This window comes from Crocodylus siamensis, chromosome 7, assembly GCF_052110815.1.
Source record: "Crocodylus siamensis isolate JL-2025a chromosome 7, ASM5211081v1, whole genome shotgun sequence".
Taxonomy (NCBI): domain Eukaryota; kingdom Metazoa; phylum Chordata; order Crocodylia; family Crocodylidae; genus Crocodylus; species Crocodylus siamensis.
In genome coordinates, this window is record NC_143401.1 from 9761406 (window position 1) to 9830412 (window position 69007).

Below are 69007 nucleotides of genomic sequence, written 5' to 3' on the forward strand. Positions count from 1 at the left end.
GAACAGCTGAAACAAATGTTTAAGCTCAGGATTTTTGTGGCACCTCCATATAATGAGAAACATTAACATACTTTTAGCAAATCCCTATATTCTGCCTTCAACACTTGATTTTGAGACTGAGTCAAGACTTCAAAAAGACATGAATGTGACATCTAGCAAGAGACATGGGATTTCCATATTTCTGTAGTAACCAGTTATCTTCCTCCTTCCAAATTCTCATACTAATTTCTAATTCCTCATGGAAGGCTGCGTTTTCTAAGCAAGGTTCTTTCTATCAAGCTAAAATGTACACATGAAACCTGTTTCCCTTAATCTCTAAGAAAGCAGCAATCCAGAACAGTCCACTAAAAATGAGCTGCTTATGCAGGTTCTTAACTAAATTAGGCCACACGAAATATCTAGATTTTCTAAATCAAATATTTCATTAGGCTTCAGAAACTTTCCCATGATAAGCTTTGAAACAAACAATTGTTAAGGTCAGAAGACAATATTAGGAAAGTTGGAATAAACTAGCAGGATAATTTCCTACTTACTCACTATTCTTTGTTTGGGAAAAAAAAAAAAATCAAGCTGTTAATTTGGTTTCATAACTTTTTTAAATAAATTTCTATGAACTTGAAAAGAGTAAAAGAAACTGCCACTTATCATGAGTCACTGCCACTCATAATACTGACCTCTACTTTTGGTGTACATTATAATGTTTGCACATCTAAATGAAACTATCACAACATTAATTTAATTTAAATTACTTCAAGTTCCAAGCAAAAGGAGGGAATAATGTAAAGGGACACTCCAGGGGAAAAAAAGTTATTTTTTAAATTATAGCTTCATCTCAAGAATATAAAAAAGGACACAGAAAAGACCATCCTAGACAGAAGGGTCTGGGTACGTGTAGAAGATTCTCACACAATATTGAGAACTTGGGTGTTTTAAGGCTTATACAAGGAAACCCCTTCCTCTTCATGGGTTATTACTGTCACTATCATCTAACTCAGGAGTTTACAAACTGTAGTATGCAAGACATCTTTGTGGGGGGGGGAGAAACTGCAATGGTGGATTTAATTTTCATTATAATAATTGGCATTTAAGGTGTTAAAATATAAAACATATGCTGACAGGGGGACATGGGCTGCTGGTTAATCTGGAAGGGGGTGTGCAATAAGAAAAGGTTTGGGAACCTCTGATTTAACTTAATAACACTATAACACTTGTCATATACTTCCCAGTCTTGTTTCCGCACAGCGTTTTCTCAAACTACGAGCGAGGGCTCAACTGCAGACACGGCTTTATCTCTGTGTGCACAAAAGTGTTGACTACAAACTACCAGTACATCAACAACTGTAGCACTGGCAGGCATTTGGTCAAAAAAACATGAAGGTAGAGAAGGTCTTCAAGGTCCCAAGAACGCCTGGTAAAACCATAGGATGATAGGGTTTTTCAGTATGCAGATTTTGAAGGCCTGTGGATCTCTGATTTTCAGGTGATAAACACAATCTAAGGCACTATGCATAAAAGAATGAATAGGCCAAATAGTTACCAATTTTAGATTAAAGATAAATGTCAAGATTCCTCAAGAGTTACTTGGCAGCCATGATTACTACTTGCTCTACTAGATGGACATAATCAGAAAATGCTTCTATGCATGTAAGCTTTGATGAAGTATAAGTCTGCTGAGTCACATGCAATGTTACATTTGAACAGCCAGACTGTGAGCAGAGAAATCTAGAAGAAAATAATCCTTTCTAGTACGCTTACTCTAGAAGCTATGCTTTCCATCCAAGGGAGCAACAACTGATAGAAGGGAACCATATTTCCTGCATTTACTAGCATGCCTCATGCTCCTCCCCACCCCCAAAGCAACCCTCAAAATCTAGGCTGCATGTCTGAAGAAGGGAAGCTGATTTTCTTGGCTGGAATAGAAGCTGCTCAGCTAAAAACTGCTGCCAACATGAGAGCAGCTATGTCAGAGTTAATACAGGAGTCCATCCCTCCTGTTCACTGGCTGAGAGAGAAGATAGCAACCATTTTGCAGCACAGCTTCTCTATGGAAAAAAAGAAACACACAGCTCTAGACCATAACTTTGGAAATAATCCTTTTTCCCAGATCCTGATTTCCAAAACAATGTGCATGTCTTATTTGGGGGCACAAGATCTATGAGAAAATGTGGTGTGTAAACATGAGTACATCTCACCATGAACAACTTGCTCATTCTAAATCGGACACGAAGTTTCCTTCCAGGCATAATGGCAATGACATCAGCAATGGGACTGCTTTTCATTAGACACAGACCATCAAACAATAGACAGTTATCATCTAATTGACTCCTAAAATTAGATAATTGGGACTATTTTTTGTGACTCTTCGTTCTGTTTTTTCTCTTTTATACTTAAGATTTCTTATTCAGCAATAATTCCAAAAACAGTTCTTATACTCAGGATGCTAGTTCCTCAAAGCCTTCAATTTTCTGTTTTGCTTTATAAAAAGCAGATAAAACACAAAATGGACTAACTTGGCAATGACTTTCAAGCAGAACATTTTTCTACCCAAAAATAAATCGGATGGAAATGCACAACAGACAGAAATTTAAACTCACATTTTTGAGGCTCATATTTCCAGGAGACTAAAGATCGAGAGAGAGTGAAATGCATTTCTACAAATGTCAGGATCACAATTTTTGCAGAGAAAAGTTATGGGAAATCCTAGCACAGACTGCTCTGAAGATACAGCAGAAATGTACCTATTCCCTTTGCCATAGCTGGGATAGGATAAACAATGGATTATATATCCTAACTGAGATCAGCTTGTTCTATATAAAAGTCTCCACCAGGATGGCTAACTAAACATCGACAGGTAAAACTGCTGTGCTTTCAGTGGATGTTAACATCAATGGAGAACACCAGCACCCCACTTATTCCAAATCTTCAAGGACCTATACTGCAAGTGTGTTTCTCTTCTCTCTGAATGTGCCAAGCCCAAGTGCTACATGGCAAGAGGCCTTACTTCAAGCATCCAGCTCTCAGAGCTGGTTGAAAAAACAGAGAACCAGAAACAGAACCCAAGGGTATAACAATGCAACTGGGTGCCCAGGACAGCTACGACTTCTGCTTGCCACCATGCCACTGTTAACATTGTGCAGCTGAGCTGCAGTCATTTTGTTCTGCATCCCCACCCAAATTGGTGCATTAGGCAGCTGCCCAGGTCCCTCCCTTGCCCTAGTTACACTTCTGCCAGAACCATGCCCTACATCTGCCTTCCTGTCAGGTAGTCAAGTATGCAATAAGAGTGAACTTCCCTTGGGCTGTGAATTTATTAGAGGAGATGCTTTTTTCAGTTGATTCTACCTCCCCTGCTGTATAGCAGCACTCACATAAAAGTACTAATATGCGTTACTGGCAGAAAGGGGGCAGGTCCCCAATCAATGCCTTTTTAAGATGGTAACCCAGACTCCACTTCAAAAAGCTATCACCCACGAAGACTTTTAAGCAAAAATAATCTACGTCCCCATTGGTCCCGCATTTAAGCTTGCCTTCACTAAACTGTTCCATCTTGAAGTACAGAAACTACGGCGTGACATCCTTAAAGAGAACTAGATGCTCACATTGTTTGAATACATTTGCAAACAATCCATTCTAATGTGAGTTTAAGTTTTCTGACAGGAAGTGCAGACTGGGATGCCTGATGGGCCAAACAACTGTTGAAAACGTAGCTGGACTCCTAGAGAGGAGTCTAAAGCCAGAAAACCTAAAAAGAAAATAATAATAAAATTAAAAAGGAGAGTTTTTTTAAATGAACACAAACAAATATTCAAAGAAACAAACAGAAGATTTATATAACCTCCACTATTCTCCCTTACACTTCTACTACGATTTTTTTTTTTTTTTTTTTGGATATGGAAAGATGCATTTCGTAAACACCCTCTAATAAAAGGAAATAATTTTAAAATAAAGTTGAATCAATGAGCCAGGTTCTTACAACAATTAAGCATTACAGAACGCATAAGAATCAGCCAGCTACTGGAGAACTCTCTGGGTGACAGAAGACGTTCAGCCAAACAGCAGGACCTGTCAGAATTGATTGCTACAGTTTAGCACTGGGATGTCAAGATTTCCTAATTTAATATGAAACTCAAATTTTTGCATGGAAAATAAGAATGTAACAAAATCCATCAAACTGGTCTTCTACCACAGGCTATTTCAAAATCAAGAGGCACTGATCCAAATTTAACCCCAATGAAAAGTGAAGAGAATTTCTTTTGACTACTGCTCTTATGGAATGTGCTCCAAAGTAAAAGGCAGTGATGATATTTACATTTGTGCTTTAATACCCATTTCCTCTTCCCCATCAACTAACTTCTAGGATAGCAGCCTATCTTAATTTAGGAAGTAGCTTAGTGGGCTAATAAGGCGGATGAAACAAGTCTCATTTTGGAAGCCTGCTTGAATAGTTTGATGTTACTAATCACACGTGTGTATTTAAGTATATCCCAGGATGGGCTATATTAGTTAAATAAAAAAATTGGATTTAAAATATTTATATAATTTTCAACAAATTCAAAATATATTTAATTTACAAAACTCAACTGATGTCATCCAATATCTGTGGTGAGTGCAATGGTGTACAACATAGAACTGTTACACTACATAAAGCAAAAATGCAGTACAAGCAAGGAAATGAAAACTAAAAAAGCAAGCCAATACTATTTGAATCCAAATGGGTCTTCTTCAGAGGTATTCAAGTGAGACACTAACATTACTTACCATGCATCTAGAAGTGTAGCATCTTATGCATATTCTAAGATAGGTGAAACACAGGACATTAAGGACACTAGAAAATGTGATAAAATAAAACTCAACCAGATGGAAGTGATTTCTAACTGGCCCTCAGGGAATAGGGGATTAGTCATAACTATTTCCAAAGCAGATTTAACAGAGTATTTTACACAGCCATCTGCCTGTTACAGGAAGAAAATAATTTACAAATCATGGAACTCTCAGGTCTCTTCTCACTATACTTATATTCTTCCAGAAAGTAAAGCACCTTATAGCACACCCTCTGAACTGAATGCTAAGAGAGATTAGGGCAGGGGTGGGCAAAATGCGGCCCATGGGCCAGATGCGGCCTGCCAGCCCATTCTATCCAGCCCACAGAGCCCCTAAAAGATTCAGAAAATTAGTATTTATCTGCCCTTGGCGGCCTGTCATGTGGCCCTCGATGGCTTGTCAAAACTCAGTAAGCGACCATTCACCCAACATAATTGCCCACCCTTGGATTAGGGTATAACTAGTCTTTGAAGGAGGTAAGCACATGTGAGTGCATGCACACGCACACTTTTTTTTCTTTTTGCATACAACATGCATCTTTTCCGCAAAAAGAAAAAAATCAGCACCCCCCAAAAAATGTTCTGCTCAGGATAGAAGCACCCTGCTTTGATACCTGCCCCACAGTGCAGCACCTGTTGCATTACTATTCAGGCAGCTGAGGAAGTCAGTGGACTGAATGACTCACTGTTTTTCATTCTACAGGTGTTAATGTTCATCTCTCCTTTTCAGTGGTTTCTATGTTCTGCTAATCATACTAACCTCTCTCGGAGCAATTTTGCTATCTGCTAGCTGCTCCCAGTCTCTTCATTTTTTATAGCTTGGAAACTCTTTACTTCTTTTCAGAATTATAAATCCACCCATGGAGACCCTTCTCCAACAGCAGCTGGTGCTTCAGCTTTAGTTAAATAGGAAAGGGAGGGCGAGTCAGCTGAAGATAAAGCTCTGTCCCTGCTCTGTGCATCCATAACTCTGGAAAAATCCTCTCTCTTTATTCTGCCTTTCAAAAAAAAAGGGTGAATATTATACCCAAGGCATGCTGTATACGGGAAAACATGGTCCATATAGTCTTGCATAGAAAAAGCACCGTATTTTATTTAAAAGCCAGTAATGCCTCATTGTTCATGACTGAAAAAACAAGAAGTGTAGGGACAAGCATACATTTGTAGCTGCTTTAAAAAAAGAAGGCTCATCATATGTTATGTTAGGCTGTCCAACTTCTGAGTCCCCGGGAGCCACATGCCCCAGGAGCTGCATGCTACACAGGCTGCACCAAGCACACTGCATGGACCCCACCACTGTATTGAGTGCCCTTCCTCCCTGCTACTGCACCACACACGTGTACAATCGTGATCCCCCAACCTCCCGCACATGGCCATGCCCCCTGGGCACAGCCCTGAACTCACTCTCAGCTTCCTGTGCTGCCACACTGCCCAGCCTGCTGGAGCAAAGGCAGGAAAGCAGCACCTGGAAACTTCAACTGCTACTACAGCCAGACCTTGGAGGGGGTGGGAGTGGCTGCATAATAAACCCTTGTAAGCACATGCAGCCCCCACAGGCCACTAGCTGGACAGCCCTGTGTTACGCTGTGGCTATTGAGATTGCACCATCCTGTCATAACACAAGTGTGCCAACTCCTGTAACTTTCACTCTGTATGAACTAAAGCTGCAACAGTTTTGCTACATTTGTATTGCTAGAGAATCCTGAAGACTTCAGAGCTACATGGTTCAGCATCTCTTAGAGTGATAGTTACTTATGTCCATACACAGAGCATATTATAACAGTAAGCATGCCATGTTACCACTCTTGTTTTCCATGCTTACAAGTAATTTCTCTCTCTAAAAGTCAGTTTTCAAAGGTAATTTTCATTAGAACTGAAAATCCTGCAGTATTTGTACTACGGATGTGAAAAGTTAATCGATTAATCACTTAACCCAAGGGTTCTCAAACTTTTTGATATGGTGACCCAAGTGCTGGATGGCGGTGGGGGATGCAGCAGCCGCCATCGTCATCCACCACTCTATGCCTCCACCATGTACAGCTTCCCTGCGCGTACCTCCTGGGAAGTTTGTGGCCCCCTTTTAAGTTGCTTGCAAACCCCCAGGAGGTTGCGACCCACAGTTTGAGAACCCCTGGTTTAACTGATAAGAGCGATAACTTTTTAGCTTACTGGTTATCCTGTAGCTTAGAGAGGGTGCAGTCTGGTGAGGCCAGGGGGAGGAGAGGGGAAGGGAAGCTATATGGTACCCCAGCAGGATTCAGAAGGCAGCACAGGAGGCAGGAGGGAGGGAGAAGCAAGTAGAGTAGGACTAGTACCCATAGCCTAAAAGGAAAACAGGGAGCAGTCCAATTACTCATCAATTAAGCAATTAGCTACTCCTTCACAGGTGTTCCCTCCCTCCCAGCCCAGGGCTTCATGTGGGCTGTGTTGTCTGGCTGGGCTTGCCTCCTCCCTACTTCCTCCTAGTCCAGGGGCTCCAGCAGTCAGCAGCTGGGTGCAAGCTGCTGTTATTTAACAGATCTAATTACAGGAGGTTAAAATGACTACTGTTTAAAATGATATTTGCATCCCTAATTTGTATACCCCCTTCTCTCTCCGACCTGTGATCCTTACTTAATAGTTCTTCCGCTAATTTCAGTGGGACTAATACAAATAGAAATTGTAGGAGTAAAATTTATCCAAGTAATAAATCCAGGTTGATATGCTAGCTGTTAACTACTTAAAACTTGTGTAGAAAAAGTTAGCTTCTTAAAACCTAATGTATGATCCTAGCTATGCCCCCTACCTTTTCAAAGCTTTGCTACCATATCCTCCAACCTTTCCTCAACGCTCATACCTAGAAACGTTGGGAAGACAGGAAATTATAAGAACCAGGCCTTTAGGGGAAGATACCAAGAATTTGATTTGCATTAATACTGCTTCACTTTGATTCAAGATATATTTCCTCCAGACACAAGTTCTTGGAAACTCCAACTGGTCCCATTAAAGGATCACTCTTTTTCCATTCAAACATTTGCTTTTATGAAAGCAAATCTTCTCAAGATTTGTTTATCTGAACTTACACATTTTTTTAAAATGAAAGTATAAAATGTTCTTATATTAGGCCTGCTACTTTCCTTTGCAATTGCACTAAAATACTTGAGAAGGCGTGCTAATAAAATTTCACTTAAACACAGCATCAGGAAATCCAGGGGCATACTGTATCCACATATCTTCCTGGAATCTAACAACGATGTAGAAAGAGATTTAAAAAAAAAAAAAATCATGATTTATTTTGCTAAAAGGTACACAGCATTTAGACAAGTCATTTTAGACACAAGTCATCTTGCTAATTTTTCATCTAAGTTACCCAATCCAAGCCATGAGCTTCTAACTCACCCAAACCTCCTCCCCTTTTATAGAACCTGAGCTCCAAGGTCCGCTTTGCTCTCCAGATTAGCCTTGAATATAAAACATTATAACCTGGAAGGAGCCAGCCAGATAACTTCTCCCGCCACAGTGAATAATCCAGACATTAAGGCTGCTTACAGATATTAAAAAACAACAAAATGGCACTTTATTTTAAACTCGGTGCACTCCTGTGCCGAGCCCAGCGCATGCCCAAAAGAGAAATAACATTAGTTGGACCCAGCTTGCCCAACATCTGCATAGATCAAACACTTTAGAGGGGCTTTTCTGGCACTTTTATTTAATAGCTGATTTAAATCAGCTATTAGATAAAAGCCCCAAAAAGCCCCACCGAAGCACTCAATCTACGCAGATACTGTGGAGCCGGGTCAAACTACCAGAAGAAAGCAGCAGGGTAAAGCATGGGGGAGGGGTTAAATGTCTGTAAGCAGCCCGTTATCTTATCTTCACTGAAGCTGGGTACTTGCTTTCAACTTTACTGTTTTTCCCTCTCCTATTAGGATTTTTAACATTACAACTTCCTTTGACTTAGCTACACTTTCTGGCAAGCAGAAGTGAACAACTGAACTCAATAACTTGGTCACACAATGTTCTTAGGAGCTAACAGGCATTTCCAAAGTTACCAGTCAAGTTATAGGAAGGCTGTTCCATGACTGGGGCCGCACACTATGACTCAATAATTTAACTTGGATTAGATTAGAAGCAGTCAAATACACAGGTCGTGCTACATTACCCTCTTTTTTAAAGACACTGTTACAATCTGCTTATTTTCCAATACTCTCTATTTACTGCTCTATCACAAAATTACTTTAGGTTATTTATCCCTTTATTTTAAGCAAGATCACGGACAGATAAGCCACAAAGGACTATACTAATTTTTAACTATACTTCAGTTGAAGCTGCTGCTGTAAACAGTCTTAGGTGTACCTAGTCAATGCCAGAATCCAATCATGCTAACTTTCCAAAAAAGAGAAGACCTACCAGAGTAGAAGATTAACTTTGCTTTGGGATCAAAAAGAAAACTACTCAGTGTGATTTCTTTGAAAAGAGGTGTGTGGGTTTGAGATTGTGTCATCAATAAATGCAGTTTTACTTACACCCCGTCAAAATTATTCTAATTAATAAGCTTTAATCCTTGGTTTTACTTGGAAGACAAGAACATTTAAAAACACCAAAGCATGCTATACTGGTTTATTGCTGCCCTCTTGTGGCACTTTTGAAAATGGCCCGATTTCATTAAGGCTAGGAAACGTTACATTTTTCCCCAAGGCAAGTTGCATCTGTGTTTGTCCCAGAAAAGAAATATCCTGGGATTGGCATATATACATATCGCTCTTCTAATCAGGGTTTTGTGAGCAACTGAATGCACCGCAGCTTTTCTGCCACTGATTCAATTATGCACTCCTGGGACAACACTTCGGATGCACTTTGGGATGTCCTGGGATAAACTGTTAGTACTTCTTATCCCATGACCCTTTTTAGGATTTCTCTCAGGACAAATACAACATCAGTTTGTAGCCTAAGGGAAATAAAACATAAACACAAACTGGTTCAAGCACGAGCTTAGATGTAATGTATTTTTGCTGGCCGAGGATAGGATTTTCATGAGCCTAAGGATAAGCAAGGGCATTTTCCTAGCAGAATGCATGCCATGCCCTCTGTAACTGAAGAAGCATATTTGTGATTCAAGCTTTGGTTTCTAAGAAGAATATTAGTCCTTCTGGAAGCCACCATCCTATTGAGCAATAACAAATCCTAAAATGAACCCAGTGTAAAACCTCCCATGCGATTTAAAGTCTGGCTTCACATTAAAAAAAAAAACCTTTAAAACTGATTTTGCACTAAATCGCTATTATTTCCTTTATGAATCTATTTTAAAACTTGCAAGCAATAGGTCTGCCTATTAAAGGAAAGCTCACACTTATTTCTAGTAAAAGTTTTATTGTCAAGTATAACTTCCTATTTTTATGCAGCAAGAATTCTTTTTCACTGAGGATTTTAAAATCTCTGCTTCTTCAGTCAAGCCAAATTCCAACAGGTCCTAGCTAAGGGTGCTAGCTATGGCAGGTCAAGTTAGAGTGTTTATACCAGAACAGGAAAAACTGTGCTGTTTAAAGATTTTCTTACAATTTGCTCTTAATTATTCCCATATTATTTTAAGAAAACACCCAAGACGAGAACGGTTACCTGCTTTCTGCATTCCATCGTATCCATTCCCGATGGGTTGGTCCTGTTCTTGAAATGCAACAAACTCACCCATCTGGAAGAATGAAAGGGTCTGGTGTCCTCTGGGGCTTTTCCTCACCAGTTGAAAATGACTCTATAAACACATCTTAATTGACAGAACTAATTAAATGTTTTATAATTAATGCAGTAACTGATGGTTAAGGCAAGCTGCTGTTAAAAAAGAAGTACAGTCAAGTGCCAAAGGAAGGAAGTGAATGTTGTCAGTCTTGACAAGGTTCAGTCTTGGTTCGTGTGCCATATTTGTTCCTGACTCAAAACTGGATGAAATCTGTCTTTGTATAAAAATACCTACCTCAGAGCATGCCATTCCCATTTAATGCTTAACTGCAGGTCTCAAGTATGCCATAGTGAGAGTAAGTTGGGAGGGTTTACTACTCAGTGGAAGACTATGAAGATGGGGGGGCCAGGGGGAAGAGCCTTAAATATGCAGTGTCTTAGTGACTATCTTATGTTCAAGAGTAGTTAATACGAAAAGCATATTTTACAGTGTACCAACAAAGAGCACACATTCAGTACACAGAATATTGAAGATTCACTGGCACATGGAAGCCAAGTTAAAAGCAAAGTTAGTTTCAAAGTTAACTGCAGCTAAAAATCTGCACTCTTGGTTTTTTAAACAAAGCATGATTTACAGAGATGCTGACAAAATTATTAAAACACTTTTATCTTAGAGAGCTTATCCTATATAAAAGATCAGTTAAGGAATACTGGATATTTATGCCAAGAAAATGCAAACAAACTATTTTTCAAAAAAATGTTTAATATTACTGTAACACAGTTTTTCACCATTTAAGAAACAAACGGGCAATTAAAAAATGAAGCTCACCATCAAACCATTTGGGATGTCCCAGCTGTAAACAGTCAAGACTCAGTGGTCATGTTTCTAACTTTTTTCTTTCCACATTTCAAGAGGAGGTGTTTTAATTCCCAAAAGGCCTCAAGGTATCATTTCATGGCTCCATTAGTACAAATTTGCTTGCATTCAATCCCACCCCACAATGGAGCACAAACAATAGCAATCACTCTCATCAGCCAACCTTTTCGTGGTGGCAGCGCTTTAGGTGGAGCTCTATGGTCTGAATCCGCACTCAGTGATGTTATGGGATCGAAGGGTTTCAGGCATAGTTACAATGGGGCAAGAAACACACTCCCAAATCTGGCATTTCCTAACCCAAGTATTTACTTAGCTGAAGGAGGGATAGGATTATCCATGGGCCTGAAGGTAAACATGCATTCCTTAGCTCTGCAATGTTCTCCTAACACTTCCACAAAACACATGCTTAAATAAAGTCCTCTCCTGCAACTCTGAGAAGGGCAATTTTTGGCAAGTTGAACTTAAGAAAATAACTCCCCCAATTTTTTTGAACTGGGACCAAAAAATTACAAAAATCCAGTTACATTAGATACTTCTGTTTCCTCTACCTTCATGTAATAGTACAAAATTGGTGAGATCTTTGAATCATCCCTTAATTAAAAAAAAAAAAGAAAGAAAGAAAAAGAAAAAGCATGCAAATACAGGAAAGCTGAATTGTCTGAAAGGAAATGCCTACAATCCTCACAATGCCCTCAAAAGCCATGCATTATGAAAATTTTATGCCCAAGCCACTAAAGCTGGGAATGGGGGGATAAAATAACTGAACATATTCCAGGAACAAGCTCCTCAAAGTCCTGTCAAGTTTGAATTACCCAAATTGGATAAACCCCTGATCTATATTGGAAGTTTGTATTGGGTACTTGGGTTCCTGACTTTCAATCCTCCTCAGGAACAACCTACCAGGACTTTGTTCGTATCTGTTAATGAAAACCTGGTCTTACTTCAGTTTTCATTTCAGATTAGGAACGGTGATTGTGGATAATGAAGAAAAGTAAATTACAGAAGGCCAAAAGATGTTCACTCTCCATGAAGAGAGATCTACCAGGCAAACTTTCAAAATGTGATCGCAAAGAAGACATTAAGCCTCTAGAGTTGCATACTTGTCGAATATTCCTTTCTTGGCAAGTAGGATCTCCATTATATGCATTGTGAACCACTGCATTCTCCATTAACTAAGTGTTCCACAACTTTGATGGCTTACGCCTGTCCGTAAGATTCCCCCAGAGGCCAAGATCCCTTTGCGATTCTGATCCATTACTACAGTTCATTGCAATCACTCTAGGGTTTAGAAAAATTGCTCCACAAAACTAAATGCACTGCAAAGATGACATGTTCCAGCTCTATTAAAACAACAGAAGCCAAACACTATCATTAGATAGAGCTGTGCAATTTTGTCAGCAATTTATTCAAAAGGTATGATTTTGGGGAAGCCCACACTATCTGGCAAATCTGAGTTGAGCCTGATGCAGTTTCAGCTGAAATAAAAATGACAAGATATTTGTAACTGTGAGAGCTTGTTTCCACCTCTACAAAACCAATTTTGGTTTCGGGCACTTGTCAAAGCTGAGGAAAACAAGTACTAGTTTGTCACCTGCAATATAGGTTCAATTCTCTGCTGTACCTGTGGGAGATCAGTTAAAATCCTCCTCCAACAGGGCAGTGGGAGCCAACCTTTTTGGCAGGCATGCCACAAATTAGCCTCACACTCTCCTTGAGTGCCACTGAGATTCCCTTCTTCTGCCTAATCTGCTCTTTTTGCTTCCTGCCCTGCGTTCTCTGCCTGATCTCCTGTGCTGCTTCCTGCCCTATCTGCTGCTGCGCGCCTGTCCCCTCCATAATCTGACAAATGTCACAAGTTGGCCACCCCTACTAATGGGTATACCAGGATGGGTGGTTTTCAGACTCATCTTCCAATTCAGTTTGAACATGAAGTGAACCTCACCCATGCCTTCCTTCTGATATAGTCCCACTTTGTGTGGACTACTCAAATAGCTCTTATTGAGCCAAGAAGGAACCTCCCATAATTTGTTGCGGAGGGCATTAGAAGCCATGGTTTCCAACCCTTCAAAACAAGAAAAAAAATTTAACCTGCCTCTCCTATTAGTGAAGTGAAGGCTCTAAATACTTTGCTACTGAGCAGAAAAGGATCCACAACCCTTTCCAGCAGCAGCGTGTTTCAAGTTCCATTTCTTTGGCTATTGTAGTGAATTTCTGAAAACAAGTGGAGCAAAAACATTTCACTCCACCACAAGCAAATTTTGCCCTTGCCCTCATCAAAAGATTTTATTTCAAATTAAACAGATTTCTCTGTTTCACCAGACTAAGAAAAATAAGCCTACGAGTCTACTCACTGAGACTAGAAGCTATAATGCATAACTAACATAAATAGGAAGACTTGGAGCCCAAGACAAAATTCTTGCTGATTATGTGGCTGGATAAGTGAGAAAGTCCCCCAGATTCAGAGTCTACTGTAGTTACTGTAATGGCTGTTAGCTGGTATTTTAGTAACAAAATTCAATTTTTTCTGGAGAAGGGGTAAATATTCTTGCTAGAGAATTCTTTACATATTCTTTGCTACTAAATCTATTGGGGATTTTTCAGAACTCTGCTACCTCCTCAATTGTCCTCATATCACTTTCTTCTTGGAGAAACAGGCATGATCTATGCAGTGAAGTTCCCTGTAATGGAGACGCAACCCCTTAAAGAATGCCAATGGAAGAGAGTCCTCTGGCAACAGAGTAACAAAAGGATACAATTTAAGTCCAAATTTATTTCTCTGCAGATGTAGAAAGGTCAACTTGAAGAGCAAGAAAGAAACTCTTCTTATCCACTATATCTTAAAACAGTGGTACAAAATTAGCTGCAAAAAACTAGATCCTGGTATAGCTTGAGATTTTTCCTTCAGGTACAGTATTACTGAATTTCTCCAAAGAATCTCTCTTTTTGTGGAATGTACCTCTTCATCTCAGTCCATTAAAACTACCACCACCTTCCATTACCTCTCCTAAAAACTAATTCTCACTGGAAGCTCATAAGTGTGCTTATCAAATATGAGACAGATGTAAATATCTCCTAGATACTAAAATCAATCGCCAATGCAATGTACAGTTTACATCGAGTCATGAAACTTTTTTGGTGTCCACTTTTCACAGTGCTAAGCTCATTTCCTGCATCTTTCCAATGCAAGCCAATGTAGCTTTTGCAGAGAAGAAATACCCATGGAGGACAAAGTCTGAGCAAGTCTGGTAGTTAGAGGCTCAAGTTGGAAAACGCAGGTTTCTGTGTGGAACAGGAAATAGATCAGAGAATAATATTTGACAACTCATTCGATGTGTCAATTTTTCTGGGTGAAGAGTAAAGAAAATAAGATGTTTCCATGCCTTTATCAAAGACTGACTGCACTTCATCTGATGGTGTTAAATGTGCATTATACATGTCCCTCTGGTCTTGAGGCTCTTTTGAAAACCCCACCAACTTTCTTGTCAAAATGATCATGAAGCAATGTCTTGTGCCCATCAAAGGAATGAATAGTCAATTTACCACCAGAGGTGTTACTACAGAATTCGTTTTCAAGAACAATCCATATACGGTTCTTTATTAATTTGGAGTTTCACATCTTGGAGACATTATAGCTTGTTTCCTATATAGTGAGATGCTTTCATGATAATTTGTATAAAATTTACCTGGTGCACACCTTGCATGGAAGGCCTTAAACTGATTTATCAAATCAAATTCACTTGATGTAAGCATGTAAAACTATACATACAGGGTTTTGCATTGATTTACATAATCTTAACACATGTTCCTTTAATTTGTACTTGTACAAGTTTGTGTATGGACATGCTTTACAACAGTATTCCCAACCTTTTGAGCAGGAAAGAAAGTTAATTCCTACTGTGATATCCTTCAGAGACAGAGGGCAGGCAGAAATCCTGAAAGACACTTATGTAAAAACTGCTGCAAAGATTGCCTGCCTTGAGTTAAAGTGGGGGAGAGGGGAAAATTAAGACTCTCTAAAAGTTAAAGGTGAAAAAAAGCCTCAGCCTGAGGAATGGGTTCCTAAGATCTTAAAGTTTTCCTCTTGCAGGAGAAGCTGATCTCTCTTCCTTTTTTGTTTCTCCTGTCCAGAACCCTGCAGTAAACAGGACTTACAGGAAAATTATCTACCCATTGCTCTTCATATTACAAGCAATTTAAATACTTGAGATCAGTCATTTCCTGTAGCATAGGTAAAAGTGTGCAGCTTCATATAATTTAGCCTCTATCTTGCTGATGTGACTGGCAGGAGTGTCAAACTATTGATGTTAATACAATCAGCTACAAAGGAAAGGATAAATGAAAAAAGACATCTAACGGACTCATGCTGTCTCATGTAGCTGTCAAGATAGACGGGAGAGCGACGCTTGAATGGAGTGCACTGAGGTTACATTGAAGCCAATGACATGTAACTGTCTCCTAACAGAAAAAACTTAAAACCTTGAAAGAAATAAAAAGGTTTAAATGGTTAAATAAAAGGACTCTATCCAATAATTACAGATAAAGTGTAGAACTGCCTATAGTTAAAATTACCTGGTACTTTATTTTAAAAGCTCATTTTCAGTTGCTTTTACATTGTGCTAAACTGTTTGGGGTAAAGTTTTCTATGCTGACCATCTATCTTAACTGCATTTTTGGGGGATGTTGTTTCAGCTAAACACAATTGAACCATTCTGAGAATGACCAGGACAAAAAAAATCTCACTAGTATTAATTCTTTGTAACTGCTCAACTGAACTATCTTCATGTTTTGGCATAAGCACTACCATGTCTCAATAGCTTTTTCCTGGAAGTTTGGCAAAATGAATTATGCCAAGATAATTTCCACTGAGAAAATATTCTAACTTGACAGCAGCAGATACAAGCAGAGTGGTCCCTACAACTGGTCCGCCTCCCAGTTGCTATAGGTCTGGAAATAGAAATAAACAAAGGAAAACCATCTCTCTTGTGATCTGTGTCAGCCACACTAATAATCCAAGCAATATATTAGAAAAGGCAGGAGCCTGATCAGAATGAAGTGGATTAAGTTAATCCATAACTACTAGAGCATACTTCCCTTCTGAACCAGGAAGCCAAAACTGGATTTCAGAGTCCCTATGTTTTGCTCTCAGAAAATAGCTACAAAACCCACAAGCTTAACTAACCTCTGTGAATGAGATAAGACTCCTCTTTGGTACCCTATTGCTTAATCCAGCAGAAGCGCTGACTGCGGACCAGCTTTTTAAACGCTGCTAACCACTGAAATGGAGAATCAACAAGATAAAGCATGATAGAATTTGACTGATTTTTTTTATTTAAAAAGTTGGGAAAATGCATCCAAAACTTAAGCCTGAAGAATCAAGCACTCAAGCTAGGAAATGTTAAAACATGTTTGCTAACCACAACTTTAATTCAGTGTTGGGCAGATACGTATTATGAGACGGTCTTTTAATTACATGATCATGTAATATTTTTACCACGAAACTTCTGCCTCATTCAGCATATAGGCTAGTTGATGCCGTGGAAATGAATCGGGGTCATTTGTCAGATTCCGTCCTCATTTGTTGCAGACACTGAAAGGTACATAGTAAATGAAGCAGAATAGAAGGAAGGAAGAAAAAGGATGGTTTCACAACAAAGGTGATTAAACGCTGCCCTGACATATTAGATTTTACCCCTGATTTTGAGAGCTCCTCTGTGAGTCTCCTGAACCAAGTCATTTGAACTTCAAGTTGCGAGCCCCATAAAAACATCCATAAGGAAATTAAATCCACAATCAGTAAGTACAAAAATCTGAAAAGGCAAAGCAAGAAAGACAGAGGCTACCTATGGAAGGGTTAAGAGAATACTGAGTTACTAGATAGTCACTGAATAACACAGGGGTCCCAAGGAAAAAAAGTAGCTACGATTCTATAAATGAAGACTAATGAATATGTACAAAGGGGACAATATTTAGGCTTGAATGGATACCCTTAAAACACTGTTTTGGTGCGGTTTTGGAGATTTTTTTGTTTTTACCTTGAGTGTCTGTCTTTGCAATCTTGTTGTTGTTTTATTGGTACCTATACCAATAATCTTTTGAAAATTACAGTATTTTAAAAATTAAAATGGAGTTCACAAGCATGGATGTTATTTGTGTTTCTAGAAAAACCCTATCATCTATAGCTCTGAGCTATTACCTCCTTCCCCAATCAATTGTTGTATTTAAGATTGTGTGCAACTTCCTCTTGTTTTTTCTCTTAAAAAGCTTTCCTACTTGACCATGTTCACCAAGTACCATTATCTTTTGTTCTGAGCATTACATGGCCAATTTGGGAAGCTAGTATTCAAACAGCAGAAAAGTAAACTCTTCACAGAAACTATGAATGACAGCAAGTACTTCCTAAAGCAACATCTTCACTCTGAGTGTTCCTGAAGTTTCAAGTCTGCATGTCCAAAAATACTTCAAGCTACCATTTGCACTCTTTAGGACTGTTCTGTTAGAATTGGAACACAGTAAAACTTAGTAACTAATTTGGGGGTAGTCAACCCCTGGCACGTGTGCTAGACTGTCGCACATGAAGGCATTTTGCTTGGCACAAGCAACTCAGGGCAGATGGTGGGGAAGGAGCCAGGCTGCGCTGCCACAACAAGGCTCCCCTGCCATCTGCCCCTGGCACGCCAACATCTCAAGTCAAGGTTGCAGGTGTTTTTGGCACTCTGTCCAAAAATGTTGCTGACCCCTGAACTAATTTGAATTGCTTCTGTAGTCTTAAGAACTTTGTATCTCTTTGTCACGAACAGAAGGGTCTCGTGGCATTAGCTAAATCCTGACATACTGCTGGCAGAAACCTTAAAAATCAGAATCCTTTTTTGATCTTTCAGAGCACTTCAGCCTTTGCCTGCAGCACTTATTTTGTCTTTTGCCTTCGAGTTTTGCCAAACAATCTTACAATGTTACAAATCAGGCTTCCCCTGAAGAGGAATGCAGGGTAGTTGTGACTTGGTCTAAATCAGGGTCAACAACCTATGGCCCGAAGCAAAATGACTGGATTGGGCTCATGTTGGCCTGAGGGATCAGTGGCATGTAGCTCAAATCAGCACGTTCCCCCCACCTCCCACACACCTTTTCCACCCTGCACCATGCTACCAATCCCCTCCAGATCCCTCTACTACTCCTGCACCTGCTATGGGAGGTGCCGCTAACTAGGGCTGCGTGAAGCTTTGATCCCGATTCGATTTGGTGGAGATTTGGCCCAATTCAGTGGCCAAATCTCCAAATCCGAATTGAATCGAACCAAGAGACCCTTTAATCTCACTGAATTAAATCAGAGCCCTTTGAATTGATTCGGAAAGTTTCAGCAATTTGGCCAGAGGCACAGTTTTACATGTTCTTTCTACATACCTCAAGGTACCAGGTGGCTCGTGAATGGTCCAATGGCGGGGAAGATCATGCATCCCACAGGAGCACAGAGGGCTCCACAGCGCACTCGGCAGCAGACCTGGAAGTGGACCAGGAGCACTTTCGATCCACTTTTGGGTCTGCTGGAGAGTGTGCAGGGGGGATCCCCCGCACCCTCCCCCCGGCTTGGCAACGGGTGCCTCCTGGGTCCAGGGGGAGGGGCACCAGGGTACCCCCATAGCCAATCACCAAGGGGGGGGACCCCTCCCTTGCGCACTCCCTGGCAGACAGGGAAGTGGACTGGAAGTATTTCTGGTCCACTTCCAGGTTTGTCACTGAGCATATGAAGGCCCCCCCGTGCTCCTGTGGGATGCTCTATCCACCCCACTATCGCAGCGTTCACAAGCCGTGCCTGGTACTTTGAGGCGTGTAGAAAAAACATTTAAAGCTGTGTCTATGGCTGAATTGCTGATTCTCTGAATCAGCATCAAATCTTCAGATTCAGCTGAATCGAATTGAATACGGCCTGCTTTGCACACCCCTCAATACACCTCCCTGTTACTGCTGGGGACTGGAATCAGCAGTATGTGGGTTGCGATGGTAGCAGATGGCTTGGATGTTGGAGGGAGACTGGTGCCCTGCAGTGGTGGAAGGCAGGGAAGGAGGGTGGAAATTAGCAGCCTGCACATCAGGGGAGTCACGATCAGTGGCCCACCTCTCGTAAGAGGTTGTCAAGCCCATGGTCTCATAGCAGGTCACCAACCCTTAAATACTAGTTGAGGTGACAACTCAGGTGACTCATTCAGTGCAGTCTCAAGGTTCTACAGAAAAAGTGGTTAAACCCATTTGGTCCCTTCCATTTCATTTAGATTTTTTTTTTAGGTCTGATTTTTAGATACAATTTTGCAAAATTACAAGGTCTGCTGGAAGGGGAAAAAGCTTTCTAGCACTTTTGAAATTGTTTCCGGTGTTAATAGTTCATTTTTAATCCCAGTGATTCTCAGCCAGGAATGTCACCCTGGAAGGTAGTAAAAACTGAGGTAACCACACAATATTATCAGTTAGGTGTGCAAACACCAACACAATTCACAAGAAATATCGAGATTTCAAGTAGGAATCCAGTGTCAAAAATAGTCTGACCTGTTGTGGACTGAGGTCTTTGCAACAGAAGACTTGCTCTGTTACTTTTCTGTAGTGAAAAAAAACAAATGAAAGCTAAGGGCTGGCATTTTCTGAGAGGTGTCTTGAGAACCAGTGACTGAACGCCTCAAAGGCCTTTCTACTAACTGTAAATGAAAATATTCTTCCTCTGATATTTCTTTTTAAAGATTCATTTTGCCTTTGGAAACCAAAGAGCATTTAGCTTATTTCAGATGCTGAAGTTAAATCATACTGCTTTTGAACATAGATCAGTTGGGTTTAAATTCAAGTATTACCTTCAATATGTTTGGAGAGTCTCCATAGGTAATGGTGAATTTTTCAAAAAGATTCGTATGATCCCTACCACTGAGATAGGGTTTGAGGATCGACTCCTCCCTCCGCCCCCAAAAGCCCTTTCATCTTACTGAAGAAGAATTAGAAATAAAGTTCTCTTACCGACAACTCCAAGGTAAATGATCCCTGCGAACCCCACCTAGCAAGTCGACATCATGACATGTCAGGTCAGGGCAGCCTCAACCACGCTTCCCTGATAGTCAGGTAAAAGGAAGGAGTTAAAAAAAAGGAACACACTTGCAGGTTTCTGGACAACATCAGAAAATATGATGCAACATATTCTGAACTGATACTCAGAGCTTCTGGTAACCTCCAAACAAGATGTTAAAACATTTGTCCAGAGGAATTCTGCTACTTTAAAGTTTCAGAAGTTCCTGGCAAATATGAAGCATTTGAAAGATGCATCTCAGCTGTTGAGTGTTTAGGGAAAAGACTACAGATTTCACATTTTCCCTTAAAAGACTTTTTTCTACTCCACAGATTTTAGTCAGTAAATTAATATACTTAAAGTTGCCATTCTTTACTGTATAATACAAATTACGAGAGCCAATTCATCACACACAAAGCAGCTTCAAATGAGTCCTAAGTTAACAGAAGCTCATTTTAGCAAAGCAGGAACATACAACCTGGGACTCTCACTCTAGAAGGCTCATGGCTACTCACAAACATTTCACAAATGACACAGAACCCAATCTTGCAAACCTAAATCATGCTAATAATTTTTACACAAAAGTCTCACTTAAATCAATAGGTGAGTAAGCTTCATTCACAAGATTTGCAAGATTTGGCCCATCATATAAGATCAGGAACCCAATCTTGTAGTGCTTAGCCAAGCAATTTGTGTTGAAATAAATTTTGCTTGTACTACAACTACATGATTTGGTGCCAAGTAATTCTGTACACTTATAAAAAAAAAATGCAATAGTCCCACCCAATATTTGCATTGGTTTTGTTGCTAGTAAGATTTGTATTTTCTGAAACAAACAAAAAAAATTCAACAAATGGGCTTAATATGCTAATACAGAAGACAAAATCTAACTAGTTGAAAAAGAACCATCAAGAATCACATTTATATAGATCTTTTAGTTCTCTGAAAATTTGAAAATTTTTAAAGACAGTTCAGCTACCTAAAGATTGAGATCATCCTTTATACAATATTAAGACATAGAGTGTTGTTTAACAGATATATTAACTAGAAAAATTAGACATTTAGCTCTAATGATTTGGCAAATTAAATTTGAGAATTAAATTGACCTTGCTGAGAAGAAACTAAGCCTATAGAACATGACAGCTTTAGAAATCTTGCTCAAGAAGTTTTGGAATAACTAGAAATCTGACGCTTTTTTTTTTGTTTTGTTTTTGGTTTTTGTTTTTTTTTTTTGTTTTGTTTTGTTTTTTTAAGTCAAACACCTTCTTATCAATACAGACATTTAAACAACTGCTATAAATGAGTGATCAAATAATTCTTAATCCCATTTCGTCACTTCTCCACCAATGTCAGCAGGACACTTGCACAAACTGAATTTAAAACATCTGTGTGAGGTGAAACTCATTTTCAAGATAGTTATTTTTATGGTAGGTTTTTTGGATGTTATGCAGACAGAAAGAAAGATCAAGACACACGCAAGTAAAATTTTGGAAATTTGCAAATTTGTTTCCATCACATTTTTCCTTAGTATTTGTCACAGAATATACTAAGTCCTTTAATTTTATTACAGAATCTTTGTGGAGTAGAGTTTAATAGTTTTGATGTAGTTTTCTCCAAGTTCAATGTATATCTCTGATGCACTAAAATTTTAATAAATATCTTCTGAAATGTTTTAATAAAATGCTTTTGCAACTTTAACTAAATTTGAGTACCCACAAGTTGCATAGAAGTCAAAGCAGCTCGCAAATTTTGCAAATATAAAAAAAAAAAACCCAACAGAATTTTATTTTCAACTGCACAAAATATGAATGATTTTTCATATCCAAGCATTAGGATAAATAGTATTTTGGTGGAAGCATATCCCAAAAAAATACAGATTTATGGTTCTTCAGGTAAACAGCTTTAATGCTATTTCTGATCCTTGTTAGTTTTGTAACAGATTATCTTCCCCCTCCCCCCATAAACAAATATTTTGGCATTTTACCTCTTTGGGACTCCTAACAGTTGAAATGTGCATTAAATGAAAATTCCATTCGAGTCAAATTTAGCTTGTAATAGAACCTCCTTTTTTTATAATTTGCTGAAATGAAAGTACTTGTTTTGTATTTGTGTGGTTTTATTTACCACCACAAAAGAAAGATACAGTAACCATTAGAGATGTAACTACTGAAAAAGCCAGATTTCCAGAAGAGGTACTCCTTGTGATTCATTTACAAGCCAGATCCTCATCACAAGCAAAAAACCCACTACTCTCACTCAGGCAATCCTCCCTCTGACTTCACTGCTTAAAATAAGGAATAAGAAATACACAACTTGGCCCAATGACTTCAGGTAACTTCCCTCCTCCCCCAGCATAACATCTGGAATGCAAATTTAAAAAATACTTTATAAACTTATGTGGCATTTGACTTTGTTTTATTAACTTGAAGGGAACAGAGACCTTCAACATAAGGAGAAAACTCGTTTTGAGAAGTAGGTATGTGTTCTTGCTCCAATTCCGGTCAGAAGCTGTAACCCAAGCAATTGTCTACCAAACCCACAAAAAAAAAACCCCAAAAAAACAACCCACCATGGTAATAGGGACAAATTTGTTTTCTACATTCTGATATATCGTATGAAAGACACCAGACAACGGAAGGCAAATGGAAGAGTATGCCCACTGACATTTAATTTCTCCAATGATTTTGTTTAGCATGTTGTAATCAAGTTTGAGCAATAGATTTAAAGGAGGGCAAATGTTAATTTTGATATTCAGAAGTCAAGCAATAATTTTCTTTAAAAGTTCTAATCCTTCTTGTTTTGCTCTTTCCTGAAAAATAAAGGTTCTTCACTGGGATAGCTTAGATAAGAGAAAGCTAATTTCATGACTTGGCAGCACCAAAACAAAAAAAGAAAGAAAGAAAAAGAGAAAAAAAGCCCACCCAGGAGTGTTAGAAACAGGGGTCAATAAAAGCCATATACAATACCCCAAGATATGTTACCTAGCAATCTCCCAGAAAGATGGTGACTAGCATATTTTTTAATTAAGCCTTTATTACAAGGCATGAGAATTCTAAGGCAAATTGTTCATCATGGCAGAACATCAAATCAAAATGCCAGTAACTAAATTAAGCAGAACATAGAGAAGGTTTGTTGCCTGTAGCAAAAACAAAACACCCTTATCCTTACAGAGCCTCAGCATTTAAGTTTACAGCAAAATTCTTATCCCTATCACATTAGCTCAAATTTAACCATTTCAATTAAAACTAAGATTCTCGGAATCAAAACCATCTTATGCGGCTGTGCATTACATAGTACAATAGGGCCAGAATTTGGACACAGTAGCCCCTAGAGGTGTCCCACAAATACACAGTACTCATAAAAAGGGAACAAAGCTAAACACACTATAGGCTCCGCTTCCTTCTCCACGTTAATTCACTTGCAAGAGAATTCTAATTCACCTAGACCCTATATGAATGTTCAGGTATAACTGAATCCTTTCTTAAAACAGAAGAAATAAGTTTCAAAATTAGATGCAGTAGTTTGAAAACATCCTTTAAACAGTGTCCTTTGAACTCTTACTGCAATTTCACCTAGCTCTCAGTCTGATGTTCATTGTGTTATATGCTGGAAAGCACAAGAAATTTTTGCATGAATTTGATCACTCACATAGGCAGTTATACTTTGAAAACAATGCTTCTTGCAAGAATTACCAATAAAATAATGTTTTAGGACGCAATTGAATTTGAAATAGGTAATGTTTTGAATAGATTTTTTAGTTTTATTGAAATCTTACATGAACAAGAAATTGGAAATACAATCACATCAAGGAACAAATTGCCACGGCTTTGACGTTTAAGTCAAACAAATTTTGTAGGGCAGGTTTTCAAAAAGGTGTGAAGTTATAACAATTTAAAAACACAGTTAACCTACTTCTAGGAATGCAAAACATACAATCATGTTATTTTCAATACAAGAAAAAACTTAATTTTTCTGTAATTTCTTAAAACTACTAAGACAAAGCACTAGCTTTTACTTTTATGTACAGCATACTCCTATGTAGTCTATCCCAAATCCAAAAAAGAAACTGTCCAAAACCAGAGGTTCTGCAAATCATGATTGAACAGTGTGCCCATCCTGCTTTTAAACTGCTAAAAATGAAGCCTAAAACGATAAAAGCATCGAAACCCCAAATGGAGTTCAGGAATTCTGCAAGCCCAGTAATGTCCAAGTGCGTTTATGAAAAAAGAAAACTAAAAGACTCGAGTATATACACAATAGAGTGATTCTTCAGCCCAATACAAATGACAGCCAATCGCTACTGAAGGATGAAACATTAAGCCAATTTTTTTTTTTTTTGAAGAATATAGATCTATAGCCAATTCTATGTTGCCAATATCATTCTCAAGCCCTCCTCACTTGTCTACTTCCACTGCTGCCCATAAGTATCCTGATAAAATTCCTGGTTGTCATTATTGTAACCATAGTTACCGGCATAGTCACCACCTTGCTGGAGCGGCTGCTGAGCGATGGGTTGGGAGCCCCAGTTCTGTTGGTTGTTGGTCTGACGGCGTTTGGAATCGGGTTGGTTGTACCCATCTGCCTTTCTCTTGCCTCCTACGTTGCCCCCACGGTTGCCCCTGGCTCCACGAGCACCACGTCCTCTCTGCTGCTGTGCAGGACCCCCTCTCCCACCCCTGGCTCCTCTTGCCGGTCCCATGGGTGCCCCCCTCTGTGAATAGCCAGCTCTACCTCTTGGTGGTGGTGCTCCCCGCCCCCTAGGTGGTGGAGGAGCGCCTCTCCCACCCCTTCCTCCTCCTCCTCTTCCTCTTATAGCATAGCCATCATCATAGCCGTAATAGGGATCTTCATAGCCACCACGGTAATCATGATAGTCATAACCATAATAATCATCGTAATAATCTTCATAGCCATAGTAATCTGGGGGATAGCCATATCCACCTCTCCCTCCACGACCTCGGCCTCTAATAGGTGGTGGCATACGAGGTGGAGGGTAGTAATAATAGTCTTCATACCTAGTAAGAAAAAGAAACGCATATTAAAATTTGTCTATCTTAAGAGAGTCTTCTAAATAACTATTACCACCACCCCCCACTTAACACATGGTGTGTGGGAAGAGAAGACCATTTGTTTTTCTATGCGATATTTCTATGCTAGCTCACATTCTGTTAGAAGCATGAAGTTTTGCTATTTCTACATTACAACACTACAGAAATGAAGACTCACGCAGTGCTTCTGGAGGCTTGTCTAGCAGCCTGACGTTCTTTCCTTTTCTTATCCGGTGGCTTTGCTAAAACTATTTCAATTTCTTCCCCCTCTATCTCTTTTCCATTCATTTCATTCATAGCCTGCACGGAAAGAAAAAAAATGAAACCAGAGAGAAGCACCTGAGTTAACAGGAATTGGTTTCCATTAACCAAAATCTTTGCGAGTTGCTACAAATTCTCAAAGGTGTAACAAAATAAAATATCACACAGATGAAACTGAAAAGGAAATATCCTTAGAACTTTCACTCCTGAGCTCCATCTCCAGCATCTGTCATTAAATTGTGATGTTAGTTGGGCCACCAAAGGCTACACTTTCTTCAAGGCTGTATTCTTAGACTTCCTAAAAGGATGCCATAGTAGACTGCACTCTAACCCCTCTTCATCCACTATGCTGAAACAGGTCTAAGATACAATGGAAAGATAAAAATGTCAAAGATCATATTTTAATAATATTAAAATTGTTCCAGACTTGTCAAAGCAACTGACCCACGTTGCAAATATGTAGCACTTCCACATTTCTTAAAAAGGAACATTCATTTCAGATGCAAATACTGGAGAAGTTCTTGATTACTGACATGAACAGTACACAGACACTAACACATACTTAAACTCCTAACTTATATGCAAGTCTGGTTTTGTACACAGGTGTAAATAACTACAACCAATAGGCAGAGAGACACTACATTTGATGGTCTGACATTTTTCTCTTTAAAAAGAAAAGTTATAAATACAGGGTAAGGATTCTGAAACTATGCTGTGTCTATGATCCTCTAGAAATATTTCTTCAGAGCCAAGTGGAAAGAAGGCAAAATGAAACAAATACAAAAATATCCAGGAGCAACTATTCTGTATTTACTAGGAGTGCACCAACAGAGATTTTGTAGGCCAATAGTGATAGCTGATTTTTAAAGAGGCGTATCGCCAGACACTGATCCAATTTCTGACGCATAGCCCGGCAACTTGAAGAGCTGCATGCAGCTGGTAAGTCTGTTGTGGTGGAAGGGAAGAGGGGAGGGAAGAAAAGGGTGTGGGGGCAGCTCAAGGCCCCTGCAGTGAGGGAGGAGTGGGGCTGGGGTAGGCACTGCCCAGCCAGGGGGGGGCAGGGCATGGAATAGAAGTGGGGGGGGACTGGCTCCTCCCAATGTGCACAGCCCGGGAGGACGAGGGGCGTGTGCCCCCAGATCTGCGCGGCGCGGGATGGGCTGCAGCTGTGGGCTAAGACCAGGGCAGTGGTGGGCTACGGGGGAACCTGCAGCCATCCCAAAATTCACCATAGCCCCCCTCCCAGCATTGTCACTGCCCACCCCAAGCAGAGCCCTGGCCCAGCCCCTCCCTCCACACATGCCGGGAAGAGCCTAGCTCAGTCTCAGCCTGCAGTTGCAGCCCACCCCACCCCACCCCACCAGCACAGATCCGGGGATACACCCCTTCCTCCCGGACAAGCCACACCTCTGTCCCGCATCCTACTCCAGCCCTACCCCACTCCCTCACTGCAGAAGCCTTGATCTGCCCCCCCCCGCCCCCACCAGTTCCCTCCCCTTCCCTTTCCACCACAACAGACTTAACAGCTGCACACAGCTGGAGAGCTGCCGGGCTGTGCTCCTTGCCACCTATGTGCTACATCGTGGCTGTGCACATGCATGGGCATTTGTTGGCCAAATTATCAGCCACATCATACCTATTTCCAATGCAGTCCATTTTATTTATAGATCGGTGCCAATCTCATCTTGGACCAATGCATTGATGCACCTCTAGTATTTAGCTTGGGTTTTGATGGTGAATTTCAATGAGGTCTATGTCTACACAATGAAAGAAGAAACTATCAAATACATTTCAACAAGAACAGGTAGAAGTTCAGGGGGAAGTAATACAAGTTCATGAGTCACTAAAAATGGTACACATATAAGGGAGTCAAATTAGGATCTTAAGTTAAAAACATAAGGGAAGCTGCACTTAGGGCACTGACAAACATCCTATTTGAAGCACTTCAATGACTTTAAATCTCTCCAAGTGTGCAGAAGTACTAGATAACAGTAAAAGGCTGTGTCATATTTGTGCCCTATAGCAAAAAGCAACGGAGGTTTGGTGAGTCCTCCCACATCCCAGTGCTCTGCCATCTACCCCATCCTCCCCCTGCCTCAAAGCTCTACCTGTGACTAACTGAACTCCAGTGTTTGTAGGATCACAGAATCTGTGTGATACATTTACTATTTACTGCCAGACACAAAAGAACACCAAGCCCATATTCTGGCAGATACCTACCTTGAGGATTATACTCCACTGTAATACAAGTATCAAGGATTTTTTGCAGCTTGTTACCAGGGGTCTGTGCCCACAGGTCACATCCCTATGAGCTGGAATTTACATTCCACAGGGACAACTAGCAGCGGCACATATTTGTGCCACTGCTAGTTATCCCCAGGGAATGCCTCTGCATGCACACTCTGGTGTGCAGCAAGTTGCCCCACACCTTGCACCTCCTAAAGTGGTTTAGAAGAAGCTGGAGCAAGCATCTGGGCTGGCCCCAGCAGCCTTACCTGAGGTCCTAGGGGCCTCCTGGGGCTCCAGCAACAGCATTCTGGGTCTGTGGAACCTGGACAGCCAGGCTTCAGTTTCGGGCAGCTCATGTTGCTGCCACACATGCTGCTCCGCTTTTTCTGGCGTAGGGGGGGTTTTTTTGACTTCCTGATGTCAAAAATCCTCCTGTTCTGCAAACTACCAGCAAGGTAAAAGCTTGCATGTACAGAGCACACAGTTTGCAATGCCACAGGGACCTGCAAAGCCACAAACCGCATATTCCTGCCTATGGGGATGAACCCACAGTGTCCGCGCCATCCTTTTTTGCCATGCCTACAAAGCAATTTACCCTCTGGAGGCAGACAGAGATAATAACTTCCTTGCTATGTGGAGCAACAAGGACACTTAGTACTCACCCTAAGCAAGCCACTGCAACTAGCGGAGTGCCTCCAATCTGGCACCCATGGTCAAGACCAAAGTGCTGAAGATACAGTATAAGGCCTGAGGCACCAATTGGGCCTTGGAAAGTGAGAGTGACTAGAATCTAAGAGAAGTAGTCACAGACTGACACAGGTAGAACAGAATCCCTCTCTTCTGTTTAAGAGGGCCAATCTGGAGGCTAACCACCCATCTGCAAGCAAGAGCTTCAAAGACACTGATATCAACTAACCTATCCCATCCCAGCAGACTGACCATATAACAGTATGGGCCATCAACTCCATACCCAACAATCCTGCCAACTGTCCTCCAACCACTACCCAAGAACATCTCCCAACACCCACTCACAAAAAAGCAGCATATCAGCCCTCTGATAAGCTTCAACAATCCAGCATGGTAACTGTCCCCACTCCAAGAAACCCCACCAAGAAACCCTGTATCATAAGGCTGCTACAGAAATCATGGCCTATACTGTCACTGTGTGGAGGGGCCGAGCAGGTGGGGCATGTTCAAAGAGAGAGAGAAAAAGTGAGAGAGACACTCAGGCAAGCCAACAAAACTAACTTAAAAATGGATCTTGGGTGTGACCAACAGTAAAAATCAGCAAGTTGTAATAAACACCTATGAACAGTCCAATAATACTGAATCAGTAAAAGCAAAACTAAAAAGCCTATAGCTGATGACCTCCAGACAATTCACTGGAGTTTTCCTGTGATAGCAGGGCTGTTACACAAGTCCTACAATTACAATTGTGTGATTGCAGCAAAGCTACTTTAAGAAGCTGAGACAAAGTTGCATAGCAAGTTCTTCCTACACATTTGGTATGAAATGTTACAGTTAATATTTAGTCCACCGACTGTTTAGTGTGCCAAAAGGTAATAAAACAAAGCCTACCTTTACTGCTGCACCTCTATCCTCAAAGTGGACAAAAGCATAATCCTTCAATTTCTTCACTCTTTCCAGCTTTCCAAATTCTGAAAAGGATTTCTCCAGGATTTCTTCTGTCACTGTAGTGGCCAAGTTCCTTACAAATAAGACTTTCACCTAAGGAAAAATAAGTGTCAAAGTTGAAAAGTTAACAGTTTTTAAAAAGTAGGTATTAAGTGAACAAGTAGCAGCCAACTTCTATTAAACAAAACACCACTGTTCTGCTGTACTCCATTTCCCACAAAAAATTTCTGGTAGAGTCTTAAACTCGAGTGTTTATCTTCAAAAAATGTAGTGTGAACATCTGTATGACAGTCTCCCCATTTTCTTTTGTTGTTCCCAGAGAGCCAACCAATGGCATTAATAATGTCAAGTTTCTTTTACTAGGAACTCCCATGATCCATATTCCAGGAATAGGTTTTCTGGTTTTGCACTGGTGTTCTTTATTTATTTTTGCAATAAATTGGTGAAAAGAAAACAGAAACTTGTCATTCCTAAACGGGAATTCCCAATGGATAAAATTGGGAGAGACTGCTTTTATGCTTGTTCTCTGTTACTGTCTAGAAGGGAGTAACAAGGTGCAATTCTCAGAGAAAATGGATGCCTCACTGTACCCAGAGAAAATTATATTCAGAAAATCTAGCCTTCCACCCAAAAAACTCCAGCACTGGTTCTTAGTCAATGAAACAAGAATACAGAATTCCTGTACATTATATTCCTAGGAAGTGAGTTATGCATGGATATAATTTTCATTAGGGTACTGGACCTTGGAAGAAACAAGACAGCATGAGATGGACTTGTGGTTCAATCCGATAGGATAGTCTTACGCAGCCTGTTCTGCCATGCTAGATACACAGGTAAACAAGTTCCATAGCCAGTTTTCCAATTCTTAAGCCATAGGGAGCTGGAGTGCTAGGTGAGAGGGCACACTCAACCAGGGGACAAAGAAATGCTTTCTATTTTTCACAGCCCCCTCTAGCAAACTAAGAAAGGGACAAAAAAGTACCACTAATTCTACCGCCAACAAGTTGTAAAGCTCTCCCTAAATTCACAGCAACTTTTAGTATAATCCCTATTTATATTACCTTTGCCATGACTTCTGGATCAGGTTCCTCTACTGGGTCAGCCCATTCCACTGTCACAACATTTCCCCAGACTTTTACTTTCCCACTCATCAGCCGACGTCGAGCTTGTGCAGCTGACTTGTGATCTTCGTATTCCAGGAAGCAAAATCCCCGATTTTTCTTTTTATCATCCGGCTGATGATACAGAATTACATCCACCAAACCCTCTGAAAATGCACATACCTTTAGTGTGAAACTAGCAGTGAAAACATTCTCTTTAAAAATAACAGGGCATGTTTAATGTGCTTCCAACAATACTCTGTAGACTCCACAGGTGATCTGAAAGTCAAAGTTCTAACTTATGCACGCAAATCACGCACTCAGTTCAACCACAAAAAAACAATAGGTCTGAAATTGGGGATTTGTGGTAGCAATTTATTAAGGAATTTCAATGTGGAGACTACACACCAGATCTCTGAACTACTTAAACAGGAAACCAAGAAATAGGAATAACAGGTTCCTTACTTCCCTGCAAAGACTAATGTTTGCCAAGTACCTGTGGATATTCAGCACTGCAACAGACAGTTCCATTATCCCCTAATTTATCATACAAACTGCATGATGCTGGCTCCTCACAAGCTGGCATGTTCAGAGGATGTGCAATGCTGGGCTGCATGTAGGCATCCAGGAATTGCACATATGCCACATGTGCAAAATAACCAAGATGTTATAAAATGCCAAACCAGCCACACAGATGACCTACATTTAATGTGGAGCATGCATGCGGCTTGTTTGTATCACATTATTTTGAACATGTGACATACACAGGTATCCAGGAACATCACATGCAGCCCAGCACTGTACACTTTTGAACATGCAAGTCTGCTGGGAACCAGCAAAATCAAAGGGCAGTGTGCAAGTTTGGGCTGCACATCCGCTGTTTTAGAAGTGGCCAGGGTACCATGGGCCTAACATTGGAAAAGTTCTATGCAGTGACAGACACATGGAGCCCTGGACATTTAAAAAGCAGGTATGAAGCTGGGCTTCCCCGTGTCAGGCTCGCAGTGCCCTGGGAACTTAAAGCAGATATGTGGTCTAAGTCTGAGTGAACCTGCCCCCTCAGCAGTCACAAGACTAGGATCAGAGTTACTTTATGTCTGATCCCCAAAATTGTTTTACCCCTGTTATGTCTTGATGTGCATGGCAGGATGCATGATTTTTTAGATTGGGCATTAAATTCCTCTGATGCAATTGTGGAAACATATCAAGGTCTGCCAGGGGCCTACGGCTACAGCAGGACACACATGACCCCTCCCAAACTTTGAAAGAAGTCTCCTACATTTCTTGCCAATTTCACAAAGTCTTGCCTTCTAACAAAACCTTAAATTGGCTTCAAACCCATACCAGTAAAGTACACGCAATCATGAAGTCTGCATATCATGTAAATTATTCCGTCTTAAATCACCATTATGGATTAGCAGTAAAACATAATGGCATTCAGAACTGAATGAAAGAACAACATTTGGGCTAGTGGTGGCAAAATGTTTGGAAAGCAACAGCTTGTAAGTAGCGGCAAGATTCAAAGCCCTGCTTTCCAGTTCAAGGAACCCTTTCCCTCTAGGGTACAGGATATTAAGAGATAGGAACCTGCGCTGCCTCTCTCTCAGTTCCCCAGGAGTTTCATTTATCTTATGCTTTCTGTGCAGATAGTTTGATTGTTCTCTCCCATCCCTGAACTAACTTTTAAGTGCTACTTGTAGGACATTCTCCAGCAGATGATATTTTTAGAAGCAACCCAGATTATCACACTGCTACTAGAGCCAAGCTAAACTACTCAAATTATTCAATAATGGAACCTTTAAAGTTAGCCCCATTAAAAGTTTTAAGCTGGACTAAAAAAGTCTCATCTATTTTTCTTTTTTTTCTTTCTTTCTTTTTTTTTTTTAAAGAACAGGTCTTTATTTTTTGTTGTTCTGTATCCATCTGACATCAGCGCTTTGATATAAAGTTTCAGAAACAGTCAAATTGAGTGGCAGCAAGAAACAGTGAACATAAATCCTTTTTACACTTCACTTGGAGTGTTCATACAGCAAAAAGGTCCCATCTGAAATAAAGCTGGAACTCATTTAAAACTAATCTCATTATCACCAAAACTTAAACTTTACTATTGGTTGTCAACTTGTTATAAAAGCCCAGACTGGGGACTCATCTGTTATTACTACAAACATAGGAAAAAATGGAAAAAATAAACACACTTTACCTGTGACTTTACTGAACTCTTCCAATATATTCTCCTTGGTTTTGTTCTTTGGAATTGACCCAACAAATAGCCTGTTGTTTGCCACAGAGATGCATACTCCAAGGTGCTTTCCTGGACGGATCTCATAGTTGTCACACTGATTAAATAAAAGGAGAAGCCACTCTTAATATATATCAGGTTTAACTTCGCAACAGTTTTGACTTTTCAATAAAAATGTAAATTGAGCTAGCCTTTATATACTGTGCATTGGATTATGTATTACAATAGGAGCACTAAAACGGTCAGAAATTACTGGGAAGAATGCTTCTGGCATTAGTTTTCCAGCAAAGAGCTTTTTTTAAACAACACCCTCACAGTAAGATATTTGAACTACATACTCTTGGGAAGGAAAAATTTGTAGTAGGACAATCAAATTCCAGCCCTGCATTGTCACCAGATTTAGTACCTTGCTCCAAAACAAAAGACAAACAAGAAAGCGCACATTTGGTTCTACAAAAGGGAGGTGAGACTGTGAAAACACTTCAGCACAGAGTACAGATGACCTCAGTCTGTAATTAATTAATCACAGGTTACCTTAAGACAATGCTTATCTCTAACATTTCTATGGAGAAGAGATGAGGAGAGATTTTTAGATTTTTAAAAAGTGCTACAGCAAAGGATCTGAGGATAAATCAGATTAATCAATAAGTTACTCAGTAGTTTTATTACTGATTGTAATAAAATTCTGTCCCACTCAAAATGACTTACCAGTTTAACTGCTTCCTGTGCTGCATCTTTACTACAAAAAGTAATAAAAGCATAACCTCTGTTTTGACCAGAAAGAGGATCCATCATAAGGCGCAGGTCCCAAATTGGGCCAGCCTTCTCAAAGAGTGGCACCAACTCATCCTCATACAAGTCTCTGGGGATCTTGCCAACAAAAACCTGAAGGGAAAAGAACAAGCCCTCCTTAGTCAAAACATTTATAACACTCCAACTTGGCAGAGGTATTTTAAACAAAATTTGCTGGGGAACAAGAATATATAAAACTGAGTGATTTATGAACAATAATAGACAATAGAAAATATCCATTATAGCTTCTCCATACTTACCTTTTACCTTCAGCACTGCATTTTTTCCCATTCTTGGGTTTGTTCTGGCTTTGCTACTCAAATACAGCATTCCAAATCTGTACCATTAAAAGTTTAATATTACTTACCTGTGCAAAAGGTTTTCCTTCATTACGTAAGAACAGAAGTGCACCTGATTATTTAACCTAGTCTCCTGGCTCATAAATGTCAAAGGACTTTCTTGAATTAATTTAACTGATCTTCATGTACTTGCAGGAGATGGACCAAATACCAAAGGACTGGAAAAGGGCCAATGTAGTACCCTTCTTAAAAAAAGGGCCAAAAGGAGGAACCAGGGAACTACACCTCAATATCTGGAAAGTTACTGGAGCATACCCTAAGGAAGGCCATTTGCAAGCATTTGGAGGAAGAACCCAGCCAGCCTGGATTTATGAAAAAAATCACATCAAACAAATCTGATTTCCTCCTATGGCTAAGTAACTACTTGGGTAGATAAAGAGAATGCTGTAGATATAGTGAATTGGGACTTCAGCAAAGTCCCATGTAACCATCTCATAAATAAATTGGAGACATGTAAGCTAAACTACTATACGATGGGTAGATAACTGGCTCAATAGCTGCAAGCAAGGGTAATTATTAACCAGTCCATGTCAGAAAGCCAGGAGGTTTCAAGTGGAGTCCCACTGTGGTCTGTCCTGGGCCTAGTGCTGTTCAATGCATTTATTAACAAATTTGGATGCTGGCATAGAAAGGTTCTTGAGCAAGTTTGCAAACAACACAAAACTGGGAAGGATTGTGAATATGTTGGAAGATACAAGAGATCCTTCTGAATTGCACAACAGATTGGAAAGCTGGGCTAGAGCTAACAGGATGAAGTTCAAGGCAGATAAATGCAAGGTACTACGGGGGGTGGGGGGGGGAAAGAGGGGAGGGAAAAATCAAAAACACAAATATGTGATACCTGGCTGGATGTCAGCAATATGGAAAGGGATTTGGGAGGCTTGGTAGATCATAGACTCTATATGAATCAGCAGTGTAGTGCAGCTACACAAAAGGCAAACGTGGTTTTGGGGTGTTTCAACAGAAACATTAGGTGCAAGACATGGCCAGTGACAGTGCCTCTATTCAGCACTGTTTAGGATTCATCTGGAGTACTGTGTGCAGTTCTACACTCCACATTTTAAAAAGAATGTGTAGAAGTTAGAGAGGATCCAGAGATGGGCAAAGATGATAAAGAGGCTTGGAAAGCAAGTCATACAAGGAGAGACTGAAGGAACCTGGCATGTTCAGCTTGTGGAAAAGGCACTTAAGAAAGGGACATAATGGCAGTCTCCATACCTGAAGGGCTGCCATAAAAATAGAACACCTTTTCTCTCTTGCTACAGAGAGGGGACACAGACCAATGGCTTGAAGTTGCAGCAAAGTAGTTTTGGTTGGATATCCGGAAAAACTTATTCACTGTGAGAACAGTACGACAGTGAAACAAACTGCCTAGAGAAGTTGTTGACTCTCCATCATTGGAGGTGTTCAAGAAGAGCTCGGACAGCCACTGATTAGGGACGATCTAGGTGGTGCTCTAGCACGAGCATTTCCCATACTTCTGGACTTCGCTAATTGCTCCTGTGCCCCCCCTATCTACTACTTGCATCAGGGTGATTTTAAACCTCCCTCAAGAGGCACTAGGTGTTAGCTACAGCCAAGGCTAGGAATTTTGACCTGGGTGCGCCAAAGCTTCTGCTGGAACCAGAGTCAGAGGTTCCTGGCTGGAAGGTCTCATCTCTCTGCTCAGGGTCAGACCAATCACCAGATTTGGGGGCAGAAAGGAATTTTACCCTATGGTCAGATGTATGTACTATGGGGCTTTCTGCCTTCCTCTGTAGTAGGGGGCACGGTCCCCTACTTGGAATCTCTTAAGCGTATGTCAACAACATTTTATAGAAGCAGGACATTGGCTGCTATGGTTTCTCTGTTTTAACTGAGAGGTACGTTCGGGTGTTCTGTCTGTTGTGTTAGGCTTGACAGTAGTCTTAAGTCAAGGTTAGACTATGGATTGTATAATATGGTCTGGATAGGAATGATCCTGGCTCAGGAAAGGAAGAGTTGAACTAGATGACCTTTAGAGTTTCCTTCCAGCCCTACTTCTCTACGATTCGCTGTATTAATAGGAACCTTGCAACTCAACTGAGGTTAGCAAGGTTGCCATGAGAGAGAGCCAAGGGGCTTCTACCTGCTACGGAGTTTAACCCTCCCCTATGCCTAGCAGCTCAGCTGAGTCCAGACAAACCCAGATGGCTAGCTCCCTTGCCCCACAGCTTCTTCAGAAGTGTCAGGACACAAGATGTTATAGGGCTCCCTGTGACCTAGCACTTCAACTTGCCTTTCCCCATAGCTCCCAAGGAGACAGTATGTCTTGTTTACGTCTGGTTTTAAGGGTTAAAACATTAACATCTAATTAAGACAATGACCTTTGGAATTATCAAATACATACAAACAATTTAAATAAATAGATAAATAATACCCAACACTGCAAGACTCTAAACCACAACTACCCAATGTTAGGTGTCACGATTACTTATATCAGTGGTTCTCAACCTTTTTTGTATCAGGACCCATTTGTAAACATCAATGGCCAGTCCCGACCTAGTGCCCCTCACTCCTGACCTGCTGCCCCTACCCCTAGGCCCCAGCATGTGTAGGCCAGGGGGTGGGGCATGTGGGGAGCATGGGGAACTCCAAGCAGCTCCTTGTAGGCTGAAACTCTGACAGTTTGTTTGCGACCCTTATATATATATTTTCTTGTAACGCACTTTTGGGTCGCAACCCATGGGTTGAGAAACACTGACTTATATAATCAGTTTTGAGGAACATTATTCATACATGCATATTCTCCCAAACTGATTTAACCACCTTCTTGTTAGCTTTTAAAAACAATCAATAAGTTGTGTTCGGTGCTATCATTTTTTTTGTTTGCATGGATCATGTTATTCTACATATAGGCATCTTTGCAATTTTGTGACATGACTTAAAGAAAAGATTGGCAATAAAATTATAGCCAGACCAAGCGTCAAAGATGTTCCCCTCTAAATAACTGCTATTTGCATGACAAAGAGCTAAGACTTGGGGAACCTAATAAATAGGTGATGCCCTTAAGTGACAATGGCAAGGGGCATTGGCAGGCATATCAAGGGAGGCAGGTATCAAAGGGGAAGGGAATCCCACACAGAAGCTAATGACCATGTACATCGATTTTGAAAAGGAAGAGATGGGGAGGGGCATATACCAGAATCTGGAGGCTATAAACAGGTGCCTTTATTGTAGGACTGGTTGTGCGACTTGTCTTGGAACGAAGAAATCAGAATATTGGCATGTCCACACATCACCCTTCCAACTAAATTTAAAGAACAGCTGAATATACCGCCACCAGATGGCCAGAGAAAGTATATCCCAGAATGCCTTGCGCTGGTCAATTTTCTGTAGGTTCCCCCAACTCTGCCAACACCGAGCAAAGCATCCGCTGGTGTGCAAATTCCATGGAGTAAAAATTCTGAGAAGGATTTGCATGATTCACTCCAAAGCTCACACCCCCAACTGCCCATCTGCATTTCTACTGGATTTGTGCCACCACCACTGACTGACCCACAGCTTCTGCTACCATCAGCCACTGTAGATCCATATATGTTCACTGCCTTGCAGACCCTGCTGGCCCTGTGTTATGAACTCGTAAGCTACATTAGGTGAAAATGGCAATATCCATGGGCTCTGATTGCTCCTGTGACTTCTTTCATTCACAGTAAGCTCAAGGCAGCAGCACTTACAATAGAAGCTCAAACATGTGCTTGCTGCCAAACAACATGCAGTACTCGGCTATGTCAGGCTCCTAATCCATGGTAGGCCTGAAGATGTTCTGGCTGCAGGTAGGCACACTGTGGCCAGGCTGATGTGCAGCAGCTCCAAACCACTGGGGTGCTTCTATATGAGGGAGCCTAGTAACAAGGGGTGAGAGCAGATTGTAATGGCTACCTGGGATGACGAGCAGCAGTGTGTACAGATCCATGCATCCGGGGGCACCTTCATGAAGATTTATGCCAAGCTTGTCCCACATATACGGTAGTGGACAAGAAACATGCAGGTGCCCTTATCTACGGAGAAGCAGACTGCTGTAGCCACATGAAAGCTGGCAACCCCAAACTGCCTTCAGTCTGTGGCAAACCATTTTGCCACTGGCAAATTAATGGCTGCAGTGTCTAGCAATCCAAATTGTGACAGCCTTGTACATCATACATCTTGCCAACTCACAGGAGGCAATGGACAGGTTTGCCAGCTTAGGGTTCTCCAACTGCACTGAAGCTGTTAACAGCACACACATCACCATTATTTCCCCTGTGTACAGTGGCTGTGGATTTATCAATGCTTCAGTAAGTTATGTACCACCACAGCCATTTCACATACATAAAATGCCAGCTAATCAGGCAGGCTGCACAATGCCAGAATATTTAGGAGCACCCTCCTCCCTGAACTGATGGAGTAGAGAGTTTGCCCCTGGTGTGCCCAACAAAGGTGGAGGGAGTGACTGTACCCCCTTTACTAATTGAAAACCCTGCCTACCTGCTTTACCTTAGATGATGCAAGCTTTTGCTGGGGACCTACCGAAGCAACTGTTTAACTACCAGCTTAGCAGCTGCAGAATGACTGTGGAGTCTGTTTTGGGGCATCTACAGGCTTGCTGGAAGTGCATAAGGACACACATGGGTGCCAGCAACGGCAACGTGCCCCAGTTTGCGGTCTCCGTGTACATGCTGCACAGCATCTGCGAGGCCGAGGCGGCGGCCCTGCCAGTCAAAGCAGAGCAAACCCCCAGCTCCTGCAAATTCTCAAAAAGAGGCCAGTGACTCCGCACTATGTTGGCAAGATGCAATGGCTGACCATTTTCCAAAATTTGAGGTGAAACAGTGAGTTATAAAATGATGTCATGTACTGTCACAACATAAATATTGGCAACTAAACTCATGCTCTCACATGGTCAGTTCCAGCATATCTGGAGAACATGGGGGAGGGTGGGGAGCAATAGCTACAGAGTGTGCAGGGTTAACATGTTAGCTGGATGCTGCTCTCCGCTCCTAGGAATGTGGAAAGGTGCTGCGGGGAGGTGGGGAAGTGAAGGAAGGAAGCGACAAGCTTGGACTGTGAGTTGTGCACAGGCTCCACGGAGGTATGACTGCCTGCCAGTTGCTGAGCTATGCTCCCAAGGCTGTGGAAAGGGAGGAGAGAAAGGAAGTAGTGAAAGCTTGGGCTGTGCAAGGCTGTAGGCTCCTCCAGGCACAGATGGGGGGAGGGGGATAGACAGAGAAAGAGGAACAGTTTTGGTTGGTTGTATATGGCTCTACCAAAGCCAGCTCCACGCTGGACAAAGGGAAGGAGAGTAGGTGCTGGAACAGGCAGGAACTGACTAGAGAAGCTGAGTTATTCTGGCACTTCTCATGCCCCTGAGTACTCACATCTCATATATACAGTGAATGCCACAGCCAGCTTTGGCAACAGGCAGAACTTTTATTAACCAGAACAACAGAAATGTGAAAAGGGGAGGTCAACAGAAATCCTATAAACCTACATATCATGTGCGTGCAGCTTTATGGTGACTTCAGGCACCGGACAACCGCTCCAGCCACAGGATCCAACTGCCTTACAGCTTGGGTGGAGGGAGAAGGAAGTGCTCATTCCCTCCGCTGCTACTGGGGAGCCCTGTGGGACAGTGAAGTTTGGTGGCAGTTTGGTGGCAGCATGTTCTCTGCACAGCCACCAGGTGGTCCCACTTGTGGATTGAGCTATGGGATGACACACCATCCCTGCAGATTCGAAGCAGAAATAAGGCAATACACAGACTACTCTCAACCTTCACAGACTCCCCAAGCATCTTCTTTGTACATTCAGCAATGGCCCTGTAAAGCTCCTCAGCCTACACACGCCACCAGGTGAGCCTGAAAGTATAGGAAAATGAACAGTTCATTGTTTTCTTTGCTGTTACCCTGATGACATAAGCAACCCCCCAAAAGTTCCAACTTGCAAGGCCATCCAGCCAATGGACAGGCTCATTTGCCTTGATGAATCTCAGTGTGGTAAGTTCACTCTTCCCTTTGCTTCCTAGGTACCCGGGTCACTGCACTGCTTAAGATGCACAGCTTGAGAACGCAACAAGAGTACCCCGCTCCCATGCCCATTGCTGCCTTGAGGGGCTGAGCAGACTGCTGCTCGGAAGAGCTAACAACTGTATAAGCTCTGTGTAGTAAGCTGAAGGATCATGGTAGGGTGGGGGCCTGGAAACCTTTTAGGGCTGTAAGGTAAGCTGCTACCATTTCTCCACCCATTCTGCAAAGACTCAGGGACCCCAGCCCACCTGTGCCCCATCCTCTCCTACTGTGAAACAACCCTGGACTGCACGAACCAAGTTTGCTAGAAAGGGGGGCCAGAGGTAGCTCTGACTGACTCTCAAGGCCAGCACTAGCATTTATAAGTCCAGGACAATGTAACCAAGCTGGGACCACTTAGAGGGAAACATGAACTGACGCGATGAAGCAGCAGCAGACCTGATGATTTACAATGTACTTGTTTTCTCCTTCCCTTGCCTGCTGGCTTGTAATTCATTGCTTGTAATAAAGTACAAGCAATCTACAATTAATTATTTTTTGCACGGGAGTGAAGGCCAGCTCTGCTACTTTATTAGGGTGGAACACAGGCAACCAACTGAAAACAAAAGCAAGAGGGGCGGGTGGCACATTATAGCAGTAGTGCATTGTCCTAACTTTTATGAAGCCAAGACTAGTGCCTTATAGCAAGCTCTGAGCACATGACCAGGGCAGCAGGAAGGGTCCCTATTGCTGTGCACTACTTGTCTCTATCTGTTTTTTCTAGGGGGATCCATGAGGCATTAAGTGGATAATTAGTGTAAATGGCATCAATCTCTAAGTGAAATGGGACCCACATGATAATGGCTCCAGACGTAAATGCCCTCCAAAAAAGAAAAGTCAACACTGGTTTCTTTAAACCATTAAAGTGGTACCTATTACCATACCACACAGGGGCGGGGCGGGGCAAGGGTACAATGGGGCAATCCTAGTGCAACCATGTGGTTCCAGTGTAGACCCAATCTGCAATTCTGTGGGGAGCCTGAGGAAGAGGCCTATGGTTCAACTGCCCAGTGCATCACTGAGGTGCTGAACTATCCCAGCTCCTTGCCCACAACCCCCTCGCCCTCCAACTGCCCAACTCCTCTTTACCCAAACATAACAGTGGTCTACAACCTACCATCCCCAAAAGTGAGATATGTTCTGTCACCAGCTGGGTCTTCTGGAGCACTGGGCTGGCTGGGATGAAAACAGGGGGAGGGCAGGAAATTCCAGGCCCTCATTGTCTGAGCCCAGGTTCATTTCAGAGTCCGCACAGGTGAGGCAGATAGCCAGCAAGTCCGTAGTCTGGCTCACTGCTTGGATTGCTTTGCTGGCCTGCAAGAGCTACATGTCTTTGGAGTCCTTGTCACATTCCCAGGAGGCATGTGCTGCCACATCCACTGTGTTTCCAGAGAGGAACATGTTGCTGGCCAGTTACAGGAAATTCTCATAGTAGGAGCATATGAACCTTCATGAGCCAGATTTAGTTGCCATCCCGTGTCCTTGCAAATTGCTGCCTCAGTACCTTGCACTTGAAACAGCACTGGGCCCAGTCACTGTCTTGTTCCTAGGCTGTTATTTCTTTTGTGATTTATAGTCAGACTGCCTTGTTTCAGTAGTTTGATTGTAATACTTGCTGGTTCTTATCGTGCAAACCTTTTGGGGGTTTTGCCCTGTAGAAAGTGACAAAAATTGCTGAATGCTCATGCTTTGTCCCACAAGGAAACATTTTCTCCTGCAACAAAGACTGTATCTGTTCATAGGCTGGGAGAAGGGCAAAGCACTTCAGATGAAAGACAACCAAGGATAGGCATCCATAACCTCAGTGCAAGGTGGAAAGCCCCAGCAAGAGGCTGGAGATCTTCCAAGAATAGCAACAGGACACCAACATAACTCACCAAGAAGCTGTTTCAAGTTAAAGAGCAGGGTGAAGTATCTTTTCCTTGTCTTTGCATATCTGCCGTCAAAAGCTACCAGATTGTTTCTTACGTTTCTGTTTTTATGTAAAATCTGTTCTGCTTCATACCTTGCCGCTTGTCATGTGATAAAGGTGATTTCAAAGTACTAACATCAATAGGAACACCCTTTCTGCAAAGACAGGGATCCATCCTCATTTTCTTTTGCAAACCCAGGAAGATTTTAAGGCTGAAGCAACTCCCCTCTGCAAGGTCTGATGAGGGACAGATGAGACCAGGCTTCCTAGAGGAAGAGGAGCCTTCTATGGGCAAAGTCTGGTCGTGGCCCTGAGGTTACACGGCAAGAGAGTCTGGAGCTCCAGTGCTCACCTCAGAAGGGTCTGACATAGTAAGGTACTCACATGGGATGTAGGTGACCTAGGTTCTGATCCTAATAAGAATCAGGCAAAGCAGATCTCTCACGCACAAGTGCCCTAACCCCACTAATAGCTATTCAGGGTCTAGGTGGGTCACCAGCTTATTTTTCTTCACTCCACAGGTGTTAATAGTGGTCTCCTTTTAATGGTCTTCAGGTTCCATTAATCAAGCTAACCTTCCTCAAAGCAATTTTGCTGTCTGGGTCAGCTAAATGTTAGGCTCACAGTATCTCACAGAACTAGCTACAGTCTATGAAAGCTCAGACCTCTCTGAACCAGTTACTCTACACTATAAAAGGTGCCACCATGCTCTGCCTTCTGACATCTATATAAATCACCATATAAACTTCTCATAACCCACTATCTCCAAACCCTTCAGTAGAAACAGAAGAGTGAAAGTGACCTCCAAGGTCAAGTACTATACCCTAACTACTACATCATAACTCTTTTCATCCACCTACCTCTCTGATTTGTCAGTGGTTTTAGGACTACAGCACACAGACACCCGAGATGGGTTATGTGGTCATACCGGAGATAGAAGATGGACTACTGCCTCAGTGAATTAACACGTCATTATTTCTGGTGGCACTCATATCAGTGGCCATCTACAATGCTACATTAAAAAGGTATATACTTATCTAATGTCCATTATCAAACAGTTACTGCTTATCAAATACCTCTAGAACGCAGCTTATACTGCATATCAATTACTATGAGGGTCAGTCAGAAAGTAAAACCTCCTTTCATGTTCAGGGACATATGGGGTGTTCTTGGTGACTTCTAGCTTAAGGTAGCCACAGTAAACTCAAAGATCTGTCAAGACCCTGAAGAAACTAAAACAACGTATACAAAGAGCCCATCCAAAGGTGCACAACAAAGTCTGTCCAAACACCAATTTGCACACCATAGAGGCAATCTAATTCTTCAGATAGATCATGATGCCCCATCCTCTGCATAGCCTGAACCTGGTGCCCTCCGATTACCATCTTCTTGGTACTTTGAAGGACTGATTAGGAGGGCAAAATTTTTGGGAGGAGAGCAAAGTGAGCTGTGACAGTGGTTACAAAACAAGAACAAGGACTTTCACACTGTTGGGATACAAGCCTTTGTTTACCAATGCCCTTTTTCCACTGATAGAATATTTAAAAAAAAAAAAAAAAAAACAACAACAACAACACACATTGAAAAAATAGCGTGTAGTCAGTAACGATGTGCAAGTTCTCCATGCAAGTTAACAGCAATATCACAGTGTACATTTATCAAAATCAAGCAGAAAGCAGGGAAATTGCTTAGACAATAAGAAATTCAGAGGCAACAGTTTACGACCCTGCCACCTCATCCACTACTCATACTTGAGCACAAGATACATTTTTTGCCGAAGATGAAGTCTCGAATGTAGGTTTACATATAAATGTATGTTAATATTCCCAACCCTCCAGTTACTCAGAAACCCAAAATTCACTCTTGAGGAGAAAACAATTTAAGTCTACTCTGACGGACTTTATGGCCATCAGTAACACGTCCTCTTCGGGTCTAGATTAATATGCAAGGAGTCTCTGAACCTCTACTAAAAACATGCACGTAAACTTCAAGCCACTGCTGGCAATGAGGGGTCCCATACCTACATATCTCTGATCCACTCCTCAACTGCTTTTGTCCTCTTCCATTGTGGGGTTAATATGTAGGTAAAGGCATATTAAGCCATGCCATGCAAGAAATCAAACTTTGCAATATGAACAGAACTGCATGTCCCAGTTGCTTCATCTTTGTATGTGGCTGAACCAGAGCAGTAGCTCCTGAACTTTACTGTCCATGTATTGTCTTCTCTGAAACAGCAAAAAACCCCTCAGCTTTCAAACAGCCTTGTTAGGGCACTCCAAGCTAGCAATCAACACAAAAGTATTTCTTTCCATGCAACTGATTGTTTATACAAGTTATGCAGTCTCATAAAACTGCCTCAGCCATCTTTCCAATTATTTAAACTAGTCTCAGAGCTCCCTCCCACCCTCCCAAACTCTGTTACTGTAAGTACTGTTTTCTTCATTCCCCTATGAATCTTCCTGGATTAGAGATTTGTGTGTGCGTCCATGCACACACACGGATACAGTAGCCTGATAATACCAGCTCCCTACCTGTACTAAATATTCCCTATGCTATAAATCCAGTCTCAAAAGGTTCACAGCAACATACAATAGAAAATTTTGTTCAGTTCATAGTCTCCAATGAATAAGTCCTTTGTCAGGACTGATGTTTCCAAGTATGTAGCCCCACTATCCTCATTCATTCTTCATGGCATTCAATTTATACACACTGATTTGACTATGCACAATTTAGAAAAATCCAATTACTGACCACCTTTCATTTGTTACCCTAAATGTTGCCATATGCAATCTACAAGTAGTACTTCATGTTTTCCTTCCACATGATATAAATGTTGAACTGGAGGTCCCTGCTGAACCTTCCCAGAAACATTTCTAATAATGACCAATATCTACTTGACGATCAAAGAAAAAACAGGGTTTAAAGCCATTAAAACTTAATTATACAGGCCATATAATGCTAATTTTAAAATTTCATTTTAAGACTGGAAATTCAAACCACTTCAATTTTCTGTGGAAGAGTTTTGCCAGCAAACATTATATTCTTTAGTCAAAATTCTACTTTCAGTAAAAACCACGCTGATAAATTTCAACGGTTAAAAAATGATGGAACCAAAGACTCATAGCCAGCCATTGGTTAACATTTTTATTAATGGAGAGAGGTAGTTAGCCATGTTAGTCTGAAGTTGGGAAGATGATAGAGCAGGGTCTTGCTCTAAGAGGCAGGAACGTTCTTAGACTACTGTCCACTTCATCCGATGCTACTAAAACAACCAGGTCCATTCATGAATGGCTTGAGATAGAGATTCAGGAAAAGAAAGTCCCGATCCACTTTACAGATAAAAACAAAAAAACTGAGACTACCAACACTTTAAAAGGAAGAGGATTACAATTGAAAAGTATTTGAAAAAGTTGGAAAAACGGACAGTAGACACCAATATGAAATTCTGAGACAAAAATGCAACGTGTTTCACACCAGGAGTTAGGGGAACCCTAAAAACCAAACAAACACAGAATGGAAAATACTTAAGTTTGGGGGCTACAGTGGTTCAAAACAAACACAAGTCAGCAGTGCGATACAGTAAAGTAGGAAATACAATTTTGGATTGAATTAATAGAAGTACTGTATGCAAGAAGTTGATAGCACCATTTTACACAGCACTCCTTAGGCCTCAGCCAAAGTACTGTATATAATCCTGGAATCTGCATTTTTTGGAAGGATCTGGAGAAATTGATTAGCATACAGTGACAAAGATGACAGAGGTTGGAATGCAAGCTGTACCTAGTTCTCCCAGCCTGTCCACATAAGTTTAAATTTAAAAATGAGCAGCTACTAAGGGAAACAGGATAGCAGTTTGCAAATATCTGAAAGACTGCCATAAAGAAGAACAACTGTTCTTCCTTGCCAGAAAGAGCAACACACCAACCAATGAGTTAAAATTGGAAAGTAGATCTAGGTTTCAAAAAAAGTCTCCAGAAAGGGAAAATAAAACAAAACAATACAAAAACAAAGCCTCCTGGTATAACCATAGGACAATGGAACAAGCTATTCAGGAAAGTTCTGCAATATTTCTTGGAGGTTTTTCAAGAATAATTACCTGTCTGGGACTGTTCAGGAACATCACATCCTACATTCATGCATGGCAGACTGGCCTAGATCAGGGTGTCCAACTGATGGCCTATGGGTTCACTGAGGTTCTTGCTCAGCCACCACTCCCCTCTTATTGTTCTGCCTGCAACAGCAGCTGGGAGACTCTGGGCTCCTCCTCCCTCTGGCTGTCACTCTCTAAAAGCAGACAGGCAAGCAGGACACTGCCACACAGCATGGGGAGCAGAGAGCAAACCCTGGGCAACATGGACACACTATGCAGCAGCACAGATAGGAGCATCTGCATGCATGACCTGGAAGCTCATGGTTCATCCTGGTGCAGTGTGTAGCCCCCAGCCACTTGAAAGTTGGACAGCCCTGAATTAAGTGATCCATGAGGTTCCCTCCCATGAAGTGATTTTATCATTACATTTCTGGTGTTGAAATTTTTCAGACTTGCCAATCTGAGATGTTTATACATATATAGGAACTTAAGTCGCAGCAAGACAAATGATTTTTCACAGCCTGTTCGTGGCGCACAGGGCTAATTTCACAGGCATTTCGCAGCACCCCCGCCCCTCATCATTGATCAGCAGAGGAGTCTCAGCAGCTCCACCCCACACAACTGGCTGGTGGAAGGGGTGCCTTCACTCAGTCTACATCACTCCCCGTTTTTTTTTCTATGGTTGGTTTCAAGATACCAGATTTCCTGGTGACCGCTGTTTTTCACGCTCTCTGTAAAATCCACAAGACCATAAATTTAGATAGGTCCCTGTACATTTAGTGCTCCCAACAGTATGCAAGGAAGATGCAAGAAACAGCATAGCTGAATACATCATTCATTCAGCAATGCTCACAACAAAGATTATTATTAAACGTTTTTCTGCATTGATAATTTTACCAGATGCAATTAGTAATGGATTTACCATTACTAGAACTCCATTTTCTCTGAAATGTTTACAGAATTCTGCTACCCTAATCCTATAAATATTTGGGTGAAATGTTTAGTTTTTCCTACTGCCTGCATTTAATTTTAGACAGTGTTGCCTTTTTCTCTCTGCTTTCAACTTTTCGCCCAGTTCTCATTGCTTTCTAATGCTTCCTCCTGCTCCACCCCCACAACCTCACCTTGCTAAAATAGTCTTTTAGAAGCCAAACTAATTTTGTGCAACTAAAGATTTGTTACCTTTTGGGCAAGCAGTCTCAACTCCCACTTTCTGTTTTATTCTTAAGTTTATCTTAATAAAGCATTCACATACAACTGTCACCCCCACAAGAATTTTCAGTCAACTACTTTTAGAGAGCTGCATTATGTTTTAGTTCAGGCACCATTTCCATTTGTCAGAAGCTAAATCATGTCTTTTGTCAACTGAAGAGCAAAGGTAACTTCATTGTGACAATTTTGAAATGGGAACACATTTCATATATTAAATACACGTAAAACGATCATCAGTAATCCAAGTTGACTACACAGGATTTACAAGCAATACTTGAACTGCAAGACAAAGAAACTACACAATGAATTCCATTCTTATAAAGCAGAATCTGGCATCTCAAAAACCTACCTTAAGCAAGACAACTGCTCTTTACTCTATTTGCAGAGAACATATAAAATAGAAAGTGCTCTAATTGTGATACAAATCCTTAAAGAACCCTCCTAGCTTGGAAAAAAAAAAAAAAATCACATAACAGATACCCAAAACAACCCTAATCCCTGGAACCTTCCTAGGTTGATTTCAAGTTTGATGTAGATTATTTCATTTTAGAATGGAGAACATACGTCATTTTCCTCAGCCAAAATAACTTTTTACCTCAGGCAAAAGAACTTATTACATTCCTCTCCTACCAAGCAGACTACACAGAACAGATGCACTATGAGTTTTCAAACCAAGCAAGTGAACAAGTCTTGATGAATTGTATGTACTCTGCCAATTTTCAAAAGAAGTTGGTTTAAAATACAAGTTTTTATAGTGTGGAACTAGGCTTGCACCAAACCAGTCTATTAGCCAATATTTGTGCCATATATAAACATACAGCAGATCATTAAAAACTTAGACAATTTAGCTCCACAGAACACTGGTTTCAAAGTACAAGTTTATCATCTCTGGAAAAGCCTCTTCCAGGAGAGCTTATCAATTTCTTAATTTCAAAAACAAAAACCAACAAAAAACACCCACCTCCCCCCTAGTCTGTAACTTCTGTAAAGCACTCAGCTCAGCAGGATGATAGCAGATGTTCAGTGTTAAATTTAGACAGTGTACCATGTAGGTATTAACTGTATACTCACAGTCAATATCCACCATTCTTGAAATCACATCAGCAGCCCACAACTGGCAAGCCATTCCACCTCTATGATTCCAGTGAGATTGTGCCGGCATGTCTACACTATCCTAACCTAGCGCTGACTTCAAAAAGAACCATCAAGCATGCCCTCCTGCTCATTCCTTCCAAAAGGTAGAAAAAGTAGTACAGCATTTCCTGACAGCCTTACGTGAACAGTGTACTTTGGTTAATTCCTAAGTAAACTGTAACTCATTTGAGAGGGACAGTTTCTCTGTTTCTTACAGGACCAGATGTATTTTTTGTATCTGCTGTTTTGACACATTGTTTCAGCCATCTTAAGCCAATGTCCAGATAGGACCAGAGATGAGCTGCCTAGAAAGATAGGCTGGAAAGGAGCTCATAAGGTCATCTTATCTAGCCACATGCTCAAAACAGGATCACTGCAAACTAAACCATACCAGGCAAGTGTCTAACATTCTCTTCAAAATGTCCAGGGATAGAGGTCTGATGACCTCTGTAGCTAGCTAGTTCCAATGTTTAACAACCTTTGCAGTCAGAAAGTTGTTCCTAATACCCAACCCACATTTCCTCTGCTGCAGTTTGAAGCCACTGCTCCTAGTCCTCTTTCCTATAGCTACAGTGAATAATCTAAATCTCCATCCTCTTTATAAATCTTCAAATACCTGAAGGGCAGTTTATGAAATCCAACCTAAGTCTTCTCCAGGCTACAACAATTCCAGTTCCTCCAGCCTTTCCTTACAAATCGTGTTTCCTAGGCTAATCAGTTTTGTCACTCACCCCATTCTCTAAAAATATTAAACAATATTGGACCCAGGGAAGACCCCTAGGGCAGAGGTTCTCAAGCTGTGGTCCACAGACCACCACTGGTCCACAAGCTCCATTCAGGGGGTCTGCAGAAAGGTAACCCAGGGCTAAAGCTGACACTTATTACACCCAGCTTCCCAGAACTTTGCTCAAAAAAAGAGGCACATCCACCACATAAGAAAGGTAAGACTACTGATATTAAAATATGAGTTGTGTGCTTTGGTTTGTAGAACAAAAAAAGCATACTAAGTTGTCTGCCAAGACCCTTGGCGATTTTCAAGTGGTCCGCCAAAAAAAAAGGAGTTTAAGAACCACTGCTCTAGGGCACTCCGCCTCCCAATACCATCTCATTACTAGACACCACAACACTGATGATCACTTGATGAACATGATGACCTCAACAGTTATGTTGGATAACTGTTCTTCAACACTCCTAGCAATAGACAGTAGATGTGCCAGCAATGTAATGCTGCTAGCACAAAGGATATCTGTGGCATTAGCCACAACTCTTACACCCCAAGTAATTAGGTCTGTAGAACTAGCAAATGTATAACAGCCCGTATGAAAGGGGGGGGGCAGACCACACCAAAAAAAACAAGAGTATTGCTTTTGTAACCTTAAGAGCATCTTAATCTGAAAGATACTAACTAAGCTCCTGATTTACAGATGTAATTATTTCAGTTTTGTCTCATTATAATTAACAAGAAAGTACCAATAAGAGACAAATGGGGGTGCCGCTGAAGCTTGTGTAACACAAACTAGCCACAAATGACGACTTGTGAGGCATCTCTTTTAGTTCTCTATAACTATTTAAGCATGATTTTACAAGCATCTGAAGTATACTTTTTCAGTGTTATCTGTCACAAAGCCAATTAGCACGTCTCACATTATCACAACAAAGGCACATGTAACAGCATAGTCAAATGACTTAAGTTAGCTTTATTACGCTGGTCTTTAAAAGTCTTCAGTTTGATTGCCCAATTCAGATTTTTAACGTTACCAGGGAATTCAGCTTTATAATTCCTTTCTGTGCTTCAAGACATCTGTGATTATTAGTGTCCTGTTTTCTGCAGAAGCAGAATACAAATGAGAAATACATACTTAAGGGTGATAAGATTTTACAGTAGTGTAATACAATGGTGTAGATCTTCATTTGCACTGTGATTTACTCCTAGCTTAAGTGATTTAGCAAGTCAAACTACATACATGACCAGTCATAACAGTTTGCTAAAATAATCTGAACATACTAACCTCTGTTCCAATTCCAGGTTGAACACCTGAGTAGACGGTGTCTGGAGGTGGTCCCCCATACTTCCTCTGTCCTGTAGTCACATCCAAAGTGTAACCTGTCCTCTCTAGCAATGCCTGAAAAGTTAAATTATAGAAGTTTTAATTCACTTCTCTTACACACAATAGCTAGAACAGAAATTTCCTAATTTGTTCTTTGTCAAGATTGTACTGGCCCCCAGAGGCTCCGCACAGAACTCAGAGCATACTAAAAAGGATATTCCAGTTTAAAAATCATACATGCACCTAACTTATACTTGCTTTCCAGAAGAGACTAGAGATTTTTCTTAGAGAATACATAAACATATCAATACAATTATGTAGAGGCAACAGGCTGGCTTTCTATGTGTACTGTTGTGCAAACTAAAGTGTAGCACAACACAATCCCCAAAAAAGACTGATGCCGTTTTTGGCCCTCACCCGCTTTTTTTTTTTTTTTTAAACTACCTACAGCATTAGCATGAAAGCTGTCGCTCAAGACATGTTACATAAGATTTTAAATGGAGTTTTCAGAAGTGCATGCATTACCATAAGCTTAATAGAAAGGAAAGCTGTGTAAGTGTCTCTCTCTTTAGGCAGACCTCACTGTTATTTGAGTTATAAAAACCTGAACACAAAGATTTTGCTGCCATAATAGTTTACGTTAAGCAGTTAAAATTAAACACCTGGAAGTTTCCAATTAGTGGAAGAACATCTCCTCAGTGCGTCTCATCTACATTTCCTTTCAGCTTCAATACGAAAAGATCCAGAGCAGCCTTGTGTGCCAATTCTATGTAGTACAGGGGGATTTAAAGTATACTCAATTTCATCTCAATCTGTATAACTAACTCCAATGTTGAAGAAGTAGGCTTTTTAAGAAGTTTACCTTAATCTTTGCTTCATCTGGTCCCTTTGTTGACTCTTGTACTTTGCTTCCTTGTTTCTCTCTCTGCCTGTAGGTCTTCATAACTCCACATAAAAATGCACTTTTGTTCTGTAGATACAATTTATAAAGTAATTGAACTGGGTGTACAAAAAGCCATTGGAAGCTACTGATTCTCACACACAAGAGGTCAATGTCAAGTCAATTCAGTAACCAATAAAAACAGGAAGAAACCTAGAGACAATTCCTCCTGATGTAATTCCTTGAAACAGCTAGCAGTGAAAGAATCATCATTTCCAACTAACTGGTTTCACATTCACTCAAAAGTGTGTTAATTTCAGTGCATGTAAAACATAAAAGCCTCCAAACACTCAGATACCAAAGGCATATTTCAGAACAGAGCACTGCCATGTCAGTGAGTCTGTTAACTATTGACTTTTTGTAAAGTCAGAAGTGTGAAAACACTGTTATACTTATTTGCTCACATCTCTGGAGCTCTCACCTTACCTGTACATGCGACAGGTCACTCTCTTTAAACTGCTGTAATACAGAGAGGGCTCCTTCTTCATTAAATTCCCTAAGAGCATCAATTGCTCTCTCATCAAGATCGATATAAGCTACCAACCCTAAAAGTTAAAGATAAAAAAGTTACAGATTTCTGTTTAACTTTGTGAACATGCTGACTAAAAACTATGCAATTTACTTTCTAAATCAGTTGCATTCCACATAAGTAAAGAGAATTATGCATTATTTAATATAAAAAAACCTAGATATTCCTACAAGTATATGAAAAGGACATGAAAACAAGAAAGTAAAAAGTTAAATTAAATGTAGCTATCTAGGCACTAAAGTAAACTGAATGCAAGATTACAAACCAAGAATGAATGTACTAGTTTAAGATCTTTGGGAATTAAATCTGCTGTAAGAGCAAAATTACATATCAGGGTTTGAAATAATGAACTCTGGCTGAATTTCGAATAGAAATCTAAAATGTGTCGCATTTCCTTCCTTTGAATCACCCATTCCAAACTACACAGGCAAGAGAATATTGTGCATGCCCTGCTCAACGTACAAGTGGAACTACTTGACTCGAGGTGTGAGCCACTTATATGGCCACCTCTGCCCCAACACCCCAGAAGCATGTTAGGAGAAAGAACATTTTGCTTCCATTTTCACTAACCTCTACTTGAAGTAAGAAAGATGTTTCTGTGGGGAAAGCATAAAAAGATTAACCTATGCAATTTAGCAGCCAGAACCCAAAAAGCCATTATTTCAAGCCCTGCTATATGTCCTACGTATGCCACTGTTAACTTTATAGGTACACACTCAAAAAAAAAAACCAGTGGACTAGTTCTGAAGCACATGTTTTAAAGCCTTTAAAAAGTTCTTCCCTCTCTCCAAGGTATTTGTAGCAAGTTCAGGGAAACTATAGATGCTGCCCATTAGATCAAGGATTACAGTTCAAAAGATCCATGATGAAATTTAGCACGATATTAATATGAATCCATCTCTAAAACTCCACGGTGAATATTCTGGAGTTTAACTGATGCAGACTCCTTAATCTCTATCTGAATTCAAAACATATAGTACAGCTGAGCAGGAGGACTGCATTTCAGAACTGACCCTGCATACTGGCAGGCACCTGAATCTTTCACATCTGAAACAGATTCAGCGGATTAAAAATCCCAAAGTTCATCCCCAATTTAGCTGCAGTATCAAGAGTTACTAACAGCGCTCGTGCAATGCAGAATATCTTTAACTGGTATTAAAGAAACCTAAACAAGTGAATATCATACTAGCTCACTAGTTTCTGGGTTTAAAAAAAGTGCTGGATGTTAACTCACTTGAGAACTCCTCATAACACAACCTAACTGCCACACGTTAGAACCCCTGAGTTCCCTTGCCCAGGCACTTATACCTATGCTCAAGCCATCAAGTCAAATAATCATAACCCACACTTAGAAAGACATATCTCTAGGCAAATAAAACCTGGCAGAAAGTCATTGGAAGCTCATTTGGAGCAACTTAAGACTGCCCACATGAGCCAGAATACCTTATCTAGCCTTAGTATGGTATTATTTTGAACTGCCTCCACTTTGTCTGCAAAATTTTTGGACTGTTAGACAAGATAAACTGGTATCTCACGACTGATGTAGTCAAGATAAGTGCATAAAGCATTTCTATAACATCCCTAAATCTGTTCACAGAGCACACTTTGAAGAGAAGAGTAGTAGTTTCAATTTACAGGACCCAAAGTATAGTGAAGGGGGGCTGGGCTGGGGAGGGAAAGGTGGGGGGGTAAGCTGAAGTTTACAAAAAATTATTATGAAGAAACCTTCTCTCTAGGACTTGCAGAACACTTGCTAGCAGCAAGATTACTGAATTTGCTAGTTTGCTTAATCCTGGACTTCATTAAAAAACAGTTATTTATTGTCAGACTGAACACTTCAGTGTAATGATTGACATAGATTCAACTGTCCACTAAGAACTAGACAGAACACAAAATCCACAGGCAGACTGGAGTTCAAATGTATTCTCTGGCAAGACAAACTAGTTGCTTCCCCCACTAAGCCCCCTATCCAGCCCTTAAGTCTTTAAAAGTCATTGTGAGGAGTTGACAGTAGAAAAGTAAAAGCAAATGATGATTTGTGTTGAGGAAAAAATGTACAGTTCAGTATGTTGGAACATACATCTTTACTTGTGAAAGTCTAAGACAAACTGATGAACTGTATCCTGAAGCAACTAGGATGTCATATTCAACGCTAAGGATGCTTCAAATGATTAAAAAGTCAGTGTCAAACCCAATTTGCCTTCAAGAAAGTGAAAGTAACAATACATTCAGATCTACACAGATCAAAAAAATAAATTAAAAAAACCAAAATAAAACAAAAAAACAGTGAGTTTACTTTAAAACCTTAATCTATAAAATTTGAAAATGGTATTGCCCTCACTTTCATAACCAGTCAGAAACAAGAAATGCATATTATACCTGTCTGAAATATTTCATCAAGTCTCTCTGCCACCTTCTGTGGGAGGCCTGCCTCTATCAGTGTCTTGTAGTGTTCTGTGTGAGTTACACTGGAAGTATCCATTGGTTCTTCCTCTTCTTTTAACTGTACCGCATTACCATTCACCTGATTAGCCATTTTATTATGCTGCTGGAAAAAATTCAGGAGCTATATTACAATAAGCCAGAAATAACTAGTTTGTAGGACAATGCATGATTTATCTAAACTAATTGGTATACATGCTGAAAATGACCTGTATCAGAAGTTGTATTTAATGCTTTTGGGATGCAGCTGACCTATGTTTCAAGAGAAAGTACAATTGTGTAATATTGTGGAACATGTACATGGTTTACACTTTTAAGTACTTCATGTACATCAGGGCTAAACTTTACTTTCTGAACATCAAGAAGTTATATGGATGACACAGCTGCTGGAGTGCAACAATGTATGATACAAACAGCCACAAAACTAATGCTATTTTCATCTCCCTTCAAAAATTTGCTGTTTTAAACCTTCATGAACACATAGCCCTAGAGGGTAACTTAGCATACAAGTGTCCAAACTAATTTGCTAATTTTCAGTTTCTTGGCTTGCTGCCATGTCTTCCTTAAAAACCAACATTAAAATATTTCCTATTAAAAAACAAACAAACAAAAAAACAAAAAAAAAAACTGTATTCATTTGGGTTGCTGTCAGAATTCATTATGTACAGAAAAAAGGGAAGCATCATACTCAAATCTGTTATAATTTCAAACTATTGTAGAACAAAACTGGAAGCGGAAAACACTCCAGGTATCAACTCCAGAAAAATGCTCTCAATTCTGCAGACGATTGCATAAATTATAGATTTTGAGAGTTGAAAAGGAAGCCATGACTGCAGCATCTCGAATTTTATCTTAAAAGACTTGATGCAAGAATCAGTATTGATGTAGCAAAGATATACATTCAAAAAAAAACTGTACAGCTATCTTTTCAGGTAACAGGCTTGCCTAGGTGTACTGTAAATGGTTTCACTTTCTCTATAAGCCAGCCAACCAATATATGTTTTGTACTCTCAGCCACAAGAGCTGAAATGAGGTTATCCAACTACCCACAGAGATACTGGGAAGGTCCACTGTTAAAGATCAGAAATGAAAAGGGTCCTAGACTTTTTAAGACAGGGAAGAGTTTATGATCCACATATCAACAATGGAATAACCACGTACACATACGCAGCATGAGAGGAGCAATGAGATGTTTACTGGAATACATGACATGAAAGATGGGTTAAGAACAAACCTTTTTATTTTTCCCTGTAGAAACCTCAAGCTATCTATTCAGCTGACAGAACAAATATGCAAAACAGCCACACCTAGAGACAGTCTGCATATCCAAAGCTTCAAAGTAAAAGTATATGGACTGGTCTAAAAATGCACTAAGAAAGATTTGGCAACTTGAGCAAAGTCATTTTTGTTCGAGACAAGGGATTTTGATGGACTGTGACAAAGCTGAGATTAGGAGGGGTCAAGTCTGAAGTGATACAACCACTATTCAGTGTATACTACTCTCCTTTATGCAATCTGTAAGAAAAAAAGCAAGGCTTTCTAAAGCTGCATTGCACCTACATAAGATCCAACTAGTCCACCCCTTGATCAAGCCTCAAACATACTTTTTAAACTATTCACTTAGCTTTAAAGAGAAGCTCTACATTAGTTTTTTGTTACCTACTGACTGCACAGACTGTATAAACCATGCATGTTAATACATCCATGCTTATGCACCACTACACCAAATATTAACCAGATTTCCAAAATATTAATGCAATATTAAGTTTATGCTATTAAACACACATTAGTAAGGAAATACAAAGTTAGGGCTAGATGTTTCCTTCCTTGTTTTAGAGGTTTTCTATAGGCCATGGAAACTTAAGGGGTTTTGACTATAATAAATCCTGCAGGGATGACTTGTAACAGTAACAAATGCATCCTCCTAAGTAAGCAGATGCCCCTTTAGCAAGGCTGACTTCTTGTAAAACTACATTCAGGTGTCAAACACCACATACAGGATTCAAGACTCCTTGAGAAAACTGCTGAGTTTTAAAATTATTCATTCTTGAGTTTCTTTAAAGTAAAAATGGATCGTGTCTGCCACACTACATCTAAAGCTCTCCATGAACTACATTTTCTATTTGCAACATAACAATATGTAAACATGTCCAGTGACTTTAAATATATGAACTGGGGCATACGCAATCCAGTAAGGTACTTTACTGCTACAATGCAGAACAGTATGGTCACTGTACAAATTCTGAGCCTGTTCTATTACACTCCATGTAAGTCAAGTATATTCATGTTATAAATGTTTTCTTATCTTTGCAAAAGTAACTTGAGAAAATTAGTGCAAGATAACAAAAGATTAGACTACTACATGCACAAGTCCAAGTTACAATTGAGAATTCCACTTGAAATATGTGGATTCTGCCACATTTAACTGACAACTCTTCTTTAAGTATAATTTTATTCTGAAATGTGACAAAGCATTATGGACGTCAAGAATATTCATGGCTCAGAAATATTTTCTTGAAATAACTATCTGCAAATACAATACATTTCCTCCAATCTACTATTTTTGTAAACCTCATTTTCTCTAACTGGGTTGCATATGTCTAACTGAAATACAAGAATTACAGTGATGGGGGAGTGGGGGAGGAGGAGAAAGAGAGACAGAAAATGCCTAGTCTTCCTTCCTTAGCAATGTGGGCTATGTGGGACAACTAGGGATAAAATCCAGTAAGATTCTTTGCCACCAAAAACACCACACAACTGAATGCACAAAAAAAAAAAAAAAAAAAGTTTGATTAAGGAATACCTTTGCTTTCCCTTTTCATACTTTAAATTAACTTCAAAAATTCAATATTAAAAAGTATACAAAACTAAAAAGAGGACCACAAAATCAGATAAGTGTATATAGGTGTTATATGTGGTATCTGATATGGCTCAACTTCTGACCTGCCATAAATAAAAAGCACTGCATTCAAGTAAATTTGGATAGTGTAACCTTCATGTGCAGACACAGAACTATGCCTAATTTCAGAGGGTTAGTGAATTGTTTTGCCCCAGATGTGTGCAAAAGTCTCACGTGAAGGATATACATTTATATGTAGTGTCCAGAAAGAGAGATGAATCCAGAAAGTGCACATGAAGATGTACCTCCTAAAAGCAGCTACTGATTATCAGTATATATGTTGTATGTGCAGATTGTTCCTGGGATACTAATAAGACTATGTGGAAGTGCAGACAGATGTGTTACTAAAAACTCCATATTGTAACTCTCAGCTATGCAACTGAAGACAACAGGAACTTTATACTATTAAAGTATATTTCCAACTATTTATTGTATTTTTAATTGGGTACCCATCCCACACCCGGTCTCACAATGTGTTACTGTAATAACCACCTCTCAAGAGGTTCTAGTCACACAAACTAGGACATTAAGTTTAATCTGGTTTTGAATTACCTGAAAAATTGCTTTTATTTTAAAAAAACAATAAAAAACAATCAAAATGGTCAAGCCTCCATGTTTTCTCCCATAGATGCTTTCTATTAAGATGACAAATCAAAAGAAAGTATGGCAGCTGAAAATAGAGACTTCTCTGGACTGCTATTCAGCTATAGTTTGACCACCATGGAGCAGAAGTGGACATAGTCAACTTGAACATGCAACAGATATAACTAAAAAGTTCTACAGAATTTGGACTCTGAGCCCGATTCTGGTTTTAATATTCTTTGCAGATAACTTGGAGGTCTAAAAGTAGGACAGTTAAAATACTGAATGCCAACCATTTATGTTATTAATGCATCAAAAGTAGTTGCTTTAAGTTTGTAGCTCCCCTTCCCAGCATCCCTGGAGCACAGCAAGACAATTTGATACCACGCAAAAGAACTACTTTTAGTCTAAAGCCACAGCAAGTCTCAAACCAAAAAGAAAAAAATAAGGAAGTTATGAATGAGGAGAGACAAGGGGTTATAATGGGAAGCCGAACTCTGACATGATTACTGAAGGACCTTCCAGTCACTACTGAGATTCATTCAAGTTTTGAAAGAAGGTATATTACAACTGTTTCTCTCATACAAGTGAACTGTGGTGTAGTAAAACAACCGTAGCTTGGTCTTATTTAGAACTTACTTAAAAAACACACTACAAAATATTCGCTGGTTCATAGTTATGAACACAGCACAGAGTTGGTCAAGTTTTATTGGGAAGATACTGCCTCTACTAATCTCAATCTTTACAGATTAGCAAAACTCTACAATTTGATTTCTACTACAGCATGTGCTACTGTTAAATATGAGTATTTTACACCCTCACCCCTCCAACACAGTAATTCATAAACTTAAATCACAACATGTACTAGAAAGTTTGGGGACCTCAATTCCCATTCTTGCCATACAGAAAGATGGGCACAGCTCTCAGGCTGAGAAACTACACAAAAGACACTAATAAAAGGTACTCAACACTGCCTGTCATGGCCTTAAAAACACTCATACCACGATTTCACAGCAGTTGGTTAGCAGCTATACTAGTGCTGTAGGTGGTCAGTGCAATTAGATCACTGCACAAAGTGATGGTATTATATTAACCTAACCAGTGGTAGATGAACTCAATATGCCGGTTCACTCAAATTAAGCACTGGGGTGGCTTTTAAGCATGTGTGGGGCAATGTCTGAGGGGTAGTTCACAGCGACCCTGCAGAGGAGTCTTAACATTCATTCATTTGAATGTCTCAGTGCCTCATCTACCTACTCCACATAGCAAGGGTGCCAGGATACATTTATTTAACACATGAGCTTCCCCCCCCAAAAAAAAAAAAAAAAAAAAAAAAAGAAAGAAAAAAAAATTGCTTTGCAAGACAGACCATCAAGTTCCACGGGTAATGGAGGGAAACGGACGTTAAATTCCCATTTTTAAAAACAACAAGTTTTGCAGATAAGTCTGCAAAAAAATAATAAAAAAATAAATAAATAAAAATGATGCGGAAGCAAAGCAAAATAGCCAGTCGCATCCCAGGTGGATTGAGAAGCAGAAAGCGGCTCCCGCCAGCACTTGCGAGCCGCGCTAAGGAATCAGGAATCGCTCCGCGCGGCCGGCGGGAGAGGCCGATCCTCGCGGGCCAGCTACTTCCTGCCGCGCAAAAACATCGCGGCTGCCGGGCGCTTCCTAGCAGAAGACTGGGGAGGCCCCGCAAAAGCGCGAAGCTTCCTCCCCCCACGTAGGGCCCAGCGGCTCGCAGCAAGGCGGGCGGACACACAAGCAGGCAGGTCCACCTCCGCCGCCTGCGAGCGCTGGGCCGGCACCGCCGAGGCCGAGCTCCCCGCCCCCCCGAGCACGCACACACACACACACACACACACACACACAGGCGCGCGCGCGCCCCGGGCCCGGTCCTCCACGTGGCCGGGCGCTGCCCCATCCCGCGAGGCCTGGGCGGCCCGGGCCCCGCCGACTCCAGGCCCGGCGCGGCTGCGCGGGGCCCGCCTCCTCCGCCAGCGCCAGGCCGCGCCCCTCCCCGCCGCCGCTGCTGCGCGGGGCCTGCCCGCCTCGCCTCACCCCCCCCCCCGCCGGCGGCGCCGCGGGACTCACCGGAGCGGGAGCGGGGCCTGCGCGGCGCAGCTCGGGCCCAAGCAGCGACGGCAAATGGCGCGCGCTCCTCCTTCTCCTCATGGACGGCGGCGCGACCCCGGCAGCACGCGGGGTTTCCCGGAACTGCTTCCAGGGACCGCGGCGTCGCTGCCGCCCGCCCACCGTCAGCGCGCCTGGCGCCCGACGGACGGCGCCGCCAACCAATGGGAGCGGCGCGGGGGGCGGGGCGCTCTGCCCCCTCGGCGGTTGGGCCCGGCCAATGGCGGCACGCGCGCGCCGGCGGAGCCAGAGCGCTGGGGTTTAAAGGGGCAGCGCCGCCAAACAAAGGGAGGGAGGTGGCCTTGCCCCGCGGGTGACCCCTGCCGCCAAGGGGCTGCGCCCGAGAAACCCGGTCCAGCTGCACCGGGGAAGACACGTGTGTGCGGACGTACAGCCCATGAATACACTGTACAGATGCGGACCTAAGGGTGTGTCGATACACACGTATATGTGGTAGATACGTGCATGATAGATAGATATATGGGTGTAGGTTGTAGCCTCGCTGGTCAGAGGACACAGGCAGACAAAGTTTTTGGGTAAATCTGGTCTCTTTTATTAGAACAACTCAGAAAGTTGGAAAATTCTTCTTAGCCAGCTGTCAGGTCTAAATACCCTTCATCAGGCTGAGGAAGCATCTGCAGTTGGTGTGTGCGCACCCTTTGGTTAGTCTCTAGGGGTGCATCTACATGTTCAGTTAATGCACTTTAGCTCACAGGCATTAAATCTCGTACCTCCATTGTGAGGTACTGGGAAAATGGGCCTGAGCCTATTTTAATGTGCATTAGGCTAAAGAGCATGTCTTTTGTGATGCCTTAATATGCATTAAAATAAGCTAGTGTGCATTAAGTTGTGCATGTAGACGAGCCATATATAACCAATACACACACTCTATATGTAGTGTTTATATAGTCTGTAGGGTGCAAATCTACCCCACCTGCTACCTGGTGGTAGAGCAAGGGCAAATCTTCCCCACCTACTACTTGCCTCAAGGAAGCTGCAGCAGGGTCAGTGGTGCTGTAGCCACACTGGACCAGACAGGATGTCATACAGGTTTCCCTTTATGCAGATTCTGTATGTGTGAATTTGCTTTTATGCAATGAATCTTTTTATACTAAAAATTCATTACATGCGAGGTAAATTCATTCTTATACAATCAGTGTGATGGAAGCCTGCTGCCTAGGGCAGCTGGTGCCCATGCTTCTGGAGCTGCAGCTGCCCCAGGAACAGCATGACACCACATGCATCTGCAGGGAAGGGGCATGGTGCAGCCAACAGCACTGCTCCTGGGGCAGCTGCAGCTGGACGCAAAGTCCCAGACTCAGTGGCAGCTGCCTGTCTGCTGTTGGAAAGTACCAAAATTGTCTTAAAGTGGTGGGAATGGATCTGGGGGTCAGTACAGTTGAGATCTTGAAACATATCCCTATTTGTTGCATTGTGAAGTGGGTTCTCTTTAGGTGAATTTGAGTTACGCACCCTTTTCCAGGAATGCATGTACAGCAGGAAGTCAAGGAAACCTATAAATATGTGTGTGTATTAAAAATGTGTGCGTGTATGATAGATGTGTGTATGTATGTATGATAGATACATAACTGTGTGCATGCAGAAAAGGACCTGGGACTTACAGTGGGCAATAAGACGATTATAAGTCAGCAGTGAGCCCTTGTTGCCAAGAAGACTAACAACATACTGGGCTGCATTAGTAGGAGTATTGCCAGCAGATCAAGGGGAGTCATTATTCCCCTCTACTCTGTGCTGGTGAGGCCACATCTGGAGTATTGTGTCCAGTTTTGCCCCTCCCCACCCACTACACAAAGGATGTGGACAAATTGAAGAGTGGACTGAAGGGCAACAAAAATGGTTTGGAGGCTGGTACACATGACTTACGAGGAGAGACTGAGGGAACTGGGCGTATTTAGTCTAAAGAAGAGAAGGCTGAGAGGGGATTTAATAGCAGCCTTCAACTATCTGTAGCGGGGTTGTTCTCAGTGGTGACAGATGACTGAACCAAGAGCAATGGGCTCAAGTTGCAGCAAGGAAGGTTTAGGCTGGATATTAGGAAAACACTTTCTCACTAGGAGGGTGGTGAAGCACTGGAACAGGTTACCCAGAGCGGTGGTGGAATCTCCATCCTTGTGGGTTTTTACAGCCTGGCTAGACAAAGCCTTGGCTGGGATGATCTAGTTGGGAATAGTCCTGCTTTGAGCAGGTGGTTGGGCTAGATGACTTTCTGAAGTCCCTTCCAACCCTCATTTCCTATGATTCTATAACCTTAATTTTCTATGATTCTATAGTTCTATGATAGATCTATCTATCTACAAACAGTTTGGTTAGACTATATATTGGTTATGTATAGATAGTTGCGTGTGTGATATATCAATAAGTATATCTGTATGGATTTACATATATATACACAGAGATAGATATGTGTCTGTATGTATGATATAGATATCTATATATACAGATATTGATATATACAGATAGATAAGAGGCATGCTGAACTTTCTCTGGTGGTGCAAAACCTTTCAAACTATATGAGAGAGGTGTATGGGCAGTCATCTACTGGATACGTTTAATATTAAGTGCACTGTTACCAGCTTCATGCGTTAGTGGTTCGCTTCACTGCATTCAGACATGTTAAGGGCACCTCATTTTATTGTGCACATGCACAAAACCCTCATGTTCCCTTCATTACAAAGCATGTAGAGGTAGTGCCCTTCAAGACACAACACTGAGGTGTTGCCTTAGGGTCCCCCTCAGCCACACAGCATCTCGGCAAGCACCAGTAGCTAGCTGCCCCTCTCTCTGTCTGCTCAAATTTCCATGTGCCACTCGTCTGGCAGGCTTTCCCCGTTTGCTTTGCAAACTGTTTGATCAACTGCAAGCAGCAGCAAGTTTAGGGGTACTGGATCCACTAAGGTTCAGCAGGCTTTCAAACAAAAGTATTTTTAATGGCCATCCTGCACCTGCTTTCTGTTGGCAATTTAATTTCTCTTTGTCACCAAGTACCTAGTATATGGCTTCATGAGCCAAGGCTGCAAAATGTGGGCTGGGTACCCCAGAAACACCATTGTCATTTCAACATCAGCAGTATGAAGGTACCCGCTGGGGAAGAATGTCTTTGCCCATATCTTTTGAAAAAGTTCTGCCTCCTTCTAAATGTGAGCATCATGTACCTTTCCTAGCCAGCTAGCATTAATGCCTGTGAAATGTACTGGGTAACCCATCAGTGCCTGCATAATCATGGAAAATAACCCTTTCAGTTTGTGAACTCAGGACAGAGGCAGGAAGGAACTGGGATACCTGTTGTGTTGATTGACCTCCACAGTTAAGAATCCCCTTGCTTTAAAAGCTTCTTATGTCCTGCTCATTGCCCAGTCCCAGTTATCTGCAGCAAGATAATCATGCTTAATGGTTCTGCATACAACCATGATGACTGCCCACCCCACCCCACTTTTTAACCACAAACTAACTGTTCACAGATTGTAACAGCTTTTTTAACCAGTTAGTCACTATGGTGCCTGCCTACTGTGTCTTCTGCCTGACATTACTCGAGGCTGCAAGCTTCCAGATATTAAGCCACTTATTTTTCAACTGTCAAAGCAGCTCTCCCTTTCTGCTCTAAAAAGACTGGGATGAAGTTAACACATACCTCCAGAAACATGGCCCTCTTCCTTTGGAAGTCTGCAGCTCTTGCTCATTATCCTGGATTCACAGCACTGATTCCTGATTGGTGCAACTTGCACTTTTACATACTCTACATCAGGGGTGGGCAAAATAGGGCCCATGGGCTAGAGGGTCTTTATCCAGCCTGCAGTGGTTCCCTCAGTCCAGCCTGGCTCAGGCACTGCCCAGCCGTGGCACATCCTGCTGCCCCCTGGGCGCACAGTGGGGCTGGTTTGGCTCCACAGCTGGACTGTCTTTTTTAGGCATGTGGCGGTGGCTCCTTCTGGTTGCTCCTACCAGCCCCAGCCTCATAGTATCGGTGGGGACCCACTCACACAGCCCCAACCTGGCCTGCTCTGTGCCCGCTCCAGACTTGCCCACGCAGGATGAGCAGCAGCCACAGTGGTGGCAGTAGGGCAGGAACTGTTGCTTGGCATGGGGGGGAAAGCCCCTCTCCCTTGCCACTGCCTGCTACAGCCACCCAGAGCCCATGCCCAGGCTGCACTGTGGCTGGTCTGCAATGCCAGCACTGCCCCACTGGGCACCTGGAGGCAACTGTGACAGCAGCGGAGATGCAAGATAGCAAAGTGTGGGCTCTGAGTGGCTGCAGCAGGATGGGCTAAGCAGTTTTTCCCCTATGCTGAGCAACAGTTTCTGCCTGGCCACCACTGCTGCTCAGTGCAAGTGAATCTGGAGCAGCTGTGGGGTAGCCCAGTTTGGGGCTGTGCTTACAGATCCCCACTAGTACTGTGGGGCTGGGGCTGGGGCCAGCAGTGGCAGCAGCCAGAAGGAACCACTCCTACCTGGGCTGTCTAGAAAGGCAGTCCACCCACAGAGCCACCCCAGCCCTGCTGCGTGCCCAGGGGCAGCAGAACATGCCAGAGGCAGGTAGTGTGATGCAGGCACAGGGCAGGCTGGAGTCTGGACTGTGCACGTGGTCTGGCTGGTCTGCTCCCACCGGGGTGAGTCCAGAGCAGGTGTGGGCCAGTGCTGGGGAGGCACCACAGAGAGCATGGGCTCCAGGCTGTTGCAGGGCGGGGTCAAGTGCTAACCAGCTGAATGGAGCCCATATGGGGGGCTCTCATGCATACCTCACCATACCTACAAACCCTCCCCTGCAAACCCCACAACCACACAGAATCATACACCCCACAAACACTGCACCCACCCACAACCTCCCCCACAGCCCTCCCCATATGCACCCCCCCCACACAGACACCTATGCTCCTCTGGGGGAGACCCACTCACTGCTACATGCACCCACACCCTACCCCCACCCCAGCCGCCCCCCGTCCAGACACCCCACAGCCCCCCACAAACCTGATACCCACCCACCCATATTCCCCACACCCCTGGCAATGTACAAAAATAAGATTTAATTTTGACCTGTTATGCAATCAATTCTACATAAAGGACGCAAACACACATGAATTGGGACAAAACATTTTTTTAAATAAAATAAAAATATTTTATTGCTAGTGTCTGATTTTTAGTGTATACTTTGGGGTTTTTTTCCAGGTCCAAGATGGGAAACCCTCTTCCCAAAAGGAGTACTTCCAGGGACAGGGGAAAGGACTTCTGGTCCCAAGATAGTGACCAGGAGGTAGGGCTACCCTTGCAGCCCAAGAGCTCACCCAAACTTGTTAAGCAGCCCTCCAGCTAAAATAATTGCCTGCCCCTGCTCTACATTATCAACTGGTTCTCCTTGAAGAGTCTAAGGCCTTTTAATTGCTCCACCAGTCACTGAAGTAGTAGTGATAATATAATGTAAATAAAGAAGAATTACACAACCTGTCTGCATGTGACAAGAGTGAAATACAGAGGACCTATGTTAATGGCAATGAAAGAAGGCACAAGGAAAAGGAAGAGTGGGATATAAACAAATGAGGAAAACTATGTGATGGGGAAAAGGGAATGGTGCACTCCATAATACTCACAAAGCATTGCAAAAACCTTCCAGCACAGCATATCACAGAGTGGTGTGTGGAGCACTGGGATGCCTAGATATAGGGAGCATCAGCTGACACAACTGCATATGATGAGGGTGCACATAAGCAAGAAAATATGCACATATCTTGGCCCTATAGTATACAGGCTGCTATAAGCTGAAAAAAGTTATGGTGGCACAATTCTCTAGTCTAGTAGGCCTGTGCGAGTAGGCAGCTATTTGATCTGGCTTTGGATGCCAAGGATCCGATCCAGAGTTTCAGACCGGGTTTCTGCTTCGATTTGGCCAAAGCTTCGGAGCCGCCTTGGAGATCGGGCCATAGGGTATAATGGGGAATCAATAAAATATCTACAACTTTGTTTTTTGTCCAATTTAGATTAAACTTGCAGGGATGGTAGCCTCTGCTGAGAGCATGAAGCCTGCCAAGTTTCAAGAAGATCAGTGCAGCGGTTTGGGGGGAACTGCACCTCAAATTCTTGAGAGCAAAACACGTCGCATCTATGTGTTACACCACAGGGGGGTGAAAACTGCAGGGGTAGTAGCCCCTGGTGAGGCCACAAACCCTGACACATTTCAAGAACATTGGTCCAGGGGTTTGGGGAAAACTGCACCTCAAGCTGTAGACAAGCAAAACATGTGACATGGATGACACTGTGTGTGTTAAGGCGCAGCGGGGTGAAAGCTGCAGGGATGGTGGCCCCTGCTGTGGCCATGATGCCTGCCAGCTGTGGAAGAGATGTGTGCAAGGGTTCTGGGGCCCTGCACCTCTAGCTGCTGAAAGGCAAAACTCATGACATAGGTGTTTGTACAACTGACTTTGTCTGTCTTGGGGCAGTCGATTGTCTGTATTGATTATTTCCTCTCCTTAGTCTGTCTGTGGTTTTGTAGGTGTTAATTGTTGCTAATTAACTTGTTACATTAGCTAGGAATTGCTATTGACCTGGTCTCTGAGTGAATGGTGATTGATTGATAACTGGTAACATAGTAGGTTAGCAGGCAGGCCTGCAATAGCTCCCCTCCACCCCCAGCCCCAAGACGGACACAGTTGCACAAGCACCTACCTTATGAGTTTTGCCTGTCAGCAGCTAGGGGTGCAGGGCCCCAGAACCCCCCTGCACCCATCTCCTTGACAGCTGGCAGGTTTCATGGCTGCAGCAGGGGCTGCTATTCCTGCAGCTTTCACCCTGCTGTGCCTTAGCACGCGCAGTGTTGCCCATGGCACGAGTTTTACTTGTCCACAGCTTGAGGTGCAGTTCCCCCCAAGCCCCTGCACTGACCTTCTTGAAACATGGCAGGCTTTGTGGCCTCACCAGGGGTCACCACCCCTGCAGAGTATTACACAGATGTGACCTGAGTTTTGCTTTAAAAAATTTGGGGTGCAGTTCCCCCTGAACCAGTCTTCTTGAAATGTGGCAGGCTTCATGCTCTTAGCAGAAGCTACCACCCCTGTGAATTTCATCCAAATCAGACAAAAAACTATGAAGTTATAGATATTTAATTGATTCCCCATTATACCCTATGGCCAGATCTCTGAAGCAGCTCTGAAGTTTTTTCAAAGTGCTTCGAATGCTCCAAATTGCTTCGGAGAGCCTAATGAAGCCAGTGCTTCAATCCAGATGTGCTGCTTCAGACACCGAAGCGTGTGAAGCCTCTCCGGATCCAAAGCTTTGCACAACCTCATAATCTAGATATCCAAGGATACTCTTCAGTCAGTTTCTCAGCCCTTGTCTAAATTATAGAGTTCTACTACTGGAGCTGTGGCAACTAGGGGTGAGACTATCTCACACCACTGGCCAATGCTGCTCTGTTAGCACATGGACTCTATCAGGAGTCTTTGCTGTTCAGGGGAACAGGTTTACTTTTGATTGTAGACAAATTCCATCTGCAAGCAATGCTGTGTTTATACTCAGCCCTGCTACTATAGTTAAAAGGGCATCAGCCCCCATAGAGGAGACATAACTGACATTTTTATCTGCTTCTCTTCTTATCCCAGAATTTTTCATTTTCTAAACCCACTGTGAGCTGCTGTGCATAAGTAATTAATTATTAATAGTCTGTCAGTAGCCTCCGTTTCTCTCCCCCCAGCAACCCCTGAGCTCAATGTTGATGAATCCTTGATGGTCCTGCCATACTTGTCCAGATAGCACAAAACCAATGCATAGTCAAATACTGTACCAAATTAATAATACAAATAGCATTCATTAAATCAAATCAAATTCATAATCAGACATGGTTGTAGTTCTAAAACTGTCATACTTGAACCCTCATTCATATCCTCTTTCCTATTTAAACAGACTCCGTTTTTTTGTTTCTATTTAAAAGTTCCATGGAAATACACATGCTATGACATGTACCCTTAGCTCCATTCACCTGTCTGGCTCATGCTTTTGCTGTGACAAACTGTGTGTAATTTAGACTCAAGATTTTCATGTATTTTCATTTCTTTCTTTTAACTGTAAGTACTGTAGGAGAAACCCTATGTTGTGGTTCAGTGGTAGAATCCTTGTCTGCCAGATGGGAGACCCCAGTTCAATTCCTAGATGTGTGTATAGCTATTGAGGCACTAAATATTGTTAGCCTGATCTGAAGAATCAGCAGCCAATATTCAATTATGGGCAGAGTGCAACATCCTTAAAATGACCGATCACAACATATCCCATTGATAACTGCTTCTCTTCTCAAGGTTTGTTAGACATTCTTGACTCCCCCCAAAAAATCTCTCTCTGAAATGTGAGAGAAATGCCTTGTAACTGAGCTGCTCTTTTGGTAGGTTGAGAGCGCCTTATTTTGCTTTATAGCACACTAGTTAGTCGCACTTATATAGATATATTGAATAATAACCAATAAGCACTAAAATTCTAAATATTTGAAATCTTAGCCATCAAAATGTCTGGATTTAGTCTGGCCTTTGGGTAGTCTGTGGTCTAAAGAAGGGATAGAAGGTCTGGGCAGCCTCCAGTCCTCCACAGGTGTATGCGCCAAAGGTCCTGGTAACCGCTCATGCATAACCCATGATCCAGAAGGATCAACAGTTGTTTATTGCTACTACTACTACTGTTGGAGGAGCAGTAGTATTCCTTTACCTTTGGCCTCTGCAGTGATGTAGAAGCAGGCACTCGATCATGACTATGTAAGACAGGGTTAGCATCTTCCCCATATGTCTTTTTTCATAACCAGGTAGTTGACCAGAGGATATGCTTGCTGCTGGCAGGATTGGTGAATCTAGCTGCAGTTATTTAATTCCTCTCATGGCTGCTTTAGAGAGTAATCAGCTGGCTTCTCCACCCTGATCCCACAACTTGTAGTGCATCAGAACTTACCCCTTCCTGGAGCTGGGCCCAAAATAGGTCAAAATATAGGCCAC

At 41.7% G+C, this 69007-nt stretch overlaps 1 protein-coding gene across 4 annotated transcripts; it reads right to left on the bottom strand.

The window, feature by feature from the left end:
• Nucleotides 1-24120: 24120 nt before the first annotated feature.
• Nucleotides 24121-60151, bottom strand: HNRNPR (heterogeneous nuclear ribonucleoprotein R). Of its 4 annotated transcripts, none has more exons than XM_090058554.1 (11): nt 59994-60151; nt 54356-54521; nt 51874-51992; nt 51370-51477; nt 50469-50582; nt 33607-33783; nt 32860-32995; nt 30621-30826; nt 29503-29652; nt 25613-25734; nt 24121-25401 (listed from the first exon to the last, which is right to left on the bottom strand). In XM_090058554.1, the coding sequence occupies exons 1-11, from the start codon at nt 60072-60074 to the stop codon at nt 24789-24791; spliced, it is 1992 nt and encodes a 663-aa protein (XP_089914680.1). In that variant the 5' UTR covers nt 60075-60151; the 3' UTR covers nt 24121-24788. The 4 variants fall into 4 exon arrangements, with proteins under 4 accessions (XP_089914680.1, XP_089914679.1, XP_089914683.1 ...); XM_090058553.1 differs by having other exon boundaries at nt 54356-54524; nt 59994-60150; XM_090058557.1 differs by lacking the exon at nt 54356-54521 and having other exon boundaries at nt 59994-60149.
• Nucleotides 60152-69007: the final 8856 nt, after the last annotated feature.

Bases quoted from the DNA above. Each gene is read 5' to 3' on its own strand.
- HNRNPR (XM_090058553.1), bottom strand. From the start codon at position 60,074: ATGAGGAGAAGGAGGAGCGCGCGCCATTTGCCGTCGCTGCTTGGGCCC. The intron at 50,583-51,369 runs GTAAACTTCTTA...TTAACTTTTCAG, and splicing joins CAGATGAAGCAAAGATTAAG to GCATTGCTAGAGAGGACAGG. The intron at 25,402-25,612 runs GTGAGTCTTCAT...TTTTCTTACTAG, and splicing joins CAAGCCTCCAGAAGCACTGC to GTATGAAGACTATTATTACT.